Below are 72,089 nucleotides of genomic sequence, written 5' to 3' on the forward strand. Positions count from 1 at the left end.
TTTGGCAGATTTAAAATTTGTTATAAATGAAGTCACGCTATCCTACTGCAAGTTATTCTGTTTTCACTGAATCTTGTTAGATTCATCCATGCTGATTCATGGAGCATGAACTGTCACTGGTAAAGTCCACGTCAGTATATAAATATACCACAGTCTATCTATCCATTCTCTTATTGATGGGGGAATACATTTTCCTGTTCCTTGGTAATATGAAAATCTAGAAAACCATTTTGCTCTGAAATTCTGAATGTGGACGAGTTCAAGAGTTCCTCCATGTAAAGTTGCAAGAGGGTAATTTCTGGGTCATAAAAGAGTATCTTTACATTTAGTAGATATTGCCAAATTGCTCTACTTAGTGCTGTCTGAAAAACGGTGTGTGAATTTGGTCTTTACTCCATATTCTTGTCAATTCCTATATACTGTCAGACTTTCAAAATGTTTTCCAATCTGATGGGTGTAAAATGGATTCTAATTTCTTCTTTAAGCTTTTGTGTTGTCATTACAAGTGAAGCGGAGTGTTTTTAAGTGCTTTGATACTAACGGAAAAGTTTTCTTTCAGTTGTATGTCTATATTCTTTGTTCATTTTTCAACTGGGTTATTTTATCTTTATTTTGTACATTTGCAATAGCTCCTTATGTATTCAGTAGTAGATACTAGCCTTTTGATGATATATGCAATGCAAATACTTCAACCTGTTTGTAGCTTGTATTTCACTTTTATGCATGAGATATTTGGTGGTATAGAACTACGTAACATAGTTCAAATGTTGATCTTCTCTTTATGGCTGTGCTTTGTATATTTTGCCTAAACAATTCTTTCCTATTATAAAGATATTTTCATATTTTCTTTCAATTCTTTAAAGTTTTACTTTTGCATATTTAAGCCTTTATTTTTCCTGGTATTACAAATGTTGCAATATAATTATTATTGTCATTTTATGAAAATAATTAATTTTTCCAACTTTTAAACACTCCAAATGGCTCTTATTAAGATTTTAGTAAAGGGGTGTCTGAGTGGCTCAGTCAATTAAGTGTCCAAGTCTTTTTTAAAATTTTTTATTTCTTTGATGTTTTTTTAATTTTTTTTTTATTTTTGAAGGAGAGAGACAGAGTATGAGCAGGGAAGGGGCAGAGAGAGGGAGACACAGAATCCAAAGCAGGCTTCAGACTCCAAGTTGTTGGCACAGAGCCTGACATGGGACTCAAACTCACAAACCATGAGATCATGACCTGAGCCAAAGTTGGGCACTTAACAACTGAGCCACTCAGGTGCCCCTTGTCTAACTCTTGGTTTTAGCTCAGGTCATGATCTCATGGCTTCATGTGATCCTGCTCCCCATCAGGCTCTGTGCTGTCAGCCCAGAGCCTGCTTGGGATTCTCTCTCTCCCTCTCTCCTTGTCCCTTCCCCCACTCATGTCTCTTTCTCAAAATAAATAAACAAACTTAAAAATTTTTAATTTGTTTTATTTTTTATTTAAAAAATTTTAACGTTTATTCATTTTTCAGAGACACAGAGTGACAAAGCACAAGCAGGGGGTAAGGCAGCGAGACAGGAAGACACTGAATCTGAAGCAGGGTCTAGGCTCTGAGCTGTCAGCACAGAGCTGGACATGGGGCTTGAACTCACAAACCATGCGATCATGACCCGAGCTGAAGTCTGACACTTCACCTGTTGAGCCACCCAGGTACTCCTAAACTGAAAAAAAAATAATTACAAAAAGATTTTAGTAAAAATTCTGTCATGTATGAATTTTTCATATTTGTATCAGTTTGTTTCATGGTTCTCTCCTGTGGGACCAACCTGTCAAAGCCTTTGTCAATGCAAACTATTTTTATAAAGATAGTTTTATCACCTCTCTTCTGAAAGTTTGAACATTAAGGAGTTTTCTTGAGGGATCTCTGACAGAAGATACCATTAAAATGTATAGAAATACTTTATTGTCTCCAGAGTTTATGTTCACTATTTTCTCAGAAGGCACAGGACACCAACTTCATTGAGCCAATGCTGGTGGCTATGAGAAGAGCAAGAAAAAAGTTATTCATAGTTGATATTAGATCTGTGTCCACTCTTGTATTCTGGTACTTGCCATCATATATCTTCCTTACTATGTCTTAACATATGTTTCAATTTGTCATCAGTGATGCATGCCTTGGTCATCTTTTCTTTCTTGCCCAAACTGGTCCAATTCCCAAGTCTGAATGCACTGTATCCAGATTTAAGAGTTCACAGAGAAAATAGCAACAAAAGAAGGGTGTTATAATTTTTCCTCTTCAGTAATTATAGGCGGTCCATTTTGTGCTGGACAATATGCATGTCCATCCATTTCATGGCACCCTACTTCTCATAATTGGCCTTTTCTCCCGAGACTACAACTTTTGAAAGTCAATTTTGTTGAAATTCCTCTCAGAATAGATTGGTTGGGCAGAACACAGCTCTATGAAGTCCAGGCCAATCTAGTTATTGATTTATTTGTTTTTAAGATCTTCCATACCTTACAAATGTTTGATTGCTTCATATACAAAAACTGAGAGAGATGCTTGTGGTTTTATTTCCCTTTGTAATTTTTTCCTATTTTGTTAATTTAAAAAAAAATGTTTATTTATTTTTGAGAGAGACAGAGTGCGAACAGGGGAGGAGCAGAGAGGGGGGAGACAGAATCTGAAGCAGGCTCCAGGCTCTGAGCTGTCAACACAGAGCCCAAGGCAGGGCTTGAACCCACAAGGGTGAGATCATGACCTGAGCCAAAGTCGGAAGCTTAACCAACTGAGCCACCCCGGCACCCCAGTTTTTTCCTATTTTATTATCTCATGTCCTGTAAAGAACTAGTGTTATTTCTTTTATCATTTTTTAATTTTTTATCCCAACTCTGGTGATTAAAATCTAAAAGTGCTTTTGCCTGATATTCATAGACTACCAGCAGTATTTTCCTTGTTTTGGGTTGGTTGATGCCTATTGTATATTTTTTTTACCTTATTTACTTTCAGGACCTAAGTCCTTCAAATTCCCGAGTTTCATATTTCATTGTGAATACACATACTTAGGTATATTTTATAACAATTTATTTTGCACTTAAAAATTTTTTTTTCTCCATCTGTTTTTACCTTTATCCAACCATGAATTAAATTGTGTTTTCTAAGTAACTTTGATTCATGACTGTCTCATCCCCTGAGTGTCAGCTCCAGAAGGCAAGGTCCATGTCTGCTTTTGCTCATTATGTTAAAGCCAGCCTATTCCCCAGACCTTGAATATAGATGGTTCTCAATAAATTTGTATTGTGCTAATACACTATTGTTATGCCCATTGCATTATGGCTATTTGAGTGCCAGCTCTACTCTATGCTACTTACTAACATGATCTTCAGGAATTCTTAACAAATGGAAACCTGATTGGGAAACTTTACATATGCTTGCCTCATCCCTCCCACCATGAAGCAGAAACTCTTTAAGGACTCAAATCTTTTGACTTTTGCATATCCTCTCTACATCGACAGCACAATGGTAAATACAAGGCTTTCCCTGAATGGTTTTAACCCTGTGAATGGATGGATGGATGGATGGATGAATGCATGCCACGAATCTTCGAGAATGTCTAGCATGGTGTAAGCTCGTCACATTTCTTTGCTAAACTATACATAACATGATATCAAGAACTGTCAGTTGGCTTGTTTTAATCTCAGGCTCACAATTTATTCTTTGCATCTACCGGGGAAACTTATTTAAGCTCTCCTTGCCTCGGTTTCCCATCTGTAAAATGAAGCTAATAGTATTAATGACCCAAGATGTTGTGTGAGGAATAACTGAACTAACATGTGTATAGTGGTAAGCCTAATACCTGGCACATAGTAAATATTCCATGCTTATCACCTGTAATTAGATACCCCCGTTCTGATGTCTTTTCTGCGGTTTCTTAAACAAATTAGTCACTTACACCACTTCGTCTCCCTACAGTTTTCATTTCTGAGGGAGAAGGAAGTGTGCTTGATAAAGCCGGAAGTTACCAGAGAGGGGAGAAGCAAGAGTTGTGTATTCATAGGATGAAGTACACATTGCACACTTCTGAAATTGTTCACCAAGTATCCATTGATAAACGATCATATCCCAGGGCCTGTGCTACCTGCGGGGATCTCAGTTCTTGCCTGTAGGGGTTTACGATGTACTCGTGGCAAAAGAGATATGGCAGGCAATTAAGCAGAGTGTGTTAGACAAAGAAGGGGGCAGATTCCTAAGAGCATGTTGAAGGGAGAGTTCAAACTCGGTTCTGCGGAGGCGGGGAAAGCATCTTTTGAGAAAACATTTGAGCCTTACCTACCGTCAGAGGCAATATAGCATTCACTCAATATATTTTATGAACTAAATCAAATTTTTAAATCATCAAAATAAAAAGTAGACATTGTTTGAAAAGTCATTAAAATGGTATTTGGCTCTGGGAGAGAGTGAGACTAAGAGAGCATAGTCAGGGATGACCCAGAGGCTTCTGGAATGCATGAAGAGATGAAAAGATGTGCCAGTTATGGTAACAAAGGCTGAGGCAGAGGTTTCTAAGTGACTCTGGGGGACAAAGTTTTAAAGGACATTTTGGATTCCATTCACTACATCCCCCACATGTTTATCTAAGTAGGGTGAGTACAGATTAGTGGGATTATGGAAAGGATCCTTGCCTCTGCCTGGCCAACAATACAAGGCATCCAATTCTCTATGTGGTTCATGAACATGTCTCATCTCAATCAGACGTGCTGACTGGCCATGGCTCTGGAAAGGGAAGGAGAGCACCAGGGCTATGCCTATGTGCCTGGGTGACTTCAATTCAGAGGAAAGGAACAGAAAAGCAAGTCTAAGCCACATTTTCAAATCCAAGTCAACCTGCAACAATGCTAGTAATGATAATATCTGACTCATATGCATAGTCCTCAGTTGAGTCATGATACACAAAGAGGGTCCTTTTAAGCGCCAGGCCAGAATCTTCTAAACCTAGCTATAGCCCAAATTTTTAGCAAAATGAATAATCATTATTACTGCTATTACTTCCACTGCCGCATTATTGAATAACTATTGTGTCCTGCTCTGACCTGGGTTAGGGACATGGCATAAAACAACATTTCACTCAGGACTGATTACCTGAAGAGAATTTAAAGAACGGACACAGAATACAGACAAAGTTACAGAAATCGATCTGAGAAGTTGAAGAAATATCTGGAGGCTAGCTGCGGAAAGCAGTGTCCAGGTGATGCCTACAAACCTCAGACCCAAGGGGATCTAGAGGCAGGAAGCAAGTTCTGGCCGCTGTCTTTCCCAACACACAGCTCAGCAGGAGTTTAGCTTGGAAGGATGCAGCCACTCTAGCGCCTTTGTTGTGAATGAGGGAGAGAAGGAGAAATAAACTGAGTTACTTTTCTCTCTTCCCTCCACTGGCTCCTCCCAGTGGCCAAACTCAGCTGACACTGGACACCAAAGGAGCTCTACAGATGTGATCCATCAGGGTTCAACTCCAGAGGGACAAAGGAAGGTAGAGAAGAAAAGGCAGTGGGTCAGGGTGGGAGAGGGTGACAAAGGGAGAACCCCAGCACATCTATATTATGTGTATATCCATAACATTCCCACAGTACATAATAGCTACGGAGTATTAATCCTAGTAACAAGATAAAGCACAAGGCTCAGAATGAGTAAATAATGAGTCCAACATCAACCTAAGTTGATTGATCTTCCAATGACATTCCAGACTCGAAAACTTTCTGTGTGCGCCAGGCACCATTCTACCTGACAGGTTGTAGACAAGAGAACCTATTATTCCCCCAGTCAAGAAATAGTAAGACATTCAAGCATAATTTAAAATAAATGAGGAATCCCATTGCTTTATGATTCTCGAGAGATTTGATTCCCTGTTGATATTGGGGCATGGGCCAAAATCAGGTCCTCAAGGAGCTTAGTCAGGATTTGCAAAAGCATAAGTCACTGACTGTAGTCTGAATGATCTGCTGCTAAATTAATTAAACCACAGGGAATTGGTGCCTATGTGATAATTCTGTTATAAACTCTTCAGGTTCTTCTATCCATGCTGTCCTTGGGAAATCATTCCTCTTTCACAGGTAGGATTTGGTGTTGTTAAATACATATTTTGGAAAGTAGAAATAAATGTTTTAGTCAACAAAAAAATCAAATTACGGGTTGAAACATATTCTAATGAATTAGCACAATTGTTGATATTGAGTCTAATGATTTTTAAGAGTACAAGTACTTATACAAGTACAATAGAGTAATAGTTATAATAGAAAGGAAACTAGAGAGAACATCCATTCCATATATGATTGATTGGCTCCATTTTGGGAAAGCACTGTTCCAGGTGCCAATGAGGCTCTAGTTAGAGATTTGATAAACTCTTGTCCCCGAAAGTCACACTCTGATGTTGAGTCTTATGTTAGACTAGACCTGGATTTTTCACCCAAATACAACAGTAGCTACAACTTACTAAGTGTTTCCTCCATGTAAGACATATTTTAAAAGTTTTATCTGAATTAAATATCTCATACAAGGGAGTTGTTTTCAGAACCAAATTTTATGCATGAGGTATCTCTAATCTTTGCTGACTCTCATAACCACCCATGGATACTGTCTGTTGCTTCATGAAGAAAACTAACAGGATGGTAGTAAATACCATTTTGTTTCCTTCCAAGTTAATAATACTACTCTATTATTTTATAATTATTAGCATCAGATCATGCAATACTCTGTATCCCCTTCAGGGAGAATTGGTCACGCTCAACTTTATAATCTATATTAATTTTTTAAGTGAATGAAAAATGCATTTGATGAAGATACTTTCTCTAAATCTTTTTCCACTTCAAACTGAACCACTGCCACATGTAAAGGAGACATAATCCTTGTTAAAGAAGACACCAACCTTCTACCTCTTTGGGTGGCTGCCTAGTGACAGCAAGCATCTACATGACAGAGTCTCAGAGTGAGGGTGAATGTCAAATCTACAGAGCCCCCAGGTATCCCCATAACTACTTCTGTCCACCTACAAACACTTTTCTGAGAGTTTTTTGTTTGTTTGCTCAAATCATGAACAAAATTGTGCTCTCTTCCTTTAAAGAAAAGTTATTGTCGCAAAGTACGCAATTAAATTATCTGAAATGATCAAGTTTGTATTGCCTCATTATCCCACAGTAACAAATAAATGGAGATTGTAATTATTTTGACTCTTGATTAATGTGTCAATAAATAGATATTAAGAATACCATCCCAACAAGAAACAGTACTTGTCTATTATGATAATTAATCTTAAGAACTTAGAAATACACAAGATAAATATGATTACATTCATTTAGGTGACTTGTGACATTCATTAAGTGACTTACATTTTATTACCCTGGCAAATAATTCCAAAGTCCAAAAGTGCAGCATGGGATAATGTAATGGAAAAGGTGCTGGAGAAAGACATTTACAAATTGCCTTACAGAGTGATCCCTCACCATCCCTGGCCTCATAGCTATTAGAAAGAGGCAGTGCAACATTGCCATACCTTAGTGTGTGTTTTTGAAAGGAAGTGTAGGTTTTCCACAATGATATTTATGGTACTTTTATCCTGCAGAAATGTGGGGAGATGGACTTGAGGGTATCTTATGTCTCATCTCAGTTGTAATATTACTATGATTATTCTGGTAAGATCATTTACATGTATTGAAAAACTTAAATAGAATTTATGTCACAGAATTTTTCTCAATTTTTGCGAGAGCTAAGAGGAGGTAGAGTTGCAGTTGAATTACTATAATGCATGGATATGTTTGTTAATCTTTTTTTTCATTATTATCACCTCCTCCCATATCAGGGAGTCTTTTAATATATTGTTTCCGTTAGTCTCTCACCCTATGAACACTTGCTATCACTGATATATAGGTATCTGTATGTCTTATACATACATATATATATACGTATATATACATATATATGTCTTATAAATAAATATATATACATACATATATATTATGTATCATACACATATCTTTTCTTATACCAAAAACAGGATTGACTTTTATGCCTCATGAACCACGTTTTGGCCGTGATTTTTGACAATGATACCCAAAGCAAAGGAGATCCTAGGCTGAGTCTTACATGTTCACTAAGGTTTGGTGATAGGGGACCACCTGAGTAGAGAAGACACCAAGGGAAAGGACATGAATTGCAGCATGAGGGAACAAACTGCTTGAAAAGATCTTGAGTTCGGGGAGGCAAGAGGACAAAAGCTAGTTCTATAGGGATATGCGTCATTCCCTCTAGCTGCAAAAACCACGTGATGATTTATATATCACATCAAACCACATTGCAGAAACAACTGACTGCAATGTCCCAAAACAGCAACGTTTAAGGAAATTGTAAGTAAACAAAAGTAATACATCTTGCAGAGAAGATTAAGTCTTTTCAACACGAAGAAACTTGAAGAAAAGCATTTAGAATATGACTGCCTTTATAAAAGGAGCTCTCTACTAATGTAGATGTTTAAACTGTCAACTGCGGGATTACTAGGCTATTCCTTTACGGCACGTGAAATTTACAAGTTTCAGACTAGAACTATCAGATGACATGATGGGGGTAACAGATGCGTGACCAAAGACATGCATCTCTATTTGCTTTCTTTCAGTCCCCATTTGAAGCCGAGCACACACAATGTTACAGACAAACTACACAAACTACACAGTGACTGAGTTTATCCTCCTGGGACTGACAGATCGAGCCAAGTTGCAGCCTGTCCTTTTTGTGGTCTTCCTGGTCATCTACCTTATCACAGTAGTTGGCAACGTGAGCATGATTTTGTTAATCCGAAGTGACTCAAAACTTCACACGCCCATGTACTTCTTCCTCAGCCATCTCTCCTTTGTGGATCTCTGTTACGCTACCAGTGTCGCTCCGCAGATGCTGGTTCATTTCTTATCCAAGAGAAAAGCCATTTCCTTCCTTGGTTGCCTTCTCCAATTCCACTTTTTCATTGCCCTGGTGATCACGGATTATTATATGCTGACGGTGATGGCTTACGACCGCTACATGGCGATCTGCAACCCCTTGCTGTACGGTAGCAAGATGTCCAGATGTGTCTGCCTCTCTCTTGTTGCTACGCCTTATATTTACGGTTTTGCAAATGGCCTGGCACAGACCATCCTGATGCTTCGCCTCTCCTTCTGTGGACCCAATGAACTCAACCACTTCTACTGTGCGGACCCACCTCTCATAGTCCTTGCCTGCTCGGATACGTATGTCAAAGAAACTGCCATGTTTGTGGTGGCTGGTTTCAATCTCACATGCTCTCTTGCCATCATTCTCATCTCCTACATTTTCATTTTCACGACGATTCTGCGCATCCGTTCTGCAGAGGGGAGGCGCAAGGCTTTCTCCACCTGTGGGTCCCACTTGACAGCGGTCACCATCTTTTATGGGACGCTATTCTGCATGTATCTGAGACCCCCTTCCGAGGCATCTGTAGAACAGGGGAAAATTGTCGCAGTTTTTTATATCTTTGCAAGCCCTATGCTAAACCCTTTGATCTATAGCCTTAGGAACAAAGATGTTAAACAAGCAATCAGGAAAGTTGTCCAAAAGAAATTACTTTTTAAATAGACGCTTTGGTCAGAGGTATGTAATATGTCTTATAATCTCACAAATTAATGAACATTTACATTTAGCAAATCACTTTCTGTCATTACATGTTCTTTGTCGTTCCTAATTTGAATATGGGACTTAGAAGACTATATAAGATATTTGCAAACATTTAAAGTGCTGTCTCAGTGAAGAAGGACAAATACTGCATAGCAACTGAAAGACAAGACCAGAAGGCATTGCTCTTGCTTTATAAATCAATAAAGAACAAAAGATTCTACCACTAAATTCATAATTGTACAAAGTCATAAAAAAAAACCCAGAATTACCAAATGATATTATGTCAACGATCACACGTTCAATTTTTACAGTGCTTAAGAATTTTCAAACTGATTTCCGAAAACTTTTCAACCATAGCAGGTATTTTTTTTTCTTTTTGCATTTCTATAGATCACATAGTAATAAAGATCTCTGGGTAATTCATATTACCCTAAGAAATAACTTTAGGGGTGACTGGGTGGCTCAGTGGGTTAAGTGTCTGACTATTTTGGTCCAGGTCAGGCTCTCCCTGTTCCTAAACTGGGGCCCTGTGTTGAGCTCTGGACTCACAGCAGGGAGCCAGCTTGGTATTCTCTGCTCCCTCTCTCTCTCCCTCTCCTCTATTCCCTCCCCTCTGTCTCTCTCAAAAATAAATAAACATTGAAAATAATTAAAAAATATTTATTAAACAAAAGAAATATCTTTAATTTTTTTTAACATTCATTTATTATTGAGAGACAGAGAGAGACAGAGCATGAGCAGGGGAGGGGCCAAGAGATGAGGAGACACAGAATCTGAAGTAGGCTCCAGGCTCTGAGCTGTCAGCACAGATCCCGACGCGGGGCTAGAACTCACAAACTGATCATGACCTGAGCTGAAGTCAGATGCTCAATGGACAGAGCCACCCAGGCACCCCAAGAAAAGAAATACCTTTAGAGTGATAATACTAGTTCACTGTAATCCTCATTCATAAGGCATTTGAGGGAATGGCATATTTTCCTTAGAAGGTTTTTATTTTTATTTTTTTTAATTCATATTCACCCTCATACCCTCATCATAAAAGTGGTTTGGTAGTTTCACTTGTATTTTTTTTTTATTATGAACTATTTCCAATGCATTGAAAATAGAAAATAATATAAAGACCTCCTGTGCAAATGTATCTAATCATTATTACGGCTTCACACATGCCAGTTTGGGTTCAGATTATTTCACATACTCAGCTATTCTCAAACTAAGCCCTCCCTGCCTGATTCCGTTTCTCTTGCCATTCCCTACACTCAACCCTGCTGTGAATTTAATGTTTCTTATCCCTATGTAGAGTTCTACACTTGCTGGTGTTCTTGTGTCCATAGAATTATATAATATATTTTTTTAGCATATTGAAAACTTGGCTATAAATGAAGTCGTGCTATCCTTCTGCAAGTTATTCTGTTTTCACTAAATCTTGTTGGATTCATCCGTGCTGATTCATGGAGCATGAACTGTCACTGGTAAAGTCCACGTCAGTATATAAATATACCACAGTCTATCTATCCATTCTCTTATTGATGGGGGAATACATTTTTCCTGTTCCTTGGTAATATGAAAATCTAGCAAACATTTTGCTCTGAAATTCTGAGTGTGGACCAGTTCAAGCGTTCCTCCATGTAAACTCCCAAGAGGGTAATTTCTGGGTCATAAAAGAGTATCTTTGCGTTTAGTAGATATTGCCAAATTGCTCTACTTAGTGCTGTCCCAAAAACAGTGTGCGAGATTGGTCTTTACTCCATATTCTTGCCCATTCCTACATACTGTCAGACTTTCAAAATGTTTTCCAATCTGATGGGTGCAAAATGGATTCTAATTTCTTCTTTAATCTTCTGTGTTGTCATTACAAGTGAAATGCCATGTTTTTACGTTCTTTGGTACTAATTGAAAAGCTTTCTTTTCTTCAGTTGTCTGTCTACATTTTTTGTTCATTTTTCAGCTGGGTTATTTTATCTTTATTTTTTACCTTCGCATTAGCTCCTTATGTATTCTGTACTAGATACCAACCTTTTCATGATATATGCAATGCAAATACTTCAGTCTGTTTGTAGCTTATGTTTCCCTTTTATGCATGATGTATTTGGTGGTATTTTAACATAGTTCACATGTTAATCTTCTCTTTATGGTGGGCTTTGTTTGTTTTGTGTAAACAATTCTTTCCGATTATAAAGATATTCTCTTATATTTTCTTTCAATGCTTTAGAGTTTTATTTTTGCATATTTAAAACTTTCTTTTCCCTAGCATTATAAATGCTGCAAAACAGACTTTAATTCTGATTGTGTAATGAAAATAATAAATTTTCTATCGTTTTTTCAATAGCCTGCCCATTTTTTTATGAGAATTCTATCATGCATCACGTTTTCCTATTTGTATCAGTCTTTCGCTAGGTTCTCTTTTTAAGGACCAAGTTGTCCATTCCATCATCATTGCAAGCTGTTTTTAAAAAATAACCTTACCACCTCTAATCCGGAAGCTTGAAATGTTAGAGTTTGTTGAAGGATCTTTGGCAGAAGACTTTAGAATATACAGAAATATCTTATTCTCTCCAGAATGTCCATTATTTTCTCAGAAGGCACATGATACCAACTTCATTGAGCCAGTGATGGTGGCTACAAGATGGAGAAAGACATAAGGTACTTATAGTCCATATTTGGTCCCGTGTCCACCCTCTTATTCTGATACTTGCCACTTCAGATCTTCCTTTCCTAGGTTTAACATAGTTTGCAGTTCGTCATAAGTTTTGCATGCCTTGATCATCTCTTGTGTCTTACCCAAACTGGGCCACTTTCCAAACTGGAAGCTGCCATATCCAGATTTAAGAGTTCACAAGGAAAATAGCAACAGAAGTGAGGTGTTGTGTTACTTTCCTCTTCAGCCATTACAGGTGGTCCATTGCCTGCAGGATAATTTGTGTATCCATCCATTTCGTGGTACCTTACTGCTCATCTTTGGCATTTTCTCCTGAGACATACAAGGTTTGGCAATCAATCGTGTTGAAAATTACTCTCAAAGGAAATGGGAGCTGAGCAGAGCAGGGTCTTATGAGATCAAGGTCAATCCAGTTGATTTTTTATTTTAAGATTTTCAGTATCCTACAAATGCTTTACTGTTTCAAATATAAAATCTGAGAGGGATGCTTGTGGATTTATCAATTTCTCTTCGTAATTTTTGCGTATTTTATTAGCTCCTGTCAGCTAATGAATGAGGCTTATCCCTTTTAACATTTTGTACGTTCTCTCCCAACTTTGGTGATTAAAACCTAAGTGTGCATTTTGCCTGATATTCAGATACCTTCAGCAGTATTTTTTATTCTTTTCAGTTAGTTGATGCCTATTATGTTCGTTTCTACCCTGACTTTCAGGCCCTGAGTCCTTTCAATTACTGAATTTCATACTTTTATGAATATACATGCTGATGAATACTTTCTAACAGTTTATTTTGCACCTAGAAAGCATTTACTCTGTGTTTTCTCCCCTTTCTTACCACGAATTAAATTGTGTTCTCTAAACTTTTTTTTTAGTTTTTTGTTCTACTTTTTATTTGATTAGAATACATTGTACTTTCTACTTTTAGTAAAGTTTTAAAAATTTGGAGAGATATAATGATTGAACAAAGTCATTAGTCATACTTTTCTTGGAACAATAAAAGGATTATAGAATATTTTAACATGGATACTCCTGCTTCTATCTTATATGGTGTCATGAAGAATGATATATGATTGATAATAAATTATCACTTAATAATAAACTGTTTAAATATTACCTGTTATATATGACTACAATTATAATTATATTGAATGTTTATCTAATTTATCTAGTTTATCTAATATTTATCTAATATTAATGTTCCTTTAAAATTAGCCATTTTTGTCAGTGACTCACTGTTCTCTTTGTATCCCCTTTTTATTCTGGGTCTAGTTTTCTTCTATATGATTTATACCTTTAATTAGTCATCCTCAATGACCGTTTGTGTGAGAGAAATTCTGTTTTTATTCGTCTGAAATTGCCTCGTTTTAACTTTAATTCTTGATGAATAACTCATTCGGGTACGGATCTAGATAGACTGGTATTTCCTTTCAGTACATAGAAAATTATTCTTTTTCAGGTCTGTCTTAGTGTGTTCCACAGAAGATTTTATTACCAGATCCTCTGTTATTTCTCTGTAGGTAAATTTTCTTCTTATGTCAAATTTGGTGTGTTTTAATGTCAGTTTTTTTCTTTGCTGAGTAAGCCCTATCCTCTGGGTATATGCTCGCATAGTATCACGAACCTTTACTGCATAGGACTTTTCACACCTCTAAGTTAATACTTGTATGATATTTGTGTGATTGATTCATGATTGTATCATAACCAGATTGTTGGCCCCAGAGGGCAAGGTCCATATCTATCTGCTTTTGCTCACTTATTTTAAAGCCAGTATTTTCCCAAACCTAGAACAGATGATTCTCAATAGATCTATGTTGAATTAATAAACTATCATTAAGCTCATTGCATTATAATTATGTCATTACAAATTCTACCACTTTTCATCATGATCTTCACAAATTCTTAGCAATTGAAAACCTCACTGCGTCTCTTTTCATGTGTCTGTTAGCCATCTGGATGTCTTCTTTGGAAAAGTGTTTATTCATGCCTTTTGCCCATTTCTTCACTGGATTATTTGTTTTTTGGGTGTTGAATTTGATAAGGTTTTTATAGGTTTTGGACACTAACCCTTTATCAGATACATCATTTGCAAATATCTTCTCCCATTTTTTAGGCTGCCTTTTAGTTATGTTGATTGTTTCCTTCACTGTGTAGAAGCTTTTTATGTTGATGAAGTCCCAATAGTTCATGTTTGCTTTTGTTTTTCTTGCCTTCTGCAATGTATCTAGAAAGAAGTTGCACTGGCCAGTGTCAAAGAGGTTACTCTGTATTCTTCTCTAGGATTTTGATGGTTTCTGGCTCCCATCTAGGTCTTTCATCCATTTTGAATATATTAGTGTGTATGGTGTAAGACAGTGGTCCAGTTGAATTCTTCTGTATGTCGCCACCCAGTTTTCCCAACACCATATGTTGAAGAGACTGTTTTCATCTTTGTCAAAGATGAGTGGACTATATGATGAGTTTTGGGTCCATTTCTGGATTTTCTATTCTGTGCCATTGATCTTTGCGTCTGTTTTTGTACCAGTACCATACTGTTTTGATGACTACAGCTTTGGGAGATAGCTTGAAATCCAGAATCGTAATGACTCCAGTTTCATTTTTCTTTTTCAGGATTTCTTTGGCTATTTGGTATCTATTGTGGTTCCATACAAATTTTAGGATTGTTTGATCTATCTCTGCCATGAATGCTGGTGGCATTTTGATAGGGATTGCATTAAATATGTAGATTCCTTGGATAGTAGGGAAATTTTAACAATGTTTGCTCTTCGAATCCATGAGCAAGGAATGTTTTTCCATTTCTTCCTGTCCTCTTCAATATCTTTCATGAGCCTTCTATAATTTTAAGAGTATAGATTTTTTAACCTTTTTAGTTAGGTTTTTTCTTAGGTATCTTATTGTTTTTGGTGCAACTGTAAATGGGGTCAATTCCTTGATTTCTTCCTGCTGCTTCGTTATTGGGATATAGAAATGCAACAGATTTCTGCACATTGATTTTATATCTTGTGACTTTGTTGAATTCATGTATTAGTACTAGCAATTTTTTAGTGGAGTCTTTCGGGTTTTCTACATAAAGCAAATAGTCAAAGTTTGACTTCTTCCTTGATGATATGTATACCTTTATTTTTTTGTTGTTGTTGTCTGATTGCTGAGGCTAAGGCTTCCAGTATTATATTAAGTAGTAATGGTGAGAGTGGGCATTCTTGTCTTTAAAAAAAAAGCCTCTCAGTTTTTCCCCTTTGAGGATGATATTAGCTGTTGGTCTTTCATATATGGCTTTTATGATGTTGAAGTATATTCCATCTATCCCTACTTTGTTGAGGGCTTTTTATCAAGAATGGATGTTATATTTTGTCAAATGCTTTTCCTGCATCTATTGAGAGGATCATATGGTTCTTATCTTTTTACATTACATTTTTTACATTAATGTATCACATTGATTGATTCATTGATTGATTTATGAATATTGAACCAGCCCTGTAGCCCAGGAATAAATCCCACTTGATCATGGGGAATAATTCTTTTAATGAACTGTTGAATTCAATTTGCAAGTCTCTTGTTGAGAATTTTTGGATCCATGTTCACCAGGGATATTGGCCTGTAATTCTCCTTTTTAGTGGAGTCTTTGTCTGGTTTTGGAATCAAGGTAATGCTGGATTCATAGAAAGAGTTTGGAAGCTTTCCTTCCATTTCTATTTTATGAACAGTTTGAGAAGAATAGGTATTAACTCTGCTTTAAATGTCTGGCAGAATTCCCCTGTGAAGCCATCTGGCCCAGGACTCTTATTTGTTGGGAGATTTATGATATCTGATACAATTTCTTTGCTGGCTATAGGTCTGTTCAAATTTTCTGTTTTTTCCTGTTTCAGTTTTGTTAGTGTGCGATTTTCTAGGAATTAGTCCATCTCTTCCAGATTGCCCTTTTCTTTGGCATATAATTTTTCATAGTATTTTTTTATAATTGTATTTCTGTGCGTTATTTGTGATGTCTCCTCTTTCATTGGAGATTTTTATCTATTTGGGTCCTTACTCTTTTCTCTTTTATAAGTCTGGCTAGAAATTTATCAATATATTCAGCCATCCAAAAAAATAAAAAAAGCAGACAGAGAGAGAGAGAAATCTTGCCATTTGCAATAATATGGATGGAGCTAGAATGTATAATGCTAAGAAAAATAAGTCCACTGGAGAAAGATAAATATCATATAATTTCATTCATATGTGGAGTTTAAGAAATAAGACAGATGAACAAATCGGATTTGGGAAAAGAGTACAAAGGGAAACAAACAACAATAGAGTCTTAATGGCAGAGAACAAACTGCGGGTTGATGGAAGGAGGTGGGCAGAAGATGGGCTTAATGGATGATGGGTGTTAAGGGGGCACTCGTGTGATGAGCACTGGGTGTTGTATGTAAGTGATGAATCACTGACTTCTACTTCTGAAACCAATATGGCACTGCATATTAATTAAATAAAATATTTAAAGAGTACAAATTTGAAGACAAAAGAAAACTGCACAGTGAAACTTTGCATATGCTTGCCTCATCCCTCCCACCACGGAGTAGAAACTCTTTAAGGACACAGATAGTTTGACTTTCTCTTATACTCTACATCGACAGTACAGTGGTAAGCACAAAATTTCCCCTAAATGTTTGTTAAGCCAGTGAATGAATGAATGAATGAATGAATGAATGAATGAATGCCAGTAAACCTGGAGAATGTTTAGCATGGTGTGAACGCATTGCATTTCGTTGTTAAAGTATCAACAACATGGTATTAAAGACTATTGAATGGCCTGACTGAATGCCAGGCTCACCAATTATTATTTGCATCTACCAGGGAAAGCTACGTAACCTCTCCTTGCTTCAGTTTACCCTCTGTAAAATGAAGAAAATGGTGCTAGTGTTCTATGGACTTGTGTGAGGAACAACTAAACTAAGGATTGAAAGGTGATTGCAGCACATAGTAAGTGTCCCATGCCTATCACCTATATTTAATGACCTTCATTGTGATTTGTTTCAATTGGGTCCTTAAATAAATTCCCCACTTATTCCACTTTGGCTCCCTGCAGTTTTCATTTTTGAGGGAGAAGGAAGTAAGCTCAATAAAAGCGCAAGTACCAGGGAGGGGATAACCAAGAGTTGCTGTGGATTCGCAAAACCAAAGAACACACGGCCCACTTCTTAAGTCATCCAGCAAGTATCTGTTGATCAGCGATCATATCCCAGGGCCTGTGCTAGCTGCAGAGATCACAGTTCCTGCCCATAAAGATGCAATGTAGTGTTGTCAAGAGAGATGTGGGCAGTAAATTAAACAGATTGTTTTAGACAAGGATGGGGGCAGGGCGCTAAGAGCACATGGAGGAGGGAGGTCAAACTCACTTCTGCGGAGGCGGAGAAAGCATCTTTTGAGAAGACATCCATTTGAGCCTTTCCTGCTGCCAGAAGCAACTTGGATCTGCTGGGAATGAGCAAGGTGTCAACTGTAGGGGAAGCTCAGTGAATATTTAAAGCCAGAGATGGACAGAAGGACAAAGTGTGACTGCAGGGTGAGGAATGGCAGCGACTTTCAGTTGAAAACAGAGTCCAATCTGGGGGAGCCTGGGTGGTTCAGTCGGTTAAGCGTCTGACTTTGGCTCAGGTCATGATCTCGAAGTCCGTGAGTTCGAGCCCCGCCTCGGGCTCTGTGCTGATGGCTCAGAGCCTGGAGCCTGCTTCGGATTCTGTGTCTCCCTCTCTCTCTGACCTCCCCTGTTCATGCTCTGTCTCTTCCGGCCTCAAAAATAAATAAACGTTACAAAACTTAAAAAAAAAAAAAAAGAAAAGAAAACAGAGTCCACTTGGTATGTGACGATAGGCATCAAACTCTACCCTGGCACTTAGGTACTACCTGGTACTGGGACGTTAGTCCATCCAAGCTCCTTTAGTAGAGCCTCTGTCTTTTTTTCTGGAAGTTCAGGATGGAGTCCCTTCCCTTTAGGGTTATTTTGAAGACATTAAATTACCTACTTAAAAGTTGTCCACACAGAGGAAGTCCTCACCAAGGAGTTTGCCCATGACCTGTGTGTGTCACAATGCTGTTTATGACTGTCCTTCCCCAAGACTTCGATGTTCATCAGAGGGGACATTCTGAGCATTCTGGATTTAAGAGAGGAAACAGTTTCAGTGTGAAAGAAAAAAAATGGAAAATCAGACCGTTGTCAAAATTTGAAGATGAGACTTTTTGTGTGCCTTCCCCAGAGCTCGTAGGGCAAATAGGAATTCTGACATTAGGGAAAATAAGATTGAGTCATCTGATTAGCTTTCTGATCCCAGGGTGTCCCAATTAATCCCCACAGGCGTGATTACCCATGTAACACACATCGCTGCTATTCTTAAATCCTTCTGAGACTTGCTTTAAGACCTGCCCCTACCTCCCACATCCTGGTATAAATGCAACAACATTTTACAGCTTGGAAAGGCCTCAGTGAACTTCCTCAATCAGAGGTGAAAAAATAGGGCATTTCACAATCAGAAGTAAGTCTTCGTGTTTTTATGTTCTTTAGTTTTAGTCAGGAGGAAATTACTTAAAGTGTCAAACTAAGGCACAACAGTTTGCTCCTTGTTTGCTTGAAATATGCCCATGCCATCCCTTCTGTTCTCAGGTCCTGAGTTTGAACCTCACTGAGTTTTCCTGACAAGAGGGTCATTGACATTTCCATTGATCTCCCTGGATAACATTTTACAGAGCTGTCACTGGTGCAAAAGAACAAAGAAAGGTAAAAGGTCTACTATCATAGAAAAATGAAAGGACATTTTCAGACATGGGGTGGAGCTTTCTCTAAGAGAAGAGTTCTTGTAGTTAGAGCATGGCAATCTATGAGCCCTTTACATCTATCTATCTATCTATCTATCTATCTATCATCTATCTATCTATCATCTATTTTTTGTGGGGGAAGATTTTGAGTTTGTGTATTAACTCTGGTTGAGGATCCATAGTTTCAATAAATATTTCATGAGACTTATATTTTAAAAAGGAGGAAAAAAGAAGCTTAAGCTCCATTTTTTCAATGAATTCTCCCTAAGAGTTTTATTTCTTAACTTTACAAACTATTTTTTTTCATAAAAAATCTTTTGTCGTTTACCTATAATTGAATGGGCTACAAAATTACTCTAGACATCTTGCCCATTGAGCTCTGTTACCCTCTAGCGCATTCTCAGTAGGGCTGAATCCTTGCCTGGGTGTTTTGGTTTCTTTTTTTCTTTTTTTTTCCTTAGTCTTTTTTTTTTTTCTTTTCACAGGAGTGAGGGTGATCTCCTTCTATATCCCCCGTCATCAGCTCTGTTAGTCTCTGTGTTCCAGGACCCACTCTGAACCCCCTGTTAAGAATGTTCACCTTTTGCTCTGGCCTTATACAGGCAGCTGGGTCGTCTGTGACGTCCTTTCTGTAAGCACACGCTATGCTATTCATTATCTTTTTATTTTTTTTTTCTTCCCATTTATCAGAACTTCTGCTCTACTTTCCAGTGGGTATTTCTGGATCCCACACAAGTCACCATCTCACGAATCAAGACTCTTTCAGTTCCCACAGGTATTCATTAAGTGACATGCGACACATGAGTTTTTCTACAAATGAAAGCCTTAAGTCCAAGTTCTATAGTGTCTATAAATCTGAAAAGCCCACATTCTGATCTTTTACTTTCCATCTTTCTCTGTCCTGGTGACCACTATCTACATCCTTTCTGAGGGTTCCTGGGTGCAAACAGATGTGAAATCATCTCCTAAGCCACCCTACTGACGTGTGTCATTTAAAGAAATACACTGTTTAGAGGGCAGTTTCCTGCTGGCCACTTCCTGAAGAGACACTGCCACTATCCACAAAGAAAGATCCCACACGGTGACTTTGCCTCTGTTCCTTCTCCTTCCTGGAACACCCTTCGTAAAGTAAGATTATTGCTTGTTCTTGTCCTCCTTCAGTTTGTTGCCAAAAAAGGTCATCTTTTCAGATGTACTTCCCTGATGTTGCTACTTAAAAGCCGAACACCTGCTTCACGAAATTCCATTTTTTTCCCTCCCTAACAATGCCATTTGAATCACCATTTACTTCCTTGCACTAATCTGTGTCTCCGTCCACTGTACGTGAAAGTTGGAAGGGCAGGGATTTTGAAGGTGGTTTTGTTCACTTTTGCATCGGCCGTGCCTCATCACATGATACTTATTTTATGAACATCTAGTTTGATATCCACAATGACTCTTGAGGGAGGTAGAACAGATATCATCATTCCCACTTACGAATGAGGAAATGAAGTAACCCACGGTTAAGGATCATTGCTCATTATCAGCAAGTGTTGTTAGTGTATTCAACAAATGTTAAGTACCTACTCTCTGGATAAAGGAGATAAAGCACAAAAAGACATTGCTGTTGTCTCTCTAAAACCTATACTAAAGTAAGTTTCAGTGACTCATTTTGAAATGAGACAAGAATTGGGCAGGGTTCAAAAAATTGAATATGAGAGGAAGGGCAAGAAAGAGAACATTTGAGAAAAAGGAAGATGAAACTAAGCACTGGTTATGATGTAAAGGAGAGCAAAAAACCCATAGAATTTGTCCTACTTCTGGATAGGTAGAAGTTGTGATTAACAACTTAAATACTAACCATGCAAAACTTACTTACTTATCAGCACATTATATATCTATATTGCTGTAGACTGTTCTCAAAATAATGAGTGAGAATTCATTTGATTAGATGATTCTTCACTCGTTTATTTGCTGTAAGTTTATTAGACCAAAGTGATTGTCCTTTTTAAAATTGTGAATCTGGGAACATCTGCATTATAATCTCCTGGTTACTTGTTACATATGAAGTTCCCCATATCCCACATGAAAGTATCTCACATAAACTTCCTGTAACTTTTCTTAAGAAGCCTTCCCAGCAATTGTTTTGTACACTAAATTCAAAAAGCTCTTAATTCTCCTGAGGGCATGACATCATGACAAGCTCCATTGGGATACAGAGATGAGTAAAACATATGTAATTAATCCATTTTTCATGCTTCCACTATTCTTTTCTTTTCTTTCCTAAAATTGAATCTGTAAATGTGCAATTAGAAGTCACAGTTCGATAATGAGCTGGACTTTGTCCCTGTCCCGGAGGAAGGAATATATGAGGAGTGGAAAGTAGATAGAATGAGCAGAAAGGTGATAGAATGTGCTACAGAGTGAGTTAGAGGTATGTAGGGTGTGCTGGATGCATAAAACATCTTGCACCTTATCGGATAAGTACAGTTTGAGAGGAAAAAATTTTGAAGGGGGAGAGGGGACGTGTAGCTCAGTTGTAAACATGGATAACGGAATAGGTATTATGTACAGTTATCTATAGGTATAGCTATAGGTGCGACTACAGTTATACAGAGAGAAAAATAATAGTAATTCCATACAAAGACAAATGAAATAATGGCTTAGCAGAAGCACAAAGTCTGTTTATGGTAACGTTCATTTTGAATGACACATGGAGATATTGAGGAAAATCATTTCAACAGTCAGAAGTAGGATTTGTACCTTTCTGTCTGCTTGACTTCCGTTGTTTCCAACGCAGGTCCAGACTCTCAGAAAATGTCCATCTCAAATGCCAGTGAAATAACAGAATTCATTCTCCTGGGGCTCACAGACCGGCCTGAGCTCCAACTTCTCCTCTTTGTGCTGTTTCTGGTTTTGTATCTTGTCACCCTCTCGGGCAACCTGGGCATGATGCTGTTGATCAGACTGGACTCTCGCCTCCACACACCCATGTACTTCTTCCTCACTAATTTGGCCTTTGTGGACTTGTGTTACACCTCAAATGCAACCCCACAGATGTTGACTAATTTCTTATCGGAGAAGAAGACCATCACCTTTGTTGGCTGCTTTACGCAATGTTACATTTTCATTGCACTTCTCCTCACTGAGTTTTACATGCTGGCGGCAATGGCCTATGACCGCTATGTGGCCATATGTGACCCTCTGCGCTATAGCATGAAAATGTCCAGACGTACCTGCCTCTGTTTGGCCACATTGCCTTATGTCTATGGCTTCTCAGATGGGCTGTTCCAGGCCATCCTGACCTTCCGCTTGAACTTCTGTAGATCCAATGTCATCAACCACTTCTACTGTGCTGACCCACCACTGATTAAGCTTTCTTGCTCTGATACGTATGTCAAAGAGCATGCCATGCTCGTATCAGCTGGCTTCAATCTCTCCAACTCCCTCTGCATCATCCTGGTGTCCTATGCCTTCATTATTGGTGCCATCCTCCGGATCAAATCGGCAGAGGGCAGACGCAAGGCATTCTCCACCTGTGGCTCCCACATGATGGCTGTGACTCTCTTTTATGGGACGCTCTTCTGCATGTATGTAAGACCACCAACAGATAAGACTGTAGAGGAATCCAAAATAATAGCTGTCTTCTACACTTTTGTAAGTCCGGTGCTTAATCCATTGATATACAGTCTGCGGAACAAGGATGTAAAGCAAGCCTTGAAAAATGTCCTCAGAGGAAATAGGTCACTAAGATGGGACTGACCCTGATTTCCAATGAATCGTCACTAAAACTTGGGCTCAAAATCTTTGTATTCTAATGATGTATTTTTATATTCTCTATGAATAAGTCTCAAATATCTCAGCTAAAAATCTCAAGTCTGGGGAAAAGATGAGCTTCACTTATAAATCTGCATTCTTGCACCTCAACATGTGGTCCATACACCAGCAGCAACAGCATCACCTTGGACTTTGTTAGAAATGTAGGAGCACCACGTTCTGCACCTTAGATGCACTATATCCAAACTTGTGTTTTAATCAAATCATAGGTGATTTGTAAACACATTAAATTTGAGGAGCACTGTTCTAATTGAAAACTCCCACTTAGTATGGCATGGAACATTCCTGTGTTCTTATTGTTTACAATGATGACGAGATAAAGATGTTCTCAGTTCCACTCCTTACGTTTGTTCTATTCTTCTTATTATCTATCTTTTGGGGCTAGGAGTGTTTGTGAAACACATCCTTCTGTCCTTCTTCTCTGAGTTACTAAGTAAACCCAAAAAGCATGGATCATGATAGTCTTCCCGTTCCTTGTGAATGGGACTGTCAGTATGGGAATGGAGAAGAGAGGAATAGGGTGATGTTTTGTTTTTTTGTTTTTTTTTTTTCACTAGATCTGAGTTTGTGGATCCAGTCTATGACCTCTGAACTATAGGGACCTACTTTTTCCCTCTGATCTGCAAGGCTGAATCTACGCACCCAGGTCTAGGAAAAGAAAGAATGCTTTCAGTATCACTTGGATGTGAAAAGTTTAGAAATGCCGGGCAATGTCTTTTTTCTTCATTTCTAGTTTATAAGTGAAAATTTGGATTATTGATTTGAGTGTTGCTTTTTTCTCATATAAACATTTATACCCTTTACCTAAACACTATTTTAGCCGAAAACTGCCAATTTTTGGTAATTTTTACATTCATTTTGCACTGTTTTCTTTTTTTTTCCAGCACCTCTTCTTTAACCTTTGAGCTATTATAGAAGATAGTGCTTAATCATTGTATATTTGAGAGTTTAAAAGATATTTCATTGTTACATATTTGTCATTTCATTCTGTTGCCAGAGAACATATGCCTTATGATTTTAATCTTGGAAATTTACTAAGTTTAGTGTTTTATTTATAAAATGAGATAAATTTATAAATTTTATTTATAAAATGAGAGATAATTGACATATAAGATTGTGTATGCTTACGGTGTACATTGTAATGATTTGATACATGTATATGTTACGAAATGATTATCACAAGACTGTTTGTTAACACATCTATCACGTCGCATAAACACATTTTTTTTTCCTGTGGTGGTCACGGTGAAACATTTAAGATCTACTCTCTTAGCATTTTCAAGTATACAGTACAGTATTGTTAACTACAGTCACCATGTTGTACGTTAGATTCCCTTGAGGTTATTCATCTTATAACTGAAAGCTTGTAGCCTTTGACCAACATTTCCCCATTTCCCACATCCCCCCCACCTGACAACCAGCCCTGTACCCTCTGTTTATGTGAATCTGACTTTCTTAGATTCCACATAAAAGTTAGATCATACTGGGCACCCAGGTGGTTCAGTTGACCATTCAACTTTTAATTTCAGCTCAAGTCATGATCCCTCGGTCATGGGATTGAACCCTGTGTCAGGCTCCATGTTGAGTGCGGATCTTGCTTGAGATTTTCTCTTTCTCTCCCTCTGCCCCTGGCTCCTGCGCGTGCTCTCTCTCTCTCTCTCTCTCTCTCTCAAAATAAACAAACACATTCAAAAAGAAGTTAGATCATATGGTCTTAGTCTATCTCACTTATTTCACTTAGTATAGTGCCCTCATCCAATGTTACAAATGGCAATTTCCACTTTTTAAATGATGGAGTAATATTCCGTTGTATATAAATACCACATCGTCTTAACCATTCATATGCAAATGGACACTAACATTGTTTCCGTGTCTTGAATCTTGTGAGTTTTGCTGCAATGAACGTGAAGGTGCACCGATCTCTTCAAGATTATGATTTCATTTCCACCGGCTGTACATATCCCCAGAAGGGGGCTAACTGGGTCATATGATAGTTTTATTTTTGATTTTTTGAAGAAGCTCCATACTGTTTCCATATTGTCTATATAGATTTATGTTCCCATCAGCAACGCACATGGGTTCCTTTTTCTCCACATCCTCTCCAGCACTTACTATCTCTTGTCTTTTTGATAATAGCCACCTAATAGCTGTGAAGTTGTATCGCGCTGTGGTTTTCCTTTGCATTTCCATGATGTTTTGCGATAAGCAGCTTTTCATTACCTATTGGCCATTTGTATGTCTTCTTTGGAAAAATTTCTATTCAGGCCATTTGCCCACTTCTAAATAGGCTTATTTGTTTTTGTATTAAGCTGTATTTTTTGTTATGTATTTTGGATATTAATGTCTTCTCTGATATATTGTTTGCAAATATTCTCTCCCAATCCATAGGTTGTCTTTTCATTTTGTTGATAGTTTTTTTTTTTTTTTTGCTGTGCAGAAGCTTTAAGTTTGATGCAGTCTAATTTTTCTTTTCTTGCTTGTACTTTTGATTTCACATACAAAAAGCCATTGCCAAGACGAATACCAAGGAACATTTTTCCTATGGCAGGTTTTATGCTTAAGTTATTAATTTATTTCAAGTTAATTTTTTATGTGTGGTATAAAATAGAGCTCCAATTTAATTGTTCTGCATGTGGTCATCCTCTTCCCAGCACCACTCACCGAAGAAACTCTCCTTTCCACATGGAGTATTTTTTAACTCCCTTGTCAAATATTAGTTGACCGTATACGCACGGGTTTATTTCTTGGCTCTCAATTCTGTTTCTTTGGTCTATATGTCTGTTTTTGGTACAGATAGCATCTTGTTTGTACTACTATACTTTTGTAAAATAATTTAAAATCAGAAAGTGTGATGCCTCTGGCTTTGTCCTTTCTCATGATTGCTTTGGCTATTTAAGGTCTTTTTGTTGTTGTTGTTGTTCCATATGAATTTTAGGATTATTTGCCTTGTTACAGTGAAAAATGTCATTGGATTATTTTATTGGAATTGCATTAAATCTACAGATGGCTTTGGGTAGTATGCACATTTTAACAATTTTAACTCTCTTTCAATCCATAAACACTGGGTATCTTTTTGTTTATGTCTTCTTCCATTTCTTTCATCAAAGACTTTTTGTTTTTAGATTTGCACAGATTTCTTTTTACTTTATTTACTTTGAGAGAGAGAGAGAGAGAGAGAGAGAGAGAATGAGAGAGAGAGAGGAAGAACTGAGCATAGAAGTGGGGGAGGTGGAAAGGGAAAGAGACAATTCCAAGCAGCGCTGCACAGTCAGCAAGGAGCCTGATGTGGGACTTGAACTCAGGAGCTGTGAGATCATGACACGAGCTGAAACCAAGAGCTCAATCTACTGATCTACTCAGGCACCCCAGTGGACAGATCTTTTCATGCTTTGGTTAAAATCATTCCTAAGTATTTTATTGATCTTGGTGCTATTGGATTTTTTTCTTTATTTCTTTCCCCAATAGTACATTATTAGTATGTAAAAATGCAACTTATTTTTTACTTGTTGATTTTGCATTCTGCATAAACTTACTGAATTTATTTATTAGCTCTAACAGTTATTTGGTAGTGTCTTTAGGTTTTCCTATGTATAAGATCTATCGTCTGCAAAGATAATTTTACTTATATCTTTCAGATATTGGATACTTTTTTTTTTGCCTAATTGTTCTAGCTTGGACTTCCAGTATTTTGTTCACTGGGAGTGGTGATTGTGGACACCTATGTCTTGTTTTTAACCATAAACGAAAGGTTTCACGTTTCCACCATTGAGTATGATGTTAGCCGTGGGCTTATCATAGATAGCCTTTATTATATTGATGTATGCTCTTTTTATACCCAATTTGCTGAGAGTTTTCATGATAGGACATTGAATTTTGTCAAATGTTTTTCTGCATCTATTGAGATGACCATATAATTTTAACCTTTTATTCTATTAAGGGATGCATCCATTTTTTCACAAACAACTGATCCCTGTGGAGACAGTGAACTATAAGAGGTAATGGGTACACAAGTGTCCATTTTAAGTACAATTTGGGAGTTTTGACAAATGTGTATCCATAGGACTGTCACCACTATTGATTGACATATACAGGATTTCATCACTTCCCAAATTTCCTTTTTATCCCTTTTATGACAATTACTTCCCTGCATACCCCGCCTTTGCTAATCACAGATATGCCTTTTTCTTGCTATATTCATATAAATGGAATCAAACCATATATAGTCTTTTGTGTGTACATTCTCTGAGTTGCCAAAATATTTTGGAAAATCATCCAGTTGATGTATAGATCCATAATTTGATATATTTTCTGTTATTGAGTAGCTTTACATTTTAAAAATGTACCACTATTTATACATCTATGTGTTATCAGAATTTGGGTTGTTTCATTAAGTGTCAGACTGTCTTCAGTATCAGGCTTAATTAAAGTGTAATGTCCAGGGCAAAAGAAAATTCTTCTACCAACCTGTTATAAACTCACACGGAACAGATGTGATTACAATTAAAAATCATGACTTTTACCTTGAAAGACCTCTTTTTTATTTCTTCCTCCCTTGATCTAGTCACCATGGATATAAAGTGATCACATATAGGTTATCTTGCCAGACTTTTTTGCAGGTAGAAGTGAACATTTTCTGTATTACGTTCCTATTCTACTTTGTAACTGACATTTGTGTGCCTTTCACACTATATTCAATCATAAGGCCAACAAATGAAATCAGGTTGTGAAGTTAGGATGATGGGTTAGAAGATAATAAGTTTAGACGTCTTCTAAAACTATAGAGCATTTGCCCTTTAATGGATGAAGCTGCTACTCAGGTCTCATCATTTGCTTCCATACTAGAATGCAAGCCACATGAATTCAAATTATATTGATCTTTAGAAGAATTTCATGATCTTGCAAGTAGTGCAAAATGTGTCAATTTGAAAACACCATGTCAACTAAAAGATATTTGTGGGTGAAATCCTACTCTATTTTTTTTCAATAAAGTCACTCAATATGTATTTATGACTAGCATGTTCTAGTCACTGTGCAGAGTGTTGTGTATATAGTGAATTAAAATTTTAGTTTCTTATTCTCTTGGAATTAATAGTCTGGAAGGGAAGACAAATCTTAAGGAAACAGTATTCATTGTACAGATAGATCAAACAATTCTAAAATTAGTATGGAACCACAAAGGACCTGAAACTGCCAAGACAGTCCTGAAAAAAAAAAAACAAAAAAACCAAAAACAAATCAAAACTGGAGGCATGATGATCCTGGATTTCAAACCATATCGTAAAGTTGTAGTCAAGACAGTATGGTACTGGCAGAAAAACAGACACATAGATCAATGGAACAGAAAAGAGAACCCTGAAATAGACTCACAACTACATGGTCAACTCATCTTTGACAAAGCAGGAAAGAATAGCCAGTGGAAAAAAGACAGTCTCTTCAACAAATGGTGTTGGGAAAACTGGACAGTGACATGCAGAAAAATGAAACTGGACCACTTTCTTACACCATACACAAAAATAAATTCAAAATGGATGAAAGACCTAAATGGGAGCCAGGAAACCATCAAAATCCTAGGGAATACAGTCAGCAACCTCTTTGACACTGGTCAGAGCAACTTCTTTCTAGATGCATCACAGAATGCAATGGGAACAAAAGCAAACATGAACTATTGGGACTTCATCAACATAAAAAGCTTCTGTGCAGTGAAGGAAACAATTGACAAAACTAAAAAGCAGCCTGCAAAATGGGAGGAGATATTTGCAAAAGACATATTTGATAAAGGGTTGTGGTACAATGCCTCCTTAAGGAATGTGGTGAAAATCTCAAGACAAGGGAAGGCAACCTGGCTATGTATATGTACATGGCATTCTTCATGACTCTGTAACATAGACTGCCCATTCAGACCGTGTGATACCATATACGGGAGACAAAGGAGCAAAAATTGTACAAAAGGCAACCCCTCGCTGTGCTTGGAGCTCAGCCTTTTGGGTCTTAGCCCACTAAGCTCATGCCAGCACAAATAAAAAAGCTGCTTCCTGGAAAGAAAAGCCTCCATGTCTCGACTCTCTATATGTAACTGGCCGCTACAGGATTATTATCCAGAATCTATAAAAACATCATCAAATTTAACACCCAAAAAACAAATAACCCAGTTAAGAAATGAACTTAACATCTTGAATGAACTCTACACAACTCATTATGCTATCCTGTCCACATGATTTTACTCACTGGGTGTTATAATTTAAGCATTTAATTCTGGATATGAAAGTCCTTTCAGCAAACATTCATTCAATAGCAATTGTATGGATAAAACACAATTTAGAACAGGAAAAATCATAAAAACATCAAAGACCATGAATTGAATCATTATTTTATGATGTTATTCATTGTTCTGTTTATCTGATGAGAATAAATTGTCGTCCATAATGCAAAAATTCCATGAGAATAAACTCCTAACCACTGAAAGGAATCAGCTCAAAATTATTACAAACTGATTCAGTCCCAAGGGGGAAATCCCAAGACTCTAATCAGCATAAGTCTGCCTAAGTTACTATTTCCTGGGAGTTTTCTCTTTTAGTAATATTGTCATTGTTTTTTCAGTATATGTTGAAGAATATCTTAGGAACAGGAGCTTCAAATTACAATTTGGGTATAAATGACTCCCGGCACCTCATCATTTGGACCACTCGTGTCTCCGAGAGAATCTTTCCTGGGATCAGGTAAGAGCGACAATTCTGACTTCTACACTTGCAGTTTCTCTTCCTGTTTTATTTTTGGATCTTCACCATAGGAGTTAGGTGGCCACGAAAGGAGCTTTCAATGTTATCTTAATTTCTTGGCCAGCTACAATGAGTTTGTATGTATTTTTATTTAGATTGGTCACTAGAAAATATCAAACTCTCGTGGGAATTAATGCGTTTACACTAATCAATTTACTTTGCAAATAACATTCTCTTCATCCATTCAATAGTTTAACACATATTGAATAACCATATGAGAGGGAGCACCTGATATTCTCATAATTTTTCAAAGAATAATATCTGTTGGGTCATCTAGGTGGCCCAGTTGGTTGAGCAACTGACTCTTGGTTTCGGCTCAGGTCATAATCTCATGGTTGGTGGATTTGAGCCCATGTCTGGTTCTGTGCTGATGGTGCTGAGCCCGCTTGGGATCCTCTGTCTCCCTTTCTCTCTGCCCCTCCACGCTCTCTCTCTCTCTCTTCCTCAAAAATAAACATTAAAAAAAAAGAACAATATCTGTTGGAAGAACAGTCTCCCCTCCAAAAAAATCAAATAATTGAAAAGAGAAAAAATTCAAGAAAGAGTTATTATATTCATTCTGGCAAAAATAAAACTCTTATAGAACTCAATAAATCTCTTTTTCAATTATTTGGGAGAGAAATGTTTGGGGTAAATTTAATTAAACTGAGACACATGGCTAATAATGGGTATAGGATTTGTAACTACATAAATCCTGAATCAGAATGTTATAAATGATGGGCATTTTAGAAATTATATAGCCAAAGTATGATATTGAATAGATGAGGACTCAAGTTCACAGAAAGAAAGTCGCTATATCAAGGTTAAATGATTGCTTCCTAAATTAAAACAAATAAAAAAAATTAGTGTTTATATGTTTGTTTGTTTATGTATTTATTTATTTATTTAAAAAATTTCATTTATTTTTGAGAGAGATCAAGAGACAGAGTGTCAACAGAGGAGGGGCAGAGAGGGAGACACAGAATAGGATCCAGGCTCTGAGATGTCAGCACACAGCCCAATGCGGGGCTCAAACTCGCTAGCTGTGAGATCATGAACTGAGCTGAAGTTGGACACTTCACAGACTGAGCCACCCAGGTGCCCCAAAGATCACTTTCTAAAAGAAGATTCAAAAGGGGTTTTGTGATACCATTGGCTGGTACAAAGCCATAATGTGTAACAAGATCTATAACAGGTTCATTCATTGTAACCAGGTAATGCACCCTGCTCTTAAATTTGTGAGACAACGGAATGGAAAACTAAGACAGAGGAAGACACTGGAGTTTATTTGGCAGAGTAGACAAGGAAGGTGCTCCTTCTGGGAAATTGATATTCACACGAGATGCATGGCTCCACCAACTACATGACCTATTATTTACTTGTTTTGCCATTTCCTACCTTAAAGTACCATTCTTTTTCCAGCTATTCTTGCAGGCTTATCTATGTCTTTATGAACAGTTGAGCTTGCATGCTTATTGGATTACTGACTCTAAACTTCAATAACCCTTCCTCCTATTTTGTGTGGCCCTATCCTTCGCTTCAATATCTCCGAGTCTCCCACTCAATCCATCTTACAGGAGTATGAAATGGCAACCCTATGCACATGGAATAGTTAGCAAAAATGAAAGCAGGTCAGTGTTATCCTGTTACCTTGAACATGTGCCTTTAAACTGGACCCTGAAGAGGGCAAACCATTCCCCAAATGGACATTTCAGCCACCAGGGTGTGAGATATCAATGACACTTTTGGAAGTGAGCTACACAGTTTGATTGACTGATTTTCAGTGGGAAAGTAAAATCTTGGAACTCCAAATTTTCACCAAATATTTACCATGTGTACCGGTTTACCATATGTGACACCTATTTTTTGCTCAATAATCCCTACTAAATTACAAAGTAATGTTTTGTTTTCTTGCTTTGTTACATAATAGGAAACAAATATATATGCATATCAATATCCTTGTGAGTCAAGTTCATCTGCATGAAAAATCTATGTAGTCTCTCTGTTATCTTGTTTATCTATGATCATTCCAATCCGGAGAAAAGCAATTTGACATTATTGAACCAGTGAAACCTTATGTTGAGAATTTTATTTTTCTTATGTTTCTTGAAATAAGGGACATAGATAAAAAAAAAAAAAACTCATTGCTACTTTCACTGACTTATTATTACCCAGAAATTTCAAATTGGACACCAAAGCCAGAGGGAAATCTTTAGGAAGATATCTGGTTCCCCACATCACTGAAATTTAATTATCTTTCTGTGTGGCATTTCTCATATGGAGAGAAAAACGTGCATGACTATTATAAAACTAGTTCAGCAATCTCTCCAATAATTCAGTATGAATTTCTTGGCATTCTATATTGATATAGAAGCTAGAAAATAAGAATAACGGAGGATAAATTTTGCTATTCCTTAAATAAATATCAAATAAGTGAGCAATCTTTCCAACTACAAGGAGTGCTGGGTACAGTAATTTAAATAGGGAGCTTTCAAGAGCAGTTCCCACAGCCATTAAACATGAGCCCAGAAGCGCAAGAAAACTCTACAAGCTTTGCTTATAGAAATAAAAATAATATATTAAGTATTCCAAAATTATTCAGCTACTTATTTCCAGTGGAATAAAAGGCTTTACTTCTAATGCAGCAGGTTTGGTTTGGAATTATCATAGAGAGCTACCAAAAATATTTAACATTTACCAACAGTATTTGTCATATGCCCATTTCAGATCTCAAATATCTTTTTTTTTAAAGATATTGGGAATCATGTTTCCAAACACTTTTGGCCTTTAAAATTTGAATCAGGCAAGAAACTCAAATTAGATGGTTTTGTTTTATTTTATTTTTAAACATTTTTATGTTTATTTATTTTTGAGAGAAAGAGAGACAGAGTGTGGGCAGGTGAGGGGCCGAGAGAGATGGAGACAAAGAATCCGAAGCAGGCTTCAGGCTCTGAGCTGTCAGCACAGAGCCTGACACAGGGCTTGAACTCACAAATAGCGAGATCATGACCTGAGCCGAAGTCAGATGCTTAACTGACTGAGCCACCCACATGCCCCTCAATTACATTGGTTTTAGAAACAGGGTCATGGATTGCAAGATAGGTCTGTAAAAAGACAGAGGAGAAGCAACTAGGGAAGCATGATTTTAAAAAGAATATGTAATAATTTCAACACAGATAAGTTAAAATATGTGGAAATTATATGAGAATATTTACAATATGTGGAACCTATGTTATATCCACATACATGGTAATTTAGCACATACCTTAACTCAAATAGACACTTAATAAGCAACCATAATTATTTGCTTGATATGATATGATGTGCAAACAGGGGCTAGTGTTTAGGGTCCAGCTGTACAGATCATGTGCTTGGGAGCAGAAAAGACTTGTGTCCACCTCTGATTGGTAAACAGAGCTCTGGTGTCATATCGCTTTCTATTTCCCTAGGAGTTCTTTGCTATTTTCTGCTTGCTTCCATTCCTTCCCATTCACAGGGGTCCTCTTCCAAGCTCTGTATTTCCCCCAAACAATTTTTTTTGAGAGCATGTATCAATGATAAATTCAAAAGTGCTTTAGTATACTACCAGTGGCACTACTGAAAGAAGGTGATTTTCCAAGTAGCGCAGGATAGATTTTACGTTCCTGTGTTTGGTTTTGCTATTGAGATGCAATCTCTGGTGCTCGTGTGGAATTAGGGTTTCTAAGTCTAACGAGAGTAGAGATGCTTCAGGCTCTTCGAATGAGTGAGCTCAGGAAAAGCTGCATATTCTTGCCCACCTTATATAACTTCACAATACATGCGGGCATCTAGAAGGCTCTGAGACTTCCTGCAACAGAGAAACCCATTTTCCCTTCTCTTTTTCAAAACACAGCATTCTTTGGGGTGCCTGGGTGGCTCAGTTGGTTAAGCATCCAACTTTAGCTCAAGTTATGATCTCACGGTTCATGAGTTCAAGCCCTGCATCAGACTCTGTGCTGACAGCTCAGAGCCTGGAGCCTGCTTCGGATTCTGTTTCTCCCTCCCTCTCTGCTCCTCCCCATCTTGTACTGTCTCTCTCTCTCTCTCTCTCTCAAAAATAAATCAACATTTAAAAAAACTCAGCAGTTTTCAAATTTAGTTTTACCATAGACCTATTTTGTTGCCTGATATCCAGTTGATCTGGTGCATACAGTTTTGAAAGTACTAATCTAAGAACTCTGGTGACAGCATGTTGAAGGTTTCTGTGTGCCCCATTCCCCCCCTTTCCTAATTGTAGTCGCTCTGTATTAGTTGCAGGTTCTTCTAGAGGTAAAACAAAACAGAACAGCATCATTGCTTTGTAAAACTGATGTGGCTGTGTGCATGGAAAGAAGAACTATAATCAAAATGTAGTCTCTTCTTCTTAAATCTTAGAGCATGCTTGCTGAACCTATTCAAAGGAGATAGTAGGGAACAGCAAATTAAATTCCTATTTCTCTTTTATATCTTTATTGCTTTTATTACCTGTCAAATGTAATATGATGAGCAACCAGGTGCTAGTATTTAGGGCATAGCTGTCCAAATCTAAAGATGAGATGAATGTCTTCATGCCATCAAAATGGGAGATTTACATGTACCATTAAGGTGAATATTCTCCAAATAGACTCATCTTTCTGGCAAGTGAGGAAAAAACACTTTTGCTATTTACACCTATCCTGATTCTCAAATTATTGTAGTTTGCTCTCAAAGACCAAAGTTGTAGAATTAATCCATAGAAAATTTATCCCTGCGTCTACGTGGAGTATCTTTGATTTCTCTCGAAAGCCTCCTGTCTCTGTGTGTACTGTTCACACTGTCTGAAAGTCCTCCCTACCCTCATCTTTCTAGAAAATTCTTAGTTATCCTCTAAGTCCCAGTTAAAGGGTACCATTCTTTGAGGCTATCCTGCCTCTCTGGACACAATTAATTAGTAACTGTTCAAATCTTTATTACTGAACTTATCACATATAATCTTAATTTTCTCTTCCTATGCCCCTTTTACTCTGAAGCTACCAACCAGCTCTCTCAAGACAAGCACTATTACCAGTCACCTTTGTTTCCCTAGGAAAGTGACTCACAGACATGCAGTGTCCAATGCGGTTTGTACTCAAAGATTATCTTATTATAATGACTAAATCATACAACATTCTGGAAACATCACTGAGTCGAAGTAGCTGACTTTTGAGGGTACTTGGTTCAATACCCGGGAACAGCTTACATACAGCAAATATAGCTGGTGACATTGCCTTTTCAGTGAATCAGGCATACAGACTTCTTTTTCTATGTTCTGGTTAAAGACAGGCTTAAAAATGAAATTATTCGCCAACACTGTGTATGGTAGGTTTCACATTAAGTAATGAATCCTCATACCTGTTTACATTTGGAAGCTCTTAAGATCTTGGAACATAGGGCTTACGTTATTGTGTAGTAAAAATTCCACTGGCCTGAGTGGCTGCTGGCTTTTTAACCTGGGAGTCACTCTCTACTTCATTTCTGTTCATCCTTATACCTAGCCCACTTCACTCATCCTTATTATCTAACTGGCTCTGAGAGGTATTTGAGTTCTGATCCCTTATCTTATTCAGTCTATCACGTACAATAACACGACAACATTGAGAATCCATGATGAAAATATATTCTCCCGACTCCTGGAAAAACAGTTTCTCATTTTATTCTTTCATTATAATTGATATTATCTGAATTGATCATTTTATCCACAAGCATAATCCACTTCTTTGACCACTTCTTTTTTTCCCCCAACCTAGGTCTCCCTTTCTCTAGTCATACAAATGCTTCTGAACGAAAATTCCTTCATTAGTGATTAATGCAGGGCTTTGCTATTTTCACATTTGGGGTCATTATCTTTGGTCTATTCACATATGAATGCCATAATATCCTGTACTTTATTGATATCACAGTGAAACAGGATCCCTTTCCTTTAAATCACTGTAATTTGGGGTTTTCACCTACAACCCATAGGGAGTGTAATTCTCAGAAGTTGAACTTCTACATATGCATGCACTGTTGACTTGCAGAAGTGTTTCCAAACACATGTCACCATTGCATCTGGAACCATTCCCAGGCTCCATGATGAAACCTGTGATTTTATAGAGAACGGTAAGCGACTGTTGGTGGTTCAGTCCATTTTTAGGCAGACTTTGGGTCATAAGGCCCCCATTCTGAAGCAAGCTGGTGTCACATGAGCCATTCTCTTGGGGACCATCTGCACATTACACACCTAGCTTCTAGGGGCCACCACCTTCTTGAAAGTATCAGTTCCTGCAATCTCAGATGCTCATCATAGTCCTGCGTGAGAGTGATTGAGAGTGTGAGACGGAGGAGAAGGGGAGAAAGAGAGAGAAGAAATATATGATGGACTTCTCATTCACTTCTTACTTTATTTTAATTCATCCACGTGAACAATGCTGGCAGCTAAGAAAATGGTCAGAGGAAATTCCACCTTAGTGACCGAATTTGTTCTCCTGGGATTAACAGATCGTCCAGAGCTTCAGCCCATCCTCTTTGTGCTGTTCCTGGTGATCTACTTGATCACCGTGGGGGGGAACCTTGGGATGTTGGTATTGATCAGGATAGATTCACGCCTCCACACCCCCATGTACTTCTTTCTTGCCAGTTTGTCTGGCTTGGATTTGTGTTATTCCACGAATGTGACTCCCAAGATGCTGGCGAACTTCTTATCAGAGAAGAAAACCATTTCCTATGCTGCTTGTTTAACCCAGTGTTATTTTTTCATTGCCATGGTGATTACTGAGTATTACATGCTAGCTGTAATGGCTTATGACAGGTACGTGGCCATCTGTAACCCTTTGCTTTACAGCAGCAAGATGTCCAGAGGGGTCTGTATTCGCCTGATTGCTGGTCCCTATGTCTACGGCTTCCTTAGTGGCCTGATGGAAACCATGTGGACGTACCGCTTGACCTTCTGTGACTCCAATATTATTAATCACTTCTACTGTGCTGACCCCCCCCTCATCCAGCTGTCCTGCTCTGACACTTTCATTAAAGAGACGTCCATGTTTGTGGTAGCAGGATTTAACCTCTCCAACTCCCTCCTCATAATTGTCATCTCTTACATCTTCATTCTCACTGCCATTCTGAGGATGCATTCTGCTGAAGGCAGGCACAAAGCTTTTTCCACCTGTGGTTCCCATCTGGTGGCAGTGACTGTATTTTACGGGACACTCTTCTGCATGTATGTTAGACCTCCCACGGACAAGTCAGTGGAGCAGTCTAAAATTATTGCTGTTTTCTACACTTTTGTAAGCCCTATGTTGAACCCCATCATTTATAGCCTGAGGAACAAGAATGTGAAGCAAGCTTTTTGGAAATTGATGAGAAGAAATGTATTTTTGAAATAAAGTTACAATGTATCCTTCTTTATAAATTATAGAGGGGCGCCTGGGTGGCTCGGTCGGTTAAGTGTCCCACTTTGGCTCAGGTCATGATCTCATGGTCTGTGAGTTCAAGCCCCGCGTCGGGCTCTGTGCTGACGGCTCAGAGCCTGGAGCCTGTTTCAGATTCTGTGTCTCCCTCTCTCTCTGACCCTCCCCCGTTCATTCTGTCTCTCTCTGTCTCAAAAAAAATTATAGAAAAGATGTACTTATGAGAACTGGATCCAACTTTAACTGCATTTACAGTAAAGTCAACTTTTAATCTACAATGAAAATCTGCAATCTAACGACAAAGCATGAAAGACAGAGGTACAGGAGATTTACAGTTGTATAGGAGATGTGTGAGTGTGCATTGAGTGTGTAAAGGGTTGGAGGTTAGATATGTAGGTAGGGTGGATAATTTCTCTTATATACGTTTACACTTTTACATTTGTAGCATCATATGTTCCTTTCACACTAAAAATTATTCCTTCTTGTAGTAAAACATTCAATCTCTACAGAAGAGTACAAAATAAAAGATTTTCCTCCCTTTTCCCCCCACCATGATCTTCCATTGTCTCTTTTCAAAGTTATCACTATTACTGGTTTCTTATGTTTTTGGAAAATTTCTCTATATCTGCAAACCAATGTATGGCTATATATGTACATACACACATAGTTGACTATCATGAGCTAACTTTTAGTAGTTTTTAATACTATACTAATTGCTAAGCAGGGGTTTAATTCCATTATCTAAAGGAATGTGATCAGAACTGCTGATCGAGACTTGCTGTCACCTCTGAGACAGAAAAGTCATGATAACAGCTCCAGCACCATGCCTGATGTCCATTTATTCCTCCCCACTCTCAGTAAGACCCTTTCCTCCTTCTGCCATAACAGTATACAAAGACTTCCAATTAACTTCTAGATATGAACTCCTGAAGTAGGCAATGAATATCTTTTACAGAAATACATAGCTTGCCTCAAAAGAAATTGTAACTTCGGTAGAGTTTATCAGTGATATCCCAGCCTGCTGGGATCTGGGGTTTTCGTACCTTCCTTCATTTTTGTCTATTAATCGATTTTTTCAGGATGGGACAGATATTTTTCATTTGTATCATAGCTCAAATTTTATCCACAATTGTATTTTACCACAGTTAGTTATTATATACCTAATTTTATTATTTAAAAAACATTTTTTTTTCAACGTTTATTTATTTTTGGGACAGAGAGAGACAGAGCATGAACGGGGGAGGGGCAGAGAGAGAGGGAGACACAGAATCGGAAACAGGCTCCAGGCTCTGAGCCATCAGCCCAGAGCCTGACGCGGGGCTCGAACTCTTGGACCGCAAGATCGTGACCTGGCTGAAGTCGGACGCTCAACCGACTGTGCCACCCAGGCGCCCCCCTAATTTTATTATTAAACCTGCCAACCTGTTTGTCAATATTTTAATGCTAAAGAATGCAAAAGACAAGCTGATTTTTAAAGAGGTTAAGCTTTCAGGTGACTTTGCAGCTACAAAGCATAAGCAGAGCTGAGGAATGTTTACTGAGTACGTATAATAAGCCAAATACTGCTCCAATACCAAGCAAGAATCCCCAAGGAGCTCTAGGATTGCATGGTTTTGTAGAATTCTGTAAAGAGAAAAATCAATGCAATTTGTTAAGTGCTACATAGTATAAGAAAACGGGAGTGCTAATGCAGCAGAGAAAAAAAAGAATGTACTGTGAGTAAATCGAAGTTGGTCTTATATAATTGCAGAAGATGGGGACTTGTTCATTCTTTGTGCACCTGCTCCAGCATACTTATAGCTCCTAGTACAATGTTATGTCAGAGCAGGCAGGATCTGAACAAAATAGGCATTAGAAAATATTCGTGATCACATATGTACATGTTACTTTCAATGAAAAAGGAAAAGCCACGGAACCGTAATCAGTCACTCCCTCAATGGACATGTTTTTCTCAGTCGTATTTCAAAGCTTCTTTTCTACCTGAGAGCTTATTTCTCCTCAATATTTTCTACAAAGTAACATTTTCATATTTATTAATTCTATATTATTCCATTTAATTGTTTCAAATTTTCTATTACTAGATGTTCTTTAAATAACTTTATCTTGAAATTCAAATTGTGGATGCTGGTAAAAACACACATCTAAACAAATCGCTACTTTTGTAAATTTTAACATCTAGTTACTAGTGTGTTGGATTCTACTTAAACAGATACCTAGAGCGCTATTGCTGTTTAAGCAGACACACATATGCAATTATTTAAAACCAGCTCCTTTATTCCAATTTTCCGATTTCAGGGTCCTGGTCTCTATTTTTATAGCCTAGCTTGGCACTAAATGAAGATGCAATGGCTCCTAAATTCTCACTCTACATCTTTGCAAGTTAATTCTGAACTTTCTTTTAATTTATTGAACAGATTTAAGCAACACAGTGATGGAGGAACCTATGTGAAAATAGAGAATATTTACCACACTTCCTTAAGGATCAATAATTACAGGGTATTTTACACTTTGCTTCCCACCTATCTAAGAGATCATGAATCCAACTGGTACTGTGTTAAAGGAAGTCTGATCCATGTGTACTTAAAAAAAATAAACAAATGGTCCAGGGAAAGATATTGCTTTAAGTCTAACATTTTTCTTCATATATCATATATTTCCTGACATCTGAAGAAAGTTTAGATTTTCACACTCACACACATACACACACACGAGGGAGAGAAGGAAAAACAATGCTCACCAAAGTTCAAGTACTGTTTTAATATATGTTGTTTCACTTAATCTGCCCACTAATATTATGATTACAGAATTGTTATTCCCATGTTATTTATGTTTAAATTTTTAAATGTTTATTTAGTTTTGAGAGAGAGAGGAGAGAAAGAGAGATGGAGTGTGAGTCGGGGAGGGGTAGAGAGAGAGGGAGACACAATCCAAAACAGGCTCCCAGCTGTCAGCACAGAGCCCGATGTGGAACCTTGAGATCATTACCTGAGTCAAAGTCGGACTTTTAACCGACTGAGCCACCCAGGCTCTGTTATCCCCATTTTAAAGATGAGTAGAGACCCACAGATTAATTGCTTACCGAAAATCACATAGCTGAGAAGCCCAAATGTGTCTGGCTTCAACATTTATCATTTCCTTTTTCTTCTATGACATACATTTTTTTAAAAAATTAAGTAATCTCTACACCCAATGTGGGGCTTGAAATTACAACCCTGAGATCAAGAGTTGCATGCTCTACCAACTGAGCCAGCCTGGAACACTCCCACCCCTGCTTTTTTCTCAATACTTTTTTTTTTTTTTGAGAGAGAGAGAGAGAGAGAGAGAGAGAGAGAGAGGTTGCTCAGACAGGAGTTGGGAGGAAGGCAGAGGAAGAGAAAGAATCTTAAGCATGCTCCACACCCAGCATGGGGAACTATTCAGGGCTCAATCTCATGACCCTGGGATCATGACCTGAGCAGAACTCCAGTTGGATGTTCTCTTTTCTCACTACAGGTTTTTGAAGGGGAAAGTCATGTAAGAAGCAAAACTATCATTTTCTGTATCCTCAAAATATTGTTGATCAGGTAATTGACAGCTGAATGCATACTGAATAATATAATCTACCATGAAAAGACATCCTATTTTATAAGGTATAGACAAATTCAATCAGTTCAATAAAGTGAGCTTTGTAGACAGACCCTGATTCCATCGTTTATCAGCTAAATTAATAGTTAAGTACATAAACTTTGGAATCAGACTTAGTGAGCAAGTTACTTAGCCTCTCTGCCTCATTTTCTCCTCTGTAGGATAAATACATATAGTATTTTCTCATAAAGAACTTGTGTAAAAAATGGATTAATATATTTGTTGTACACTTGAAATTAAGGTAACATTGTGTGTCAACTATACTCAGATAAAAACATTTTAAAAATACCTATAAAGTACTTAGTACAATGCATGATACATAATATTCACTCAATAAAAGTGAACTGATTTTTATTATTATTTTTTTTAATTTTTTTAACGTTTATTTATTTTTGAGACAGAGAGAGACAGAGCATGAACGGGGGAGGGGCAGAGAGAGAGGGAGACACAAAATCCGAAGCAGGCTCCAGGCTCTGAGCCATCAGCCCAGAGCCCGAAGTGGGGCTCAAACTCACGGACCGCGAGATCATGGCCTGAGCTGAAGTCGGACGCTTAACCGACTGAGCCACCCAGGAGCCCCTGATTTTTATTATTAACTATAAAGTTACTTTACCTATTCGAGACTTTGTTTCCTCTCATAGCTTTCTGTATTTTTTTGTTATTACATTTATCATTCTTTATATACACGACCCTTATAGTTTTGGTTAATTAATTAATGTCTGTGTTCTCCATAATCTTGTAAACGCCACAAAGTCAGATATAAAATTTGAAAGCAGTTATTTTTCTAATGCTTAGCCTGGTACATAGTCTATGCTCCCTTAAGAGCCAAATAGGTAATAAACAGATGATAGATAGATAGATATTAGAGAATGTTTACAAATTGGAAATTACAACATTAGTTGTATAAGGTGATGGGAATTGGAAAATATATGAGATGCACTGATGGAATCTTAATTGTGTATAATTTATTCATGCATAATTGGTCTATTTTTATTTTCTTAAACAGAATTTCTCTTGAAATGTTCAGGGTAAATCAGACGAGAAGGAAGAAATTTAGCTTCCTGAGGTTGACCAGTTGTCCAGTGTTGCCAACTGTTCTTTGTCTTGTCTACAGTTATTTGTATCTCTTTCTTGTGGAAAATTTGAGCCTAACTCTGTGGATCACCTGCTCATACCATTTTTCACCGATCTGCCAATGCCACACATTTTGGTTAATTTTTTTTTATTGAAAAAGTCTTGTCGTTGATCAATTTATTTGAACAGTGTCACATGATCACCTTGGTGTTAACTCAGTGTTTTGTCCCTGATGCTGTCTGTGACAATCCCACCCATATGACCCGACCATTTGCTTTTCATGTAGTTACGATATTGGGTCCAAAGTGTTCTACTGTTACATGGCGGCCATTGCCTGTATATTAGATTTCATACAGAGTTGTGTCACATCAGACTTGTTTTCTCAAGAGCTGGCCACATGGAACATTATCATCACATCCTGCCACTCTGTAGCTACTGTAACAGTAAAAATTAGATTTTACCATAAACCATATGGAGACTCCAGAACATTCTTAGGAGTATATGGGAGTGTCAAGTTTTCACTTTTGCCAACAAATTTTCAATCTTTCCAGTCATTGTCAACCACATAAACCTCTCTGTTTTTGAATCTAATCTTACAAATGTAGCTGGGTAATGACATCTCCTCAAAAAAATGAGTAGCAAAATTAAAACAGTGTCTCTCTTATATGTCATGACTCTTGTTTTGAACCACCAAATAAGAAAGAGCAAGAGAAAGAATATGATATTTGAAAATATGATGAAATGACTACATAAATCTGTTATTCATAGCTTGAAAAATCACCAGATGAATAATTTGAAAGACTTATGTTATTATGTAATGTAAAAGCCATGTTTTCTTTAAAAAATTAAGAAAAAACATGCTTTTTTTTTTTTTGGTTTGCCTTTCTTGAGAGAAAGTGGTTCCTTATATGAATAACATAATTGGGGCGCCTGGGTGGCTCAGTCGGTTAAGCGTCCAACTTCAGCTCAGGTCATGATCTCACATTTTGTGGGTTCAAGCCCTACATCAGGCTTTATGCGGACAGCTCAGAGCCTGGAGCCTGCTTCAGATTCTGCATCTCCCTCTCTCTCTGCCCCTCCCCTGCTCTCACTCTGTCTATTTGTCTCCCTGTCTCTCTCTCTCTCTCAAAATAAATAAACATTTAAATTTTTTAAATAAATACATACATACAGAATAAAAATTTTGTAGAGTAAGTGTCCGAATAATGTCCAATCAAGAATCGAGAATGGTAGCTAGGTAAGTGACTTACTCCAAATCTTTGGCTTTGAAGACTGATTACTCTCTTTATAAATCTTTTCTGCCTCATATCCTACAAGTATGTGTCCAGTGGCATTTTCATTGTTGAATTAATTCTCATGAATGTTAGGGAACACTTAAGAAATAATGTGATGCTCTGATGAATGAGCTTAAGAACTCAGAACGCATGTAAAAGTATCCATTGAATTGGGGATTGTAATACATTTAAAATCTTTGCTTGTTCTGATGATCTTGAGTTGGGAGATCTATTATAATAAAATGATTTTTTTTTTCTTAGAAGACTTGCTCTATTTAATGACCTTAATGACAGCCGGTTTCACAGAGGCAAGACTATGTTGAGGACAAGTTGTCTCTTGCTTAACTGACAAATATCTTTGTATGTTTGTGGCCACATGTTCATTTAACTGATTTTTAGAAAAGTGATTGTCTTTTCTAAGGCTCAGTTCCTTCAACTGTAAAATGGGTTTAATAATACTAACTCGAGGGGCACCTGGGTGGCTCAGTCGGTTGAGCATCTGACTTTGGGCTCAAGTCATGATCTCACGGTCTGTGAGTTCGAGCCCCATGTGGGGCTCTATGCTGACAGCTCAGAGCCTGCTTCAGATTCTGTGTCTCTCCCTCTCTCTGCCCCTCCCCTGCTTGCACTCTGTCTCTCTCTCAAAAATAAATAAACATTAAAAAAATTTTAAAATAATATTAGCCTGAGATTTTTAAGTGAGTTTTTGACAAAATCTTATATGAAAAAAGAGTTCAGTATGTCAAATTTAATGAAAGTTAGGTACTTTATCAATCAAATATATTAAAAACCCTTAACCACTAAGAAATTCAACAGCTGTACAAAGTACACCATGGCCTAGAAAAATAAGGAGTTAGTAAACACTGTCAATCATGTGGATAATGTAGGAGTCTCCAATTGCTTTCATTTCCTCTTGGCCTTTTCTAAAAACAAAACAATAGAAAACAAGTAAAATAAAGGACTAAAATACTCCCCTTTTTAAAAAAAAGTTTTTAATTTTTTTTAACGTTTATTTATTTTTGAGAGAGCACAAGCAGGGGAGGGACAGAGAGAGAGGGACACATAGACTCCGAAGGAGCTCCAGGCTCTGAGCTGTCAGCAAAAAGGCCAACGCGGGGCTTGAACCCATGAACGGTGAGACCATGACCTGAGCTGAAGTCAGACACTTAACCGACTTAACCACCCAGTCACTCGTAAAATACTATCCCTTTTTATCAAGTGAATGTATGATCACTGCAATAATACTATATGGTAGAATTTGCTTGTGTCACGTTGGTGGACTAGTGAAATAGAAATTCTTTAGGTGGCACCTGGGTGGCTCAGTTGGTAAATCGTCCAACTTCGGCTCAGGTCATGATCTCATGGTTTGTGAGTTCAAGTCCCGAGTCGGGCTCTGTGCTGACAGCTCAGAGCCTGAAGCCTGCTTCAGATTCTGTGTCTCCCCCTCTCTCTGCCCCTCCCATGCTCATGCTCTGTCTGTCTCTGTCTCTCAATAATAAATAAATGTTTTAAAAAAATAAAGAAATTCTTTAGAATGTAGCTCTTTCTGCTGAGTGATGGAGGCAGTGAGGGGGATGGGCCCAGCAAGGCATGGAAGCAGTCAGTAAGACCATTACTGACAGAGACGAAGAAGACACAGGAGAGAAGTTTAAGCCATCCCTAATTCCCATGTTAACAGTTCTTGAGCCGTGTCTTCAGGAAAGTTTTAATTGACGGAATTGATTGCTTCATCTTGATTTGTTTTAATACCATAGGGAAAAATAATCACCCTTATAAACACAAGCAACAATTTCCCTCACTGATTTTAGAAGGTGCATTGGTTTTCCTACTTCCTTATAGGTAGGGCTGTCTATTTTGTGTGTTAGGAATGAGCCAAGGTGTTACTATGTATACGTGGAATCCATTTTCTTATTTGGTAGGAATCGATGTGTGGTTGGAAATGGGTACATGGCTACCTAGACAAAAATAAGAGCCAGTCATATGGCCCATACCAATGCTCATAATCTGGGTATTTTTTATTCTTCTAAATATTAAACAAAGGGAAGGTAGACGCTAAGGATTTCTTGTGATAGTTTTATATGCCTCACACATGGTCAGATATTTACATACACTGTAAGTTTTAAACTCGTCAGAGAAAAATCCTGCAGCAACATTTTAAATGTGAGAAAACTGAGGCTTATGAAGGTCAAGATATCTGTAATCACCGAGCTAATGGGCCAGCACAGTTGTACTTTTTCATATCGGATCTGCCAGTTGCAAAACCTGTGAGATGAACACAAGTATTAAGGATACTGGAAACATTTTAGCACAAGATAATTTTTAAAGGTTTGCAAAGCATTAATATACCTTAGTAGGTTATTTTTAAGGAAGGCAGAAGGAAAGAAAAGGGCATGAGCCCAAGGAAGGGTGCAACATGATGTTTCAGTGCTCTCTAGTAGGAGATAAGAAAAAGATCGTGAGACACCCCATCCATCTACTAAATAACCATTTTTGGACAGATGATGGTTCTTATTATACAGAAAGCTTTTTAGTTTTTCAAAACATCTTAGTCTGTTCACTAGGCAACAGTTGGTCTAGAGCTGAGCTAGAGGATAAGAGCCAGCAAAAGGTGAACTGCTCAGGATAATATGGAGTTCTTGGAACTCCAGGAAAGAATATTCCAGGAAATTTTTCATATTCCAGGAATATTCCATATTCCATATTCCAAGAAAGAAGAGATAAAGCTGAGAAATACTAGTGGGTAAGAAAACAAAAACAGAAACAAAACACAAACAAACAAAAAAACTCAGAGATATGTTATGAAGCTGGGGATTAAGTGCTATAAAATAGCCCCTGGAAAAATCCTCTGTGGTTACGGTAGAGGAGGAGAATTTAAAGAATAAATATGACTAATGGTTAAATTTTATTTTAAACCATTTTTGTATTATCTTTCCCCTGCATTACAGAGGGTTGCAGTGTGTGTGTGTGTGTGTGTGTGTGTGTGTGTGTGTGTATGTGTGTGAACATAGAATGGATGGAAAAAGGTTTATGGCATGTTTAAAAGGTCTCAAGAGGATTACGCTGCAATTATTTAAACATGTCATCACAATTTTTAAGTCATAACTTTGTCTTTGGGCATAATCTCCGAGGAATTAATTAAATTCTAACTAATAATTATCACTGCAGAGTTTTATCTGACATAGATAAAACTTTCTTCTTTCCAAGAGGAACCTTGTTGATTGAGTGGGAAATAAAATCCAAGATTACATATATCTTTGTCTGGGGATCTATATTTCTCTTCTAAGTTATAGCTTAATCACTAGATTTTTTTCTAAGGTGGAAGGGGGAATTTTTTTTAATGAATTAGGATCAAACTAGCAATGATTGAGATTCCATCTCCTGAGGGGTTTGTGTTTGTCACAGATTTAAAAAAAAATTAGTGTTTAATTTTGAGAGAGAGAGAGAGAGAGCGCGAGCGAGCATGAGTGGGGGAGGGGCAGAGAGAGAGGGAGACATCATCAGAAGCAGGCTCCAGGGTCTGAGCTGCCAGCACAGAGCCTGAGTGGGGCTCAAACCCACACACTGTGAGATCATGACCTGGGCCGAAGTCGGCCGCTTAACTGACTGAGCCACCCAGGTGCCCCATGTGTTTGTCGCAGATTTTAACTGTTTGGCCCACCAAGAGTATTGATTCTAGATTGCCTGTATCTTGAAAACCTATAGGAAAGAAGCCATGGTAAAGGCAAAGCTGAAGATCAGGATGAGTTCTACAGAGACTTACAGCCATCCTGGAAGTTTAGATTAGTTGGAATAATGAGTTCCCTTCCGCAAGGGCGAAACAAAACAATAGTTAAGTTAGAAGTTTACTTCTCTTTCATATAAAGTTCTGAGCTGGAATGTCGGTTCAGCTCCGTCAAGGATTCAGTCTTGTGACTTAATCACTCACTTTTCTGCCAGCTCATCCATGCGATCCAAGGTAGCTCCGCACTGTGTCCACAGGAGCTGCCAGCGGGAGGCAGAAAGGAGGGAGGGAAGGGCTAGCCTATGGTGTAAGGGGATGGCGAACAATTGCACACTTCTCTTTCATCACATTCTCTTGCCCACGATCTGCTCTTTGAATGTAGAAAACGTAGTCTGAGAATAAACAACGAGAAGGGAAGTTTTGCGGTTGTTTCGCTTGTTTTGTCTTAGCCCGGTTGCATAAAGATCAACTATGGCTCCTAGGAGTAACTGACATGGATGTGGGGCGGGTACTGCTGCCGCCCAGGCTTTGTCAAATCTGTGGCTCGGGGCTCTCCTTTTGCTCTCCCCTCTGTTTTCTCAAATGCAGACGAACATACCGGACCAAGTCATTCTCTGGTCCAGTTCAGATCTGATGGACTGAAAAATTAGCCTCTGCAAACCTATCGGATTGTCTGTAAAAATGCTAAAAGACTTTTCGAAAGCTTGCCTGCGCGTTATGTTAGGAACCACACGTGGTAAAACATTTTATCATCACTCAGCTTTTCAAAGGTTTCTCTTTTCTTCCATCTTTCTCTCCAACTAGAATCTAGTCATTCTAAAATGGGAAGTGTCGATTTCTTCTATCTTACAAAGAATGAATGAAGATGCATATTTAAATTTAGCCCTCAGTTCTCTTTTACAAAGAACCTAAGGAGTTGAGGCGGCATCGTCAGGAAAAATAATCGGTATCAGGAAAAGAAATGCTGCTACAAAGTTCTCAACCACTAATCATAGTATTGGGTATATTCATTTAGGTAACTGGTAGATGCTTGTTTATTGGCATTGGTGAGCAAAATCTGGGATGAAAAAAACTGATGTGAAGTGAAGTAAAATATTGAAAACAGACACAGTAGAAATGCAGATGGGTAAGAAATGTCTTGACAGAAACCAAAAAGTAAATGGACAAAGAGAAATAAGAGGGATATTTATCAAAGAAGAAGACTTAAAGCCCGCTAGTGACTGGGACCCCGAGGTTTAAGTGTGTTTGCTAACATTTAATTGGATACTGTTTCAATTAAACCACTATTTCTAGTGTCTCCTGGGGCCAAAAGTCATAGAAAGGGGGAGAAAAAGCATGTAAAAAAATCCAAAATGTTGTTCTAAGAAAATATTATTATTTTTTACCTTTAAAAAAACGTTCTGTACTGACCCAAAGTTCTCATGTCCCATTGAAGGAAATTATGAGAAGAAATTTCACCTCAGTGAATGAATTCATTCTTCTTGGACTGACCAGTCACCTGGAATTACACATTCTCCTCTTCCTGCTGTTTCTGGCCATTTACACGGCCACAGTCGCAGGGAATCTTGGCATGATTGTACTCATCCAGGTCAATGCCCGGCTTCACAAACCCATGTACTTTTTTCTGAGCCACTTATCCTTTGTGGATCTGTGTTTCTCTTCCAATGTGACTCCAAAGATGCTGGAGATTTTCTTGTCGGAGAAGAAAACTATTTCTTACCCTGCATGTCTGGTGCAGTGTTACTTTTTTATTGCCTTGGTCCACGTGGAGATCTACATCCTGGCTGTGATGGCCTTTGATCGGTACATGGCCATCTGCAACCCTCTGCTTTATGGCAGCAAGATGTCCAAGAGTGTGTGCACATCCCTCATCACCGGGCCTTATGTGTATGGAGCGCTCACTGGCCTCATGGAAACCATGTGGACTTACAACCTAGCCTTCTGTGGCCCCAATGAAATTAACCACTTCTACTGTGCTGACCCACCACTGATTAAGCTGGCTTGTTCTGACACTTCCAACAAAGAGCTGTCCATGTTTGTTGTGGCTGGATGTAACCTCTCCTTTTCTCTCCTCATCATCCTGATTTCCTACCTTTATATTTTTCCTGCTATCCTGAGGATTCGTTCCACACAAGGCAGGCACAAAGCTTTTTCCACCTGTGGCTCCCATCTGATAGCTGTCACCATATTCTATGCAACTCTTTTCTTCATGTATCTTAGACCCCCTTCAAAGGAATCTGTGGAACAGGGAAAAATGGTTGCTGTATTTTATACAACGGTAATTCCCATGTTGAACCCCATGATTTATAGCCTTAGGAATAAAGACGTGAAAGAAGCATTAACCAAAGAGTTGATAAGAAAAAAAAGATTTTCTTAAAAGCTATCACTATTCTTTGGGGTCCCAATTTTTTCTCAACCTTTTTTTCCCGAAGTTACAGGATGGAATTGATGATGGAATGAGAAATAGGGTACAGCAAAGGGGGAACATTACTTTTTCAAAAGTTTTAATAATTTTTTAAAAATCCAAGCACAAAAAGTACAATTTCCATTACAAAAGTTTGTGTGTTTGTACTTGCCATTCATTTTTCTTACTAGCTATTTCAATTTCTTTGCTTTATTGTACACATGGTAGCATTACATTTCTCTGTTTTGGATTTAGGTAGAAGGGTGTGACTATTTCTGGACCATGAGTTTTATTAGAATTTATTAGAATTCATATGTGTCCCTTCTCAGCTGAGCATTCAATTGTGAGAAAATCTTTCAGCGTTTTTGTTTTGTTTTGTTTTGTTTTGTTTTGTTTGCCAGGGTGACCAGCAATATTTACAATGTAAGTTTTAAACATGGGTTCTTGAGTGAGGAAACACGGAAAGTGCCCTCCACCAACTCACAACAGAAATATAGAATGGGTGTGAAGTTCCCTTTGTTATAAGCTACTATATTATGTTGAATTGCTTGTTACCATGTCAACAAGTAGCCTCTTCTTACAGATACAATATTAATTACACAAAATTCAAACTCGTGAATGCATATAACAGAAGTTAAATACCACAACTCTAAAATCACATCTGAGATTTTATTTTTCTAGGATTTTCTGTTTTTACATATACGCATGTTTGTAGTTAAAATTACTTATTGTAATTATTGTTTAAAATTACTCATATAAAGCATATATGCTTTTTAAAAGTCAAATAATATTATAGGGTTATATGAATTCCTGTGTTACTTCTTCCTCACCCCATCTCCCCATAGACAACATCATCTTGTTATTTTATATGGTAACTTATTTTAAATTATATGTTTATATGGCTATTTTTATTGAGTTTTCAACACACATACAATTCACTGGCATCTTTTTAGTAAAGATAAAGTATTAAAATTCTTCCACCAAACACTGAATCCCTATCAGTTCTGTCTCCTCATATTTATAACAGGGTCACATTTGAATTTTTCTTAAATTGATATTTTATTGTTAAAATACTACAAATACGGGGTGTCTGGGTGGCTCAGTCGGTTAAGTGTCTGACTTTGGCTCAGATCATGATCTCAGGGTTTGTGAGTTTGAGCCCCATATGGGACTCTGTGCTGACAGCTCAGAGCCTGGCACCTGCTTCGGATTCTGTGTCTCCCTCTCTGCCCCTCCCATGCCCGTGCTCTGTCTCTCTCTCAAAATCAAATAAACATTAAAAAATATAAAATACTACAAATATGTTATTAGTAATACCTGAATCATAAGATGCGTAATACTGTGAACATTACGAACACTAATTACCAACACTATGAGTAATGCTATGAATATAATTCTCTTCTCGCACAATTAGTTGATTTTCAGAGTCACTATACTTGCTACCTGCTTGTGTGTGTGTGTGTGTGTGTGTGTGTGTGTGTGTGTGTGTATTTATTTTTCCCCAAACTTCCACAGAACTATAAAGCACCTCTTATAGGGACAAATGGATAGCTGACCTATACTTTACACATTTTCTCCCTGGAAGCTTTCTGTCTCTCCTTATTGGATTCTGTACTCGTTTCTCTCCACACATGTTGCAGAACTGTTATCTGGAGACTGTGGTTGCTACTCTTGGTTTAAAATGTTGCATTCATTTTAAACCTCTGTTGGATTCTGGGTTGATTACTGGACCATATGCTACAATTGAGAGATGCAACAATACACAAGGCAGAAAAAGTCCTTTATTATGTTTTCCAGGTGGGCTATTTTGATGGCAAAGTATCCACACAAACAGATAATCAAATATTTCAAGTATGAGTGTTATGGAGAAGGTAAAGTGAGGCAATCGGAAAGACAATGGCTCGGGATCATCGCAAGTGAGGGTGGTGCTGATGTGTCAATTTCAGCGGCGGGGAAAGGACTCTTGGAGAAGGTGACACTTTGAATCGAACCCTCATTGGTCAGAAGAAGGCAAACCCAGACAGATCTTTGGGAACTACAGCCGGGAGAGTCACCAGCAAGTAGAGAGTTTCAGAATAAAGCCTGGCATGTTGAAGCCACAGAAGGAATGTGGCTGAAGCTTAATAAATGGGAGAAACAATAGGAAACGTTGATCCCGGAAAAGTGGCCCCCCTATTTACTGGATGGCACTGTGGACTCCCAGAGTTGACAAGGCAAACTCACTGCAACACTTTGCTTTTGTGTCCACGTTTGGGTTGTTGCCATGCGATATGTGGCAATAATCTCGCAGGTTAGACAGAATGAGAAGTAGTAGTTGATTCATCAAGTTTTTGTTGGGTTAGGTTTTCAATTATTGTTGTTTTGAGTTAGCAAAGATCATTTTATGGAACACTTAACCAACTTTTCTTCTTCCAGCCCCGGATTTCCTCCACATTTCCTCTACCCTTATAATTTAAGACTTAGCTGAAGAATTACCTCTTCTAGCCATTCTTCCCTAATACATTCAGGCTGTGTAGGTACCACATTATAGTTCAGCCAAGAGTTTACAATTCTATCAGCACCATTACGGCATGGTACCATGATCATATGCATAGTGTACACCTGTTTCTCCCACTATTCTAGAAAGTTCTTATTAATGTTTTTATTTTATTTTATTTTTTTTGAAGGAGTGAGAGAGACAGAGCATGAGCAGGGGAGGAACAGAGAGAGAGGGAGACACGGAATTCGAAGCAGGCTCCAGGCTCCGAGCTGTCAGCACAGAGCCCGACGCGGGGCTCGAACCCACGAACTGTGAGATCCTGACCTGAGCCGAAGTCAGCAGCTTCACCGCTGAGCCACCCAGGCGCCCCTATGCTAGGACGTTCTTAAAGGAAGAGACCATGTCTCTTCATCTTTGTACCTTTACGACCTTAGCAAAGTGTCTGATAAAGACATGAGGCCCAAGTCATGTTTTTTGAGAGTAAGATCTTTCTGCCTTTCTCTGTCTCCCTGGTTAATTATAGATTTTGGTCTGTGATACTTTCTTCTCCTCCCATCCTACCCTTTAATAATAGATGGTTACTTTGGTTTAGTAAAGTCGTATTCAAGTTCTTTATCATAAATGCCCTGCTACAGGCCCATTGAGAGGAATTCTTTCCAAGCAGAAACTAAGATTGTAAATTTATTGGCACCAGGTAGGAATGATGGCACATTACAGGTGCATTGTCATTCACTAGAGACAGATAAAAGTGAATGCTACATCACAGTGAAAGGACTTAAGGGAAGTAATTCCGAGCAATCTTGGTAACAATGCCTCTTCCTTGCGATCCATACATAATTACACATTTGTGGAACAGCTTATAGACAGAAAAGCCTTCACAGCTGCTCAGGCGAGGAGCATGTTGGGTGAAAATCACAACAGGCATTTGCTGAGACCAGAAAAGTTCCAAACCTGGGAAAGAATATACTCTCTTCACGCTCCTTATCCCTTGAGCTCACCAAGAAAGCCCTGATTATTGACTCAGGGCAGAAATTCAGGCGCTCCTTAAGGTAGGGGGAGTGACAATTCTGTGCTGCTTTCTCATCACCAACTATCCCAAGAAAATATTGTCTTCAACTTCTTGCCTGAAAAAATGTCTCTCACGTTGTGACAGAATAGCGTAGTGGGAAAAGGTTTAATTTGGAAGTTATTGAGACCCGAGTGTAGATCCCAGTTTTAGTATTTATTTTTCGGGTGGGTATGCTTAAGGGATCAGCTTATTCTACTGCAAAATATGATTAGGGACGCCCATCTCATGGACTACCAAATATTATCTGTCAGGTGCCTTTTCCTCAATTACATTTGAGGCAAGAGTGCTCCGACTTCGATTTTAGACTCACTGCTAGGAAACTTTTCTGAACACGAGACGCATGATAGAAACAATAAATTAAATATGTTATTTAGTCATTAGGATGTTTGGCATATACTTATTGATTATTGTGTATATCAGGTACTGTTGTTGTCAATGTCTTCTGCATCTCATGTTCCAGGAGTTTTTCTTCTGGAAATTTGTCACTTAGACCTAGTATTATTTATTTCCAGATCTTCAGCATCCCATCAGTGTGCAAACTCCTGTAGGGGAAAGACACGGTTTTCATATTCGTTTTCTGAAAATTAAACAGCATGAGTTTTGCACTTAGTGTTTATTTTGTGCGAATTTTTTAAAGAAGAATGTAGAAAATATTTTAGAGATCTTGAAGTTCTGAAAATGATTACTTGAATTCTGGCTCATGAGAAGTTTTTGTTCCCGGAGCATTTTAGATTTGGCCTTTAGCATTGCCTAAAGTATTGCCCTGGTATTCATTGCAGACAACTGGTTTGAATCAGGGAAATATCAAATACAGATCAAAAAAGACTTATTTTGAGAGAGTATAGTGCTACCCGTTAGTTTTTCTCCCTCTGAGGATGTTCTCCACTGGGATTACACTTCTAATTGATTCTTCTTGAAACATTTGGGGATTCTTCTGAGATAAATGCTGATGTCAGTCACTTGGGTAAAATATAAATCCCATAGCACTGGCCAGAATTTGACCTGTGGGGTCGTTAAGAAGCTCTAATTTTCATAGGTAGGAGAGGAACTGTGTTGCATATTCATTTCCAATATCTATTAATTTATGTGTTCTCCTCATTAAATTGCATGCTTTTTAGATACCGATGTGTTGAAATAGGGAGTTTTAGAGGAAATTGGCACAGAAAATGCATTTTCCATGACAGAAAATCTATAGGATTCTCACTGAACTCTGTCTTTCTCTTTTTATCATATTACCAGTGTCTTTGAGTCATGCTGGTAGAATTCCATAATATGGATCTCCAGCAGGTGTTTCACTCTAATTGATCTCAAATAATATTCTTTTGTGTTTTCCATTTGCCTTAGTGGTCTACTGTCCCAAATTTCCACACAAAAAAAGACAAATTGGAAATTTAGCTCTAGGTAGTTTTCTTTTTTAAGTTTATTTATTTATTTGAGAGAGAGACAGAGAGAGAATCCCAAGCAGTCTCCATGCTGTCAGCACAGGTCACAACGTAGGTCTCGATCTCATGAACCATGCGATCATGACCTGAGCCAAAATCAAGAGTCAGATGCTTAACTTACTGAGCTCCTCAGGAGTCCCAGAAATTTAGCTCTATGTAGTTTATTCATGGTTAAAACTAAGAAATGGAGTTAGGACGTTATAGGTGTTATCTCCAACAGCAGACTAATTCTTGGGTGCCTGCATGGCTCAGTTGGTTAAGTGTCCTACTCTCGGCTGAGGTAGTGATCTCACAGTTCGTGAGTTCAAACCCCACATTGGCTTCTGCGCTGACAGTGCAGAGCCTGCTTGGGATTTTCTGTCTCCCTCTCTGTCTGCCCATTCTCTGTTTGTGTTCTCTCTCTCTAAATAAATATTTAAAAAAAAAAAACACCTCTCTCCACAAATTGTAAAATGCCAATATTACACATAAACTTGTTTATATTTCTTTTAGTCTATTACTTAGCATTCTAAATTGCTGTTTAGTTGATCAGTTCGCCCATTCATGTAAGAAGTATTAGCTGAGTGTCATTATGTACTAGGCACTGTTTTCGTTGTTATCAACGAAACAAACAGAAAAAGAAATCCTTGTTTTCATGAGGTTTATATTCCGGTGGTGTGAGACATACATAAACAACTATCATAATACACAAGTGAATCATATAATATGTTAGTTGTTGTATGACAAACTCAGAAAAAAATTATTGTAGTATAAAGGAGCACAGGAGTGTCTCTGGCTTGAGAGGCATGAGAATGAGGGTAAATTTAATTGAGAAGGTGATAGTAAGCAAAAACCTTATGAAAGTGGTCTAGACATTAGCCACACAGTTACGGGGGGCAGTGCCCTAGGTATGGGAATAGCTAGTGTAAAGGGCTTATAATGCAGGCATTCAAGGAATGTTTCAGGGGTGTCTGGGTGGCTCAGTTGGTTAAGAGTCTGACTCTTGATTTCAGCTCAGGTCATAATCTCACAGTTCATGGGTTTGAGCCCTGTATCGGGCTCTGTGCTGACAGTGCAGAGCCTACTTGGGGTTCTCTCTCAATCTCTCTCTCTCTCTCTCTCTCTCTCTCTCTCTGCCTCTATCTCTGCCCCTCCCCCATGTGTGCATGCCCTCTCTCTCTTTCTCTGTCTAAATAAAATAAAACCTAAAAAAAAAGGAAAAAAGAATGTTTCAAAGACAGATTGGAAACCATTGCACTGGAGCCCAGGACAATGAGAAAATTAATGGACTATGAAATCAGAGGCATAATAGGGCCTTAGTGGCCAATTATTAAGATGCGTGAACTGTTGAAAGGTTTTTACTTTGAGAAAAATTGGAAGATGTGGGAGGGCTCCAAGCTAAGGTGCACTATAAAGTGACTTGTGTTTTAAAAGGCCCACTTCAGTTTTTGAACACGGGAGTGTAGAGGCACTCGGGCAGGGGGAAGTTCCATAATTCGGTCAAGAGAGCGGATTGCTAGGATGATGGCAGAGCAGTAAAGGTGGTGAGAGGCCCTCAGATTCTGGAAATATGTTCCGTATAGATCTCTTGCTCAAGTGCAACTATAATTTATACACGAAAGCTCCAAACTGAGGTGTTTTAAAAGTATGGATGGCTTCCCCATCATTCCTCCAACATCGGGTAGCTGAGGATAGATGCTCAAAGTGACTTTGTTGAGGGCAGAGGACCTGTCAACTGGAGATCCTGAATGACAGCATGAAACAGAACCCTCAGCTATGATCTGGAACACCTGTTTGCCAACGTTATATTCCTAATATTATATGTTTCATACTTTCTCTTTGTTTTGCTGATACTAGCTAGTAATTTGCCCATATGTGCAAATGCCCAACCCCAGATTCTCAAGAATTAGCTGAGTTTTTAAAAAATCAATCCTGTTTCCTTTATCAATTTTTGCCTTTATGTTTATGAATCTCATGGTTAACTATCTTTACATTTACTATTCAATTTTTCGAAATTTGGAATCAAATGCTTAACTGATCAATTTACATGTTTTTCTTATTAAGTGATGATAACTATTTAAGTTTTTATTTCAGATTTGGACCATATCATATATTTTGAAATGCATCATTCCTATTATGTTATGCTTTAAATTTAATTCTGGCTTTGATTTCTCCTTAGAGCTAAGAATTATATAAGTATATATTTTAGTTTATAAATTGTTTTAATAAATTAATGTTATTTTAAAGATGTATTCTTTGGGGTGCCTGGGTGGCTCAGTCGGTTAAGCGTCCAACTTCAGCTCAGGTCATGATCTCACAGTCTGTGAGTTCGAGACCCACGTCAGGCTCTGTGCTGACAGCTCAGAGGTCAGAGCTTGGACCCTGCTTCAGATTCTGTGTCTCCCTCTCTCTCTGCCCCTCCCCTGCTCATACTCTGTTTCTCTCTGTCTCAAAAATAAATAAAAATATTAAAAAAAAATTAAAGATGTATTCTTTGTTATTTTTTTTAAAAACCTTGTACTCTTTCATATGTTTTAGATGTTATCATATTATTTTTGTGCTTTTCCACTAGGAATTTTCACAAATATTCAAAAGTTGTTTTTTTATATGCCTTCTGATTAGTCTAGATTTCTGCATTAAAAATGTATATATTATTATTCATGCCTTCTATATATTCATTCTTATTTTTGTTTGCTTTTGTAAAGCTTAAAATATTTTAAAGATGCAAATTTAATTTTAATTTCCAGTATTATCCTTCTAAATTATTCATACTATATAATTCATCCGTTACATATATTATTATATCTTCACTATGGATGATAATGATACCCTTCATCAGTTAAGGGATATTTTCCCTCTTGTTTAATGATTTATAATTAAATACACTTTAATTCTACTTTGCTTCATGTTAATTCTACATTTTTTCATAAACCTTGGTTTGGGAACATAGTTCATTTCAGAAACATGTTTTCAATCCAAAGTGAATTTACCCATAAGAAATAATGGAAATTCAGATGATTTGCTCTACAACCCAAAGTATTCATATAAAAAATGATTACAATACTGTAATAAAATACAAAATAATAAGGAAAATAGAAAATATAAAGAAAAATAAACAAATTAACCTACACTTACCTTTGAAAATCTTCATGGCTGGTGTGAGGGAGCCAAGGGAAAGTAGGGTTATTGTGTAGACTGACTTTCACTATCACTAATGGAATTACTGCTATCTATTGGCTCAATGGAATCTTTTCCTGCATGGAAGCCATTGTATGTGCTTCACGGATGTTGACTCAGTACAGTATTAATAAACTTTTGTCATATACTGTATTTAATGTAACTGGCAATAAGACAGCAGAGGAAAGGGTCTATATCCGCAGGCAGCCTGACCTAGAATGAAGCAAAGCATTCCTTACCTGACTCTTGTATGGAAAAGCAAAGGACTGCCCATAGGTGCTTTGAAGGGACAGAAAATATACTAGTGTCAGTTGTGGGCACCTTCCAACTTTCTGAACTTTGAAGTGACAAAAAATACACTAGTGTCAGATGTGGTAACCTTCAAACGTTCTGAAAAGTCACTGATTTCTGCCAAACACCATGGCCTGAGACTAAGCATCTGAGTATGGGAGATGATCACCCACAATCCCTCAGAGAGAGAGAGAGAGAGAGAGAGAGAGAGAGAGAGAGAAGCACTATTGGCTGAGTTGTGATTATGTGACATTTGATGTCATGTACTACTCATATTGCAAGACATCAGTCTTCTAGCAAGTTAAGATTTATTAGAAGTGTTTGCTTATCTTGCAGAACACTCACAGAACAAGCTACTTGCAGTCCAAGGCACTATCGTCTCTACTTTCTTTGTATTTGAATTCACTTGCCCTGTGACTTTTAATCTTGCTGAATTTTAGGTACATCAACAGTAGACAAAAAGTTTTATTTTGTTATCTCCCACTGTACACAATTGAAACATTTCAATCAATTAATTTACATGGCAGTTGTCATCATTTGGGGCAATGAGTTTTCAGGGAGAAGCACAAGCATATCCCACATTTTGTTACGCTTTGGTTATTATCCTACAATGTCTCTATTTATTTTGGGGTCAAATATTGAGGAAACGTCCATACAATTTTCTCACAGCTAAAGAGCCCCCAGTGATTGTCCTCAGTTTGTTTCATGATGCCCTCTTGAACATGCATTGAAGTGAGGCTGTAACCAACTTATTTGGCCTACACACATCACGTTTAAATGTAGCTTTGGGTAAATCTTCATTCTGTTAACTCCTTCATTTTTGCTATTTTGACGCTTGGGCTTGCGAAGAAAAACATCATCAGGTTGAAGATAGTAATGTGTTCTTATTCTTCGTCATTTTCTTTCCTTTATTCACTTGTTCTTTCTTTCACACTTTAAAAGGAAACATTCCACATGCCTCAATGACAAAGTCCAATGAAGCTTTATTGTTCTGTAATAACTTCGTATCATGAGGGAAAAAAGGAATTTGCCTTAGATTGCATGTGTCACCTTGATTAAGGCAGGTAACTATGGATTGCAGAATCCCTTCCTCCTTTGAATCCAAATTAGATTGACAAAAAGAGGATCTCATGGGAAGTTTGGAAGGTGGAAGAGGAAAAAAAGCCAATACTCTGTGGTTGGCAGAAACATGGCTCCCAAAGATGTCCGCATCCCAATCCCTGAACCTGTGAATATTTCACTGCACATGGCATGTGCACCTAGCAAAATACTTGGTATTGCACAATTATTAAGGGTGCAATGATGAGTCAGATAGTGTCTTGTTTCAAGCTCTTCATCATCAAGCATTATGAAACATGCACTTAAGACTACACGAGATACAAAATGATAATTACTGCATAAACAATACCAACTGAGTGCTGTGCAAATACGGAGGAGGAAATTATAATTTTATACTGGGACCCCCAAGGAAGTGTTTAAAGGGAAAGTAATTTTTTCATGGCCCATATAGGTAGATAATTGGATGAAACAAACTTTGTGGTCTGGAGAGAACTCTAACTAGAATAATAAAAATTCACCTTCTGGCTCTGCGAACGTTGTCTTATCTGGATTTCTCTGTGCTAAATGAGTCATTCTTATGACTCCTTGCACTGAGAACCACCTTTCAACATAAAATCCAGAGGAATTACATGAGGCTATTTAGTGTCTTGTAGCAGCTGGCCTTAAAAATTAAATCCAGCACAGTATTTGAGGGAATAAAAAATAATTCACTTGTCATTAAAAGAAATTCTGGGTCCGTGGTAAGTTCCTGTTTATGATGCAAGGACTAAGACCTCTGTTGCTGGTAAACACTTAGTTCTAAGTAACACAGTTATGCTCTCAAGGTAGCAATTATTCTCTCAAGATCCACACAGAGCTGTAACTTACATATGCTTAATCAACACTCCTCAATTCCAAAGTGCGGCTTCATGGTAAACCTGGAGATTCTCAAACTTATTCTGAGAAACATCTAAGTAATAGATTTGTACCTCTCTTGCCTGTATAGTTCACCAATTCCAAATATAATCAATTAGCCATTTTCTTTAGTCAACAAAGATTTCTTGAACATCTACCGTGTGCCCAGTAGTATTATAGGTCCTGGGTAGGGCTGTGAACAAGGCAATTGCTCTACTGAAAATCTTATTTGCAATGGGAGAAGAATAGATTTTTGAGGACACTATCAATTTCCTTCAGTGGTCTCAGTAAGCAGAAATAGACTCTTGTTGCATGAACTGAAGTGAGGCCATATGAGTACAGTGGTCAGGCCAGAAGAGGGAACAAGTTGGAGGGCATAAATTGCCAGAGGACTCAATTCACGTGATCAAATGCATATACCGCTGAAATTATCCACATTTTTTTGCTATACAAAGAACATATTTTTGTTCCTTCAAGTTCATTAAGACTATGATAGAATATATTATACAGAATATATGGTATACACCAATCATATCGTGGAAATGAAAGTTATTTGGAATCAGAAGTTGGGACTTTTGATCTGTCCAATTAATAGTTACTTTGGGGCTATAGGATGAGATGAACAGCAGTACAAATTCTGGAATCAGAGTCCAGAATCAAGAATCTAGTCCCTGACGTATTTTAAGTGTGACTTTAACTAAGTCGTTGGAACTCCCTGAGCTCTGAGTTTCTTGTCTACAAAATGGAAATAATAATAATGACCTCAAGAGGTAATTAGGAGAATTAAGTTAAATTGGCATGTGCTAACTTCAATATACGCCGTATTGTTGCTATTATTAAATCTCTTACTTTCCTTATTTATAAAACAAAGGATTTGACACAGATACATTTTTCCTGCTTTGATGTACTATAGGTTTAGTCGTAGGGAATAATGATACTTGCTTCATCTTTCACTGGAAAAGCCAAATGGCACAGAGTATGGAGTGCAGAACGCAAGACTGCCTTGTGCAGATTGAGTGACACCATCACTAAGTTTAGCGTGATGCAAACCCAAAGCAAATTTTTCTTAATCTGATCCCAGGACACATTCAAAATAACTTGAGTTTGGGGAAAAATACAATTGTGCAAATCTCTTAAAACAACAAACCTTAACAGTGGACTCTTCCTCTAGAGACGTACTTCCCCCAGGGTTGTTTGTAGACAAAACTTAATTGGTTCTTTTTTTTTTTCCCCTAAGGCAAACATTTAAGGGAGGTTTCTCTTGTGGGCTTCCAGTTTATCTTTTGCCTGGTGTACATTGTTCATCATCTCTCATGTAGCATTCGCTTTTCACTTCTGTATTCTTACCAGGAATATTTCTCTTTGTTCTCAGGTTGGTATAAAATGTATCTGGAATTGTCAGGTTAAATTTTCATCTCATATTTTATCTTCTTTACTGTTTGTAATCACCATGAATTATCCCATACACGTTATGTGTGTGTGTTGGTGTTTATCTGTGCACGTGGAAGAGACAGAGAAATGGGAGGGTGGGAGGAAGGAAAGTGACAGAAAGAGAGAGAGAGAGAATTTCCCATAGAGAGTTGATTATTTGATTACTACAAACTATTAATGGAAGCTATAATTTCTCAGAGTGCATTTAATAATAATTGTGCCTTGTATATTTATTATGTGTTAATATGTAATATCTCTTTTCATACTCAAAATAAAACAACGAAACGAATATTATCAGTATTACTGTTACATCATATTAAGGCATAGAGAAATTAAAGACCAAACAAAACAAGTATGAAACCAGTCCAAGTTAATAAGTCATGGAACCAGAATTCAACCAAAGTTTGACACCAGAAACAGAATTCTTTAACTGGAATACTTAGTGTTTCCTCATACCTGGTCTTTGGGGAAAAAATGCATATTTATTGGTAATTTAATTTGAAATACAGAGTGACACAATATGGGAAGTCTGTGCATGCGTTTTTGCCTTTAGATGGTGAGGACAATCCTCGAAGTGCTAATGAGGTCCCTAAGCCCCCCTACTTTTTTTCAGACCTCATTCTTTTTAAAATTGAGCCTAACTGTTACTCTACTTTCCCATGACTTCACCATTGCTATCTATTACCTGGCTAACCACCTGTCAGGTTTTCATGTACTCAGCTTTTGAGAAGTACAGTCACCATCATCTTTTATAGCATTTTGTTGTGCCGATTCATCCTTAACACCAGGCCCTCGGCTCTGACTTTCCGAGGAAGAATTCCTCCATTACTAACCTTTGGAAAATGCATAAGGGTGTAAAGGTAGCCACAGGCATATTCTGTTGATTCGGATACCAGTACATCTGTTGAAGTGTTTGTTAACTCTTTTCAGTTCCAGAAGCTCTCTTCATCTTTGTACTTTCCCTGTCATCTACAATGGTGTCTAAAATATATTTTCAATAATTTCTCTAGGATGTGAACCTGTAAAACTTTCAAAAGCCAATTTCTTCTTGTTGAGGGACTCTTTTGCTTCTGTTCCCGTGGACTGCACTTGATGACAGGAGCTCACAATAATGCTGCAGCACATTTGAGATAAATACTCAACACACATTTTCTCCCCCACCCAGACCTTCAAAGAGTATCTCCCAACACACATTTTCTCCCCCTCCCAGACCTTCAAAGAGTATCTCCAAACCTGAGAACATAGCAACGCAATGAAAAGTGCATCCAATAAATGGGGGGAAATATTTTGTTACGTTTTCTTCCTGCCTGATAATAACCTTTTCTCCCCAAAATGAACACAACTTTTTTTTTTAAGGCTGGAAGACAAAGCTAAAAAAAAAACCAGTTTATAATGTTAGTGGATTTCAATGTTTAAGATTAGTTTAAAATGAAGTTTATGTTTATGTGGGAACAATTGCACGGAAATTCAAAAGAGGAAAAGTAATGGCAGGAAGAACTCAGCCATCGTAGGTAATAGATAGTAACAGTTTGCAACACATTTATATCGCCCTGTCCGGAGAAAAGCAACACCATCCATCATATTCACTTAATTGCTAGTCGTAATGCAGATGATTTATCATTTTATTTGTGTCGTTTAGCTTTATGGAAGTTGCATTAAGTGCTATGCACCGTTACTGTGCATATTGGAAAAAAAATAGTGATAAAAAACCCCAAACAAAATATATTTCCATATTACTACTTTCTACCCTGATTTGATGTCATCTTTTACTTATTACATTGCAAATATATTCCTTTAACATGGTAATTCAACTTTTGTGACAAGAATGATAAATTGGTAGGTAAATAATTTTGACCAACGTATTAGCACACATGCTGTGACTAGTGAGCTGACCAATAACACAGCAAGTGTAGTTGGTTATTCTTTAAGGTAAGTTAAAGGAAACTGCATTACGCATAGTAGTCTGATGCTCAAGTCTAATTCAATGCAATCACATTCATTCTCAAAGCTGTAGTTTATCTCTGTGTATCTATGCATGCTTAAATCTAAATGATCATGTCAAATTGGCCACTGGAAAACTATTCTAGGGGAGAATGAGCCCCATAAAGGGAGCATGAAGCCTTGGGGCTGGGGGTAGATGGGGAGAAGACACAGACGTTATATAGAAAGGGTGACACTCTATATATAATAAAACAAAGAATTTTAGAGATAAAATTATTAAATCTGTGACAGATGTATTTCAAAACAGTTCACCCAATTTTAGACAACTTTAACTGTTACTATTCTTTAAAATCTTTAAGCCATTAGCTAACACCTCAAGTTTTCATTAGTTCGCCTGAGACTCTGGAGTTATATAGTCCCAATCTCATCGACTTTGGCTGGTAGCTTTCTCTTTTCTCCCAACAAAATTTTTCTTTCCAAGAGGGGTGGGTGGAAGTTACCTTTGTGGATAAGAGTCTGTTTATTCAATTATGGTCAGAAATGTATCTTCATGCCTGCTCTTATCTCTTCTGGTGATAACAATGGATAGGGTCCATCAAACTGTAGTGGAACAAAGTGTAATGCTGGAATTAAAACAAAGGTCTTGGAAACATCATTTGCCCTAAAAATGACATTTAGCCTTCGGAGGGCACGATACAATACCATCTCCAACAAATTCAGTGTCCTGTTGAAAAGCTATCTCAGGATTCTTATTAAATAGAAGTGCACTTTGTGTCCTACAGAACATGAATGTTCATTGATGCTGGTGGAATCTCTCTCTCTCTCTCTCATTTTCTCTCTCTCTTTATCTTTATCATTTTCAAGCTAAGTAAATGCTGGCTATGGTAAGTATAACAGAATTCTTTCCCACAGGACTTCTCACAGTCTACCTTTAGTAGGTAGATTGTGTATCGCTAAGAGATTGGATAGGATATAAAGATTTCTCATTATTATTTGTTAAATGAGCACTTGCAGATTTTTCTCCATAATACCTATTAACATCATGGTAGTGTTTTCTCAGGAAAATAATTTGGGTGATATTGTTCTGGGAAAAGGTTTATATGAAACAACCTCTACATTTGTAAAATAAAAATTTGAAAATAAATAAATTCAGGAGAGCGTGGGTGTCTCCATCAGTTAAGCAACCAACTCTTGATTTCAGCTAAGGTCATGATCTCACTCTCATGAGAACCAGCCCCTTCTTGGGTTCTGCGCTCATTGTGGAACCTGCTTAAGATTCCCTCTCTGTTTCCCTCTGCCCTTCCCTTGCTTGATCTCTTGCTCTCTCTCTCTCAAAAAAAAAATTGAAAATGAATAAATTGAAAATAAGTTTCAAAATATCCAAGATGCTTTTCCAGAGCTCCACTGGATTTCCAAAGTAGAGTGAAACAATCCCCAATTTCTGACTCTACTATAACTCTGTAAAAATATATCATAGTTTTAAAAGCTTATTTGGATAAATACCACTGTAAATTGTGATGTTAACATCTTTGTTTTACATATTTTTTATCTCCAGAACATTATAGTCAATAATATTTAGTAGATTGTAATTACATATTAGATATTCAAAAGAGTCCACACCCAGGGAATATATATAAATGTAAGCATGTGCGTAAGTTTGTCCCTCTTGAACATAAATGAGTGCAAGTATGAGGTTAGCTTAAAAATAATTTTTTTATCTGACACTTAGGGCTGGCGAATTATTTGATTAAGTGGCTTCCATACCTAATCATGGAGAACATGTTTTATGCATATGGTGAAAAAGTGATAAGGTAAAAAACTATTTTGGAGTTGGGTTAAAAGGAGAACTATAGCCCTTCATAAATATGTTAAACTACGAAACTACAAAATACACCAGTATTGGAAATAAGAGATGTTTAAGAAGTAGTCTTAGAAATTTGGCTAAGCACAATATTTAGTACTAGTATGTTTCAATCACGATATTTTGGTATAACTGTCAGGTCCTGTTTATTTATTCACCTCAGTAACTTTCAAAGCCTGTTACATACCAAGTGCCCAGAAGAAAAATTTGCTGTAAAGAATGGCAAAGTGTAGTCATAGATACTGCATAAAGGAAGATAACAAATTACTAAACAAACCATACCTGATTTTTACATTTATTTCCTTCTAGTTATCGCTGAGATTTATAACAATATTGATTAGAATTCAGAAAATGCTCAATTTCACCGATGTGACAGAGTTTATTCTTTTGGGATTAACCAGTCATCAGGAATGGCAAGTTCTTTTCTTCGTCATTTTTCTTGCGGTCTATATTGTCACCGTGGTGGGCAACACTGGCATGATTATGTTAATTAAGATCAGTCCACAGCTTAACAGCCCCATGTACTTTTTTCTCAGTCATTTGTCATTTGTTGATGTGTGGTTTTCCTCCAATGTCACCCCTAAAATGCTGGAAAATCTGTTATCAGAAACAAAAACTATTTCCTATGCTGGTTGTCTGGTGCAATGTTTCTTTTTCATTGCCCTTGTCCATGTAGAAATTTTTATTCTTGCTGTGATGGCCTTTGATAGGTATATGGCAATTGGGAACCCTCTGCTCTATGGCAGCAAAATGTCTAGAGCTGTCTGTATTCGACTGATTTCTTTCCCTTACATATATGGTTTTCTGACTAGTCTGGCAGCAACCCTCTGGACATATGGCTTGTACTTTTGTGGGAGAATTGAGATCAACCACTTCTACTGTGCAGACCCACCTCTCATCAAAATGGCGTGCGCTGGGACCTTCGTAAAAGAATATACAATGATCATACTTGCAGGCATTAACTTCACATATTCTCTGAGTGTCGTCACCATTTCTTATCTGTTCATTCTCATTGCCATTCTACGGATGCGCTCAACCGAAGGGAGGCGGAAGGCCTTTTCCACCTGTGGGTCCCACTTGACCGCTGTCGTCATATTTTATGGGACTCTCATATTCATGTATCTCAGGCGTCCCACAGAAGAGTCCGTGGAGCAGGGGAAAATGGTGGCTGTGTTTTATACCACAGTGATCCCCATGCTGAATCCCATGATCTACAGTTTGAGGAACAAGGATGTGAAAGAAGCCATGAGCAAAGTGGCCAGCAGAACATGCTTAACAAAATAAAATAAAATTCAGTTAATGGTATCTCCTGTGTTTTCATAAGCATTCATCAACAGGTTGTTGTTCAGCGCATCGCTTAAAGACTTTTCACAAAAGCTAACGATTTTGTTCATTAAAAATTAAAAAAAAAAAAAAAGAGGAAGTGCCTTGTGGCTCAGTTGGTTAAGTGTCAAACTCTTGATTTTGGCTCAGGTCTTGATCCCAGGGTCATGGGGACCCAGATACATGTGGGGCTCTGTGCTGAGTGTGGGGCGTGCTTGGGATTCTCTCTCTCTATCTCTCTCACTCTCACGCTCTCTGCCCCTCCCCCACTCACTCACGTGTGCACATGCACTGTCTTAAATAAACTTTTAAAAAGTAAAAACAAAATTAAAAATTAAAAAAGAGGAAGTCTTGAATTCAGAAAAAAAAGGAGATAGATCTATCCCTGTTGATGTAAGTAGTGAGGATTAATTAAAATTTAATAAATTAATCCATTGAAAAGGTTATTTGAGCCAAAGTCCACTGGTACACTAATTGCAATTGTTCAAATACTTAGCTACAATGAAAAGATTTTGTTTTTCTTACTTAAAAAAATGCAATGGATGAGTTTGGGATATACTTATCAGTTTGCCTATTTAGAGAGTAAATTGGGGCCAAAAAAAATAGTATATTTCACTTAGTTTTCTAGTATGGTGACATCAAAATGGCGGTCTGGCTTACAGTGGTGAGACCATTTGAGAACAAATGCTTTTTTCAAGATGAAGGGTGGGTCTTTTCCGAGACTACCCCATTAAAAATAGCTATCCTATTGTATTTAATCCCTTTTAGATTTTTTCTTTTTTGGTGTTTAAGAGAGATACAACATGGTAAGTGTCTCTCTTTTACAGGTTCCAATAACTGCCGTATTTCAATGCCAAGGTGGTCAGTGACCAGACTGTACTTCTCACATGCCCCTGACAGTGTCTTCAATCTGACTAAAGACTGGGTAGAATCGGTGAATAGAAGCACAGCTCTCTAGAGTTCACTTAAAAAATTAAATTGATATTCCTGGGGAATACTTGGTACATCTGTGACTAAGATAAGGTAGCTAAGTAGTTTGAAATAATTTTTGTATCTGAAAGACATAAAGTATTTAGGTAGTCTATTTGTTGCTAATGGTAACATGTCTCACCATGATAGTGTTAACATAATTTGGTATTTCTCATATTTCATTTCACAAAACACAAGCATGAGACAATGATGTTAACATTTGGACTTTGTTGGGGCACTTGGGTGGCTTAGTCAGTTGAGCGTCTGACCCTTGATTTTGGCTCAGGTCATGATTTCATGGTTCATGGGATAGAGCCTAGAGTTGGGTTCTGAGCCTGGTTGAGATTATCTCTCTCCCTCTCTGTCCTTCCCTAGCTCATGCGCTCTTTCTCTCCCGCTCTGTCAAAATAGATAAACATTAAAAACAAACAGATAACAAACAAAACCCCCCAAAAAACCCAAACCTTGGACTTTCTTAAAGTCTCTTGGTAAATGAATAAACAAACAAACAAAAAAAACTGCTGTTTTGATGTAGAAAATACATAACTATAACAATGTAATACACACTTAAATTATACATGTAAGTAATTATAAATTTACCTTCAAAGATATAAATATAAAATGAGATTGATGTGTATGAGAATAAACATTCCCTCCCTTACTCATGCTCCGTCTCTCTCTCTTCTCAAAAATAAATAAACATTAGGAAAAAAAATACTCCCACTTATACAAATTACTAATTTGGATTAAATTATAATACTGTACCACAGTGTCTATGGTTGCAAAACTTAAACTCCCTAAAGACTGTAAGATTTAGCACGTTACTTTTGGGGTTAGTTAAAAGGAATTTTGTCAGTACAACTATTTATTTTCCACATTTAGAGAGCTCTTGATGTGCCAAATTAGTTGTTGATTACTAATAAATTTCAAAGTGTGGTTTTAAAGTATTTTGATACTTTGTAGTCTGTGAGCAGGTGGGTCTGGATCTTTGTTACCTGTTTTTTGGTTTTTTGTGTTTTTTTTTTTTCAAAAATGAAAAGATTTCTCTGTTAACTTTTTTGGAGAGTTAGTTTAGTGTTATACAAAGAGTGACGACATCGAGGTCAAAGGTCAAATGATGCTCCTGCTTGAGTTTGCAAATTTCAAAGCAGTTTGTTAGTCACCTTGGGTAAATCATTTTTTATGATTTGCCTGTTAATTTTAGGTGATAGTCATTAACCTCAAAGGTCTTGTTGGGCTAATAATATCTATGATTCTAGTTTCGTTAACAGAACTTAAAGCAATTTTGCCATTTGCTGAGAATTCAAGATATCTTTGTAAAATACTTTAAAAATAAATCTTAGTATTACATTTATTTCTGTATCTGTCAGCCTCATTATATTTAAGCAGCTCTAACATAAAGTGTATTTATCTCTCTTTGTCATGATGCAAACCAAGAATATTTTCCCGAGGGGTGTGCGGGTGGCTCAGTTAGGTAAGTGTCCAACTTCAGCTTAGGTCATGATCTCACGGTTCAAGGGTTTGAGCCCCACGTTGGGCTCTGTGCTGACAGCTCAGAGCCTGGAGCCTGCTAAAGATTCTGTGTCTCCCTCTCTCCACCTTCTCCATCTCATGCTCTGTCTCTCTCCCTGTCTCAAGAATAAATCATTAAAAGATTAAAGAAAAAAGAAGAAGAATATTTTTCTGAGATGCATAACTGCCAAGTTTGAGTGAAAGAAGGCAGAACCCATGTGACGGTGGAAAAGTTACATCATGTTATCAAGAATTTTGATTTCTTAATTTTACTACAAGGACTACCCTTCTCATTAACGGTCCTTAACTTCTCCCTCCTGAGATACTTCCAGACTTTTAATCATTATTCCTTTTATGAATACCTGGGCAGCTCTTTGGGGAAATGCTCTCAATGCTCTCAGTGTTCAAAATTCTATTATAAACACTGGGAAACTGTCCTTTGATGTTCTCTGCTGAAGGTAGGTCTGCAGATTGTGTGTTTTTGAACACAGATTAATGCAGTCAAATCTTCTCATGTTTGTCTTTGTCTTTAACATACCACTGAGACTTTCTTTGCATACTTATTTGTTATCACAGTACTTTAATTTTTGAAATTATATTATGGGGAAATATTGTTATCTCTATCCATTCAAAACATCATAGGGAGCTCATTACAATGGGGATTTATAACATTTTATTCTCATTTTTTACCCATTCACTCTTCTCTACAAGTACCATTGATTTTCCCATTGTTGTATTTATTTTTAATTTTTAGTTTGTTCGCTTGCTTGCTTGTGCATTTATTGATTGATTGATTGATTGATTGATATTTTGGTGGGAAGGGGCAGGGGAAGGCAGACAGAGAAAGAGAGAGTCCCAAGCAGTCTCTACAATAGCAGAGAGCTGAACACAGAGCTCGATCTCAGGAACCATGAGATCATGTCCTGAGCTGAAATCAAGAGTCGAATGCTTAGTTGCCACGCAGGTGCCTCCTTCACACTGTTTGTTTTAAAAAATATTTGAATAGAGGTGAGAATATCATGTCAGTGGGAATGATTCGACTCGTAACTATACCTCTATTGTCTCTCTTCATGGGAAATTCCTCAAATGTTAATACTTTTTTTTTTTTTTTGGTAAACTACACATTTTATCTTCTCAGTTGTTCTGACAGATGATGCACTTGTGCAATCAACTGGCTTTTTCCCAGAAGTCATTTGATCATCTCATCCCAGATCTGTGGGATCGCTCAAACTTTGAGGAGGAGAAAGAAGCAGTCCATGGTCTGCTATCTTTGTGGTTCCACCTGCTCCAGGGTCATACAAAGTTCTTCTAGTTTATCGAGGATGGGCCGTTGAAAGGATAACTTGGTTATGTCTTGAAGGATAATCAAGCTAACTTTTAAATGTAAAGAAATAAGATAATAGAATAGGTCATCAAAGAGGCAGTAATATAAGGTCATTGAGGGGACAACACTGGAGTTAAATTCATTGGTTTGCATCCTAATCTGGTCAGTTTAGTGGTTGTCTGACCAGGGAGATGTACTCAGTCTCGGTGCTTTGGTTTCCTCATTGCAAAGTGATGTTGCTGATAGAACCTGTCTCATAGGACCTTTGCATGCAAAAGGTTCGGTAAGCACTCGGTAACAGTCCGCTATTCTTACTGATATTATAAAGCTGAGACTGTTGTCTCTAGAAGAATCTGTCTTGAAGAGTTTTTATAATATTAGAATACTGTAATGTATTCTATAAAGCTGACTTGGAGATCATGGCACCATAAAAAAAATGGTAAGTGTGAACATTCCTGAGTATTAGTTATATGTAACATCCAAGCTGGGCAATTACAACCACAGAGCTGATGATTTTGTACAGAGGAGAAGAAATGCACACACGGGCAGGGACTAAAAATTGGAGAAGTAGTATTAATTTATACATCTTAGATACCTTGATGCTTTTTTACAGGTTTCATACTTTATTTACTTTTAATGTTTACTTTTTATTTATTTTTGAGACAGAGAGAGACAGAGAGAGAGAGAGCAGGGGAGAAGTAGAGAGAGAGAGAGAGAGAGAGGGACAGAGAGAATCCCAAGCAGGCTCCATGCTGTCAGCACAGAGTCCAGCCCAATGTGGGGCTTGAACCCACCAACTGTGAGGTCATGAACTGAGCCCAAATCAAGAGATGGACACTTAACTGACTGAGCCATCCAGGTGCTCCTGTGTTTTATACTTCAAGAAAGATAGTAGGACCATTAACACAAGTTGACTCTGTTAATTAGAGAATCATAGGTGCATCAAGTAGGGTCAGGAGTTTTTACATAGGGAAATCCCTGCCCTTACCTCTAGTCCCCAACCAGTCTGCAGCTGTCATCTGACTCAGTATTTTCACACTCGAAAGGTACAAAAGATGGGTTACAATCATGGAATACATAGTAAGGGGAGACTTAGAATTAAAACTTTGGTGCTTATCAAGGTGCTTGGGTGGCTCAGTTGGTTAAGTGTCTGCCTCTTGATTTTTGCTCAGGTCATGATCTCAGCGTCATGAGATCGAGCACCACATTGGGCTCTGCACTGAGTGTGGAGTCTGCTTAAAATTCTCTCTCTCTCTCCTCCCTCTCATGGACGCTCTCTCTGTCAAAAGAAATCAAATTAAATAAAACATAAAATTAATAATTAGAAACCCTTCGATGCTTATTATGTTATGTGCCCAATCCATAGCATCTTTAATTCCAGTATTAAACATTTTAAGAGCAAGAAATAGTTCTTAGAGAGTAACACACTTAAATTTATCCTGTTACTAATAGCAGGGGCCATAATGTGATCACAGAGCTTGTACATTTTTTCAATATATAAAAGGATGTCTCTAGCAACACCCTTTTTCAACATGCCAAGCAAATACTTCTCCTTCTGAGCTTTTGCACGTCATGCCCTTCATCTTTAATATTTCCACACTGTTCCTCACCAACTCAGAAGTCACCTCCTCAGAGAAATCTCTGCTCACTCTGTATGTCTGTGCCCTGCCTCCTCTTATTTCTTATCTCCCTAGCATGTGGCACTTTTGTCACAGCATGTCCACTCCCTGGAGTCTCTTGCTGGTATCCTTGTGTATTGCTTACTCCTTTTCCATGAGAATAAAGTACGAGGCAAGCCAGAATCTTGTACGTCTCGTTCACCCTCAGATTTCCAGAATTTAGAACTCTTCTAGATATGACAAATATATCAGCCATATAATTGGCTTTGATGTTTGCGAATAAATTAGGATAAGCAATTATAAGCAAAGGTCCATTGGTAAACCAGTAATATGCCCTTCAAACCATTATTACTATGGGGAGCTTAAACTCCCAAGATGGTGCTAAGCCTACAGATACATCCTTGAGAACTTATGGCAAGTTTTTACTTGTTGAGAGAAGTAAGCTGGGCAAGTGTAGTAAATAGGAAAAATATTGTTTGGGGAAACTTTCCCTTGTGATAACATTAGCTGCGAAAAATGAATAAGAAGATGTAGAATTGCTTCGTTCTGAAAACCAGTGGA

The 72,089-nt window shown here is 37.7% G+C and overlaps 4 protein-coding genes across 5 annotated transcripts in view; all 4 read left to right on the forward strand.

The window, feature by feature from the left end:
• Positions 1–8,662: 8,662 nt before the first annotated feature.
• Positions 8,663–23,148, forward strand: LOC106986169 (olfactory receptor 5M11). The gene is made up of 3 exons (XM_053203163.1): positions 8,663–9,264; positions 14,527–14,541; positions 21,904–23,148. The coding sequence occupies exons 1-3, from the start codon at positions 8,663–8,665 to the stop codon at positions 22,826–22,828; spliced, it is 1,542 nt and encodes a 513-aa protein (XP_053059138.1). The 3' UTR covers positions 22,829–23,148.
• A 12,932-nt stretch (positions 23,149–36,080) lies between these two features.
• LOC106986237 (olfactory receptor 1030) lies at positions 36,081–37,806 on the forward strand. Of its 2 annotated transcripts, XM_053203161.1 has the most exons (2): positions 36,099–36,995; positions 37,786–37,806. In XM_053203161.1, the coding sequence occupies exons 1-2, from the start codon at positions 36,099–36,101 to the stop codon at positions 37,804–37,806; spliced, it is 918 nt and encodes a 305-aa protein (XP_053059136.1). The 2 variants fall into 2 exon arrangements, with proteins under 2 accessions (XP_014939895.2, XP_053059136.1); XM_015084409.2 differs by lacking the exon at positions 37,786–37,806 and having other exon boundaries at positions 36,081–37,037.
• Positions 37,807–48,192: 10,386 nt separating this feature from the next.
• Positions 48,193–49,131, forward strand: LOC106986236 (olfactory receptor 5M8). Its single transcript, XM_015084408.1, has one exon. It carries the CDS (start codon positions 48,196–48,198, stop codon positions 49,129–49,131), a length of 936 nt encoding a protein of 311 aa, XP_014939894.1. The 5' UTR covers positions 48,193–48,195.
• Positions 49,132–65,132: 16,001 nt separating this feature from the next.
• LOC106986170 (olfactory receptor 5M9) overlaps positions 65,133–72,089 on the forward strand; it is an 8,490-nt gene continuing 1,533 nt past the window's right edge. The window contains 1 exon segment of the mRNA XM_015084348.3: positions 65,133–65,732. Within this exon segment, the coding sequence (XP_014939834.3) occupies positions 65,133–65,732 (600 nt within the window).

The sequence above is a fragment of the Acinonyx jubatus genome, chromosome D1 (genome assembly GCF_027475565.1).
Source record: "Acinonyx jubatus isolate Ajub_Pintada_27869175 chromosome D1, VMU_Ajub_asm_v1.0, whole genome shotgun sequence".
NCBI classification, from domain to species: domain Eukaryota; kingdom Metazoa; phylum Chordata; class Mammalia; order Carnivora; family Felidae; genus Acinonyx; species Acinonyx jubatus.

Excerpts from the sequence above, each read along its gene's own strand:
- LOC106986169 (XM_053203163.1), top strand. The coding sequence starts at position 8,663 with ATGTTACAGACAAACTACACAAACTACACAGTGACTGAGTTTATCCTC.
- LOC106986237 (XM_015084409.2), top strand. The coding sequence starts at position 36,081 with ATGCTGGCAGCTAAGAAAATGGTCAGAGGAAATTCCACCTTAGTGACC.
- LOC106986236 (XM_015084408.1), top strand. The coding sequence starts at position 48,196 with ATGAGAAGAAATTTCACCTCAGTGAATGAATTCATTCTTCTTGGACTG.